This window comes from Paramormyrops kingsleyae, chromosome 9, assembly GCF_048594095.1.
Source record: "Paramormyrops kingsleyae isolate MSU_618 chromosome 9, PKINGS_0.4, whole genome shotgun sequence".
In the NCBI taxonomy this organism is placed as follows: Eukaryota; Metazoa; Chordata; class Actinopteri; order Osteoglossiformes; family Mormyridae; genus Paramormyrops; species Paramormyrops kingsleyae.
Window position 1 is genome coordinate 1264482 of NC_132805.1, and position 53092 is coordinate 1317573.

The 53092-nt window shown below is 43.7% G+C and overlaps 2 protein-coding genes across 2 annotated transcripts; both read right to left on the bottom strand.

Moving 5' to 3' along the window:
* Positions 1–467: 467 nt before the first annotated feature.
* On the bottom strand, positions 468–29594 carry LOC111839010 (ATP-dependent translocase ABCB1-like). Its single transcript, XM_072715882.1, has 29 exons — positions 29549–29594; positions 22968–23049; positions 22682–22817; positions 21918–21972; positions 21667–21817; positions 21374–21452; positions 21080–21271; positions 15645–15816; positions 15366–15490; positions 14845–15022; positions 14548–14661; positions 14346–14456; positions 11567–11692; positions 11185–11388; positions 10816–10986; positions 9767–9946; positions 9267–9506; positions 8959–9105; positions 8758–8862; positions 8263–8340; positions 8060–8143; positions 4802–5005; positions 3704–3804; positions 3400–3540; positions 3137–3293; positions 2715–2912; positions 2328–2534; positions 1215–1361; positions 468–1059 (listed from the first exon to the last, which is right to left on the bottom strand). Exons 2-29 carry the CDS (start codon positions 22978–22980, stop codon positions 862–864), a joined length of 4014 nt encoding a protein of 1337 aa, XP_072571983.1. The 5' UTR covers positions 22981–23049; positions 29549–29594; the 3' UTR covers positions 468–861.
* A 5477-nt stretch (positions 29595–35071) lies between these two features.
* LOC140592475 (ATP-dependent translocase ABCB1-like) lies at positions 35072–50925 on the bottom strand. Its single transcript, XM_072715883.1, has 27 exons — positions 50890–50925; positions 50284–50338; positions 50026–50176; positions 49744–49822; positions 49450–49641; positions 46619–46790; positions 46340–46464; positions 45816–45993; positions 45485–45598; positions 45284–45394; positions 44890–45015; positions 44526–44729; positions 44159–44329; positions 43191–43352; positions 42645–42881; positions 42337–42486; positions 42143–42247; positions 41683–41760; positions 41477–41560; positions 39827–40030; positions 39010–39110; positions 38692–38832; positions 38430–38586; positions 38008–38205; positions 37621–37827; positions 36330–36476; positions 35072–36174 (listed from the first exon to the last, which is right to left on the bottom strand). Exons 1-27 carry the CDS (start codon positions 50895–50897, stop codon positions 35977–35979), a joined length of 3855 nt encoding a protein of 1284 aa, XP_072571984.1. The 5' UTR covers positions 50898–50925; the 3' UTR covers positions 35072–35976.
* Positions 50926–53092: the final 2167 nt, after the last annotated feature.

The window sequence follows — 53092 nt, forward strand, 5'->3', positions numbered from 1 at the left end:
CTGGTGCCCCCTCAGAAGCTGGAGCCCTAGGGGGGCACCTGTACTGCCATTGGACTGAACAGCCCCGATTTCACTGCATGTTACTATAGCAGCCATCATAAGTTGGAATGTTATTCTTTAAACAATTATTTTATCAATCTAATACAATTAACCACTTCTAGAAAATGAACAACTGTAGACTGTTTAATGTGTTATACTGATACACAGGTTACCGATAAAACAATCATGTGGTTCCCAATGTCCACTCCTTTATTCACACAAAAAAAAAACTTTATTGCCTTTTTGACACATAACCCTTATGTGTTATACTGATTTTCACACTTAAACAGAAAGTACCCAACTCTATACCAATGTCATTTACAGTTATATTGCACCATGTCTACATATATATTGTATTACTGCAATTATGCCTTAATTTATACTTTATTTATACATAAAATTTCATTTCATGGTGAAACTGACTATATACTCTGTACATGACATGATATGTCCCTTAAGTCTGTCTTTAAGTCAAATTTGTAGGTTTGTGGGTCAGGCATATGAGGTTCTTATTTAGTGTCAGTCAAACGTTTGTCTTCATATATATTTTACCTTTCTGCCCATATAAACAACTTCCAAATACACTAAAACATCCTAAAAATAAAGTACATAGTAACAAAAGTAACAACACAATACTGTACTGTACCTCAAGCCGACAAACCACTGAAGCTACCCAATGTTTTCATGAGCGTCACCAAGTAGTGCATGTGTTTCTTATTATAAACCACCGTATTTAACTTACATTTTTTATATAATAGGCTTATTGGCAGCCCACTCATAAGTCTAAGTTGTCTGTAAGTGCCGGTATCTTGAATCCCCGTCTCAGTGAGACACCTGGGCATTTACTAGGGCGTAATAGGCCCCCTCTCTCTGCATGAGTTCGCTGTGCGTTCCTTGTTCGACCACCCTTCCATTCTGGATGACGGCGATGGTGTCTGCGTTCTGGATGGTGGAGAGACGGTGGGCGATGACCACACAGGTGCGACCGAGCCGCGCCTTGTCCAGAGCCTGCTGCACGATCTGGCCAGCGGACAGCAAGTTTGTGTGAGACGCGGGATTCTCAAATCTCAGGAGGCTGCTAATGGCTGGTTTACTCAACAAAAATTTTGTGCCATAAAACTAATGCATTTAATACACCACTGGGCATTCTTCCAAAATGTGTAAATGAGTCTGACCTTTTCGCTCTCGGTGTCCAGTGCGGAGGTGGCCTCGTCCAGCAGCAGCACCTTTGGGTGACGCACTAGTGCCCGGGCGATAGCAATCCTCTGCTTCTGCCCCCCAGACAGCTGGGCACCTTTGTCCCCTACCCTGGTGCTGTATGTCTGTCAACCAAATTTGCATATAAAAATGCTTGCAATTTTTATTAACTTTCAAATGGAGTCTAACATTGGTTGCAATAAACTCAGAAACTAGAATATATTTCCTGTTCTGCATCTTTAAAATGAGGTTCACGTCCATTATAGATCTAATTATCTGTAGGTTTGAACCACATATAAATACATTTATTTTATATTTTTCAAATCAAAATGATACATATGTATATATAGGTGTCATGTGTCCGACCCCAGGATCTGACCCCGGTTATCCTTCCTAGATCATCTTCAACTGATTATCAAAAACACCTGTCACTCAATCCTACACAAGCAGTTTCTCAGTAGACTGTGAAGTAGTTTGAGCTCCTTACTAAGCAGATTCTTTGTCATCTATGATCTCTGATCTGATCTCTGTCACTTGTGTTCAATAAACCGACCCCAGCCAGCAGAAGGAGCACCATGAAACACGGTGAAGTTCACTTTACGCACCACATGGGCCTCAACCGGCACTACCTGCGTTTTCGGACCCTGTGCCTGAATTCTCGACTTTATCTTTTGGATTGTGTTCAGCCTCAATATGGTTTCTGATGTTGTGCCTGATTATTGACCCTGAGTTTTGGATATGATTTTTGGCTGTTGGAGAAATAAACATCCTTGATTCACCCCACACACCTCCGCCCTGACTCCATGTTTGTGAGTTTTGCATGTTCCCCCCATGTCGTTGTGGGTTTCCTCTGGGTTCTCTGGTTCCCACCCACAGTCCAAAAACATGCTAAGGGGCTGTCACCTGTATATCAGTCTTGTGGAGAACAAGATAGAATAGGTATAAAGAGCATTTCCCTATGGCGGTTAGTAAAGTATCACTATTTCTATTAAATATCGCTTTTAGTTGGACCGAGTTTGAGCCACAAAATTTTGCAGCTTGATTCAGTTACATCGCGGAAGTTGAGGAACCCCACTGAATAAAATCCATACCTCTGGAAGACTCTGGATAAAGGTATGGATATTGGCACTCTTGGCCGCTTCCTCGATCTCCGTCTGGGAGACGTGACGGCTGTTGTCGCCATACTGGATGTTCTCAGCAATGCTGCAGTCAAACAGGATGGGCTCCTGAGACACCAGGCCCAGCTGAGAGCGCAGCCAGGCCAGGTTCAGGGTCTTGATGTCGTGTCCGTCCAGAGACTGAAAGAGGGAAAGGAACAGGGTCATGCGTGTTACGTATTGGGTTTCCTACAGCTGAAACTGCCAGAAGGTGACATTTATGGAGCAGTGTTAAGGTGGTAGACGTGCCAAACTGGCCCCAGTACTTCTCCAGAAGCACCATGATGGGAAAAGGACCAGAGGCGCTCTTCACAGCCTCACCACGTGTCCAGAAGCGACGTCGTAGAAACGCTCCAGCAGCTGTATAGAAGTGCTTTTCCCACAGCCACTCCCACCAACCAGGGCCATGGTCTGGCCCGAGCTTACAGACACATTCAGGCCTTGCAGCACATTCACGTTCCGCCTGGTCGGGTACATGAACTGGACGTCATGGAACTCAATGTTCCCCGTGCAGTTTACCTGGGTGAAGAATATATCATCCAAGTGACAAACTCATAGATTTGTGTCTAATTATTTCTGTACAATAATTGTCTTTTCCATCCATGAATCTTCCTGAAGCTTATCCAGTACAGGATCACGATGGGGCCTGGAGCTTATCCCAGCCAGCAAAGGGCATAAAACAAGAGTACAATAAAGATAACAGTCACATTCTAAGGAATCATGAGTCCTGGTCTAGAACTTACAGGCATGTCGCCCTTCTCACTGTAAATGTCGATCTCAGGCTTCCTCTCCAGCAAGGCTAATATTCGCCGTGCAGATGCCTTTGCTTTCGTAAAATCCGTAGGGAAACTGGTTAAGTATCCAACATTCATAGCAGTAAAGAGAATGGCGTAGTACACACTGGGGAGAGCGCCAAGCACAGCCAGTTATGCACCATCCCACTGGTACGTCAAGACACCACTGACACCACTCTGGATTTCCCTTGATATGGAAATTAAAGACTTACAGAAAAACATTCTCGTAATGCGTGTAGCATTGTGCTATAAGCCACGCGCCGAAACGGAAAATCGCAGCGTTGACAAAGTACCGGGTGACTTGAGCAAGGGCGTAGGTTATTCCATAGGTGGGGGCACTACGTAGAGCAGTCCTGAAACAGTGTTAAATATTATTGTCAAAAATTAATAATGGAAATATACAAAACAAAGCTAAATTCTTTCCAAAAAAGGCAGCATGTATCATGCATGGATTTTATACACAAGGTTAACGTTAGTAATTGAGATATATGTGATTTAAATAAAACGATACTTTACTTGTATGAAGAACTCAAACTATCTTTGAATCTCTGGAAAAATACTTCTTCTTGTGACAAGGACACAACTGTCCTGAAGTTCTCAACTGTCTCTGTGGTGATCTGCATAAAACAGGTAGGCTTTATTAACCATACAAGATAATATGCACTCTGATGCAAATCTTATGCCTATCTTAGTGATTATTTCACAGATAAACCTAGTAACCCTCACCCCCCAAAAAAGAAAAATGAACAGCTCTCAGAAAGTAACACAGCCATAAGATCCAGCTCCCTTCAAAGAGCTGTTATTCCAATCACTAAAATCATCTGGTTTGTTAAAAAGAGCCTGAATTCCCTTCACTATAATCCACGATCTATCTTCTGGACAAGCTTTTCATAGTGTGCAGTCAATCACAAAACCAGGAGCCACCAGCCAACATCACTCACCCACAGAAATGGCCATGATCCCCCCCCCCAAACTATCAAAACCACACCCATGTCAAAATTTAAGAGCAAAAATTTCACTCAAGCATAGAGAGCAGCCGAAGAGAATTCATTTGGAGGGTATCTGTCAAATCGAGAAGGAAATAAACATTCAAGAAGGAAAAAAGACAGTTTGAGCACGATATTATGATATACGCACATGCAGTTCTTTCTGAGCTGGCAATTTTCACATATGCACTCGTGAGAAGGATATTTATGCAGGCGAAATGTTTACGTTTGCAGGTTTATTTTTTTCTCTTTGTGTTTTACCATTATCTAGTTTTGACACTGACGTGACATCATTACATGCCTATTAAGACTTACCATTGGGATGCTCTGTGACTGAGTATGAGGGACACGAGTTACATAAGCTAATCACACATACACACTATTGGATGTTTTATGGTTGGCCGCTGTGCTTGATAATTTGGCCATCAGCCTTAAAGGCATATTCTGCAAATTTAATACCTACAGCAAATTTACGACAATTTATAACATTACTTTCCCTGGTTTTATTTTAAGACCTTTTAAGACTTTTTAAGGAGCTACGGGAACCTGGATATGAAGATGACAATACTCACCCAGGCATTCAGAAATTATTCTTTAACATTCACCACTAACTATACATGTGCCTTACCTTTCCAGAATGTTCTGGGGCATTCTGGCCTGTAGAAGCATAGCTAACAGTAGGCCTCATCTGTATGAAGTTGGCTCCCGAGAGGAAAGGCACGCAGACGAGTACGAGGAGTGTGAGCTGCCAGCAGTAGATGAAGGCCACGACGATGGCGATGGTCAGAGCGCATATGGTGTTCGTAACCAGGCCTAGTCTGGATCCTGCTACCTGGCAGAGAGAAACAAGATTCCTATTCTCCACCAAGTCTGAGCTGGAGCTGATGCCAGTGCTGGGCTGGTTCTCCCTTGGTGCCTTCTGAGAACCAGCCCAAGTTTCCACTGGTTTTGAAAAAGAATGGAAATGAGAAAAGAAAAGTACTGAGGCAAAATATTTTGCTTTAATTTGCTTTAACATTTGCTTTCATTAATATAATGTAATATTAGAATGTTACTGTTAATATTTCTGCTGTATTTCCCTATTGTCACGAGTACCTTTAGCTGTGTTGTACTGTATGTGTGATTCTGACTTGTCCCTAGCTACTGTGAAATTACCCACCATGTGTGTGCTTTACTGTCTACTGCATAACCTCCCCGCATTTCCGTGCTGTTGTCGGAGTGTTATGGTTGCTTGAGTGTGGTCCTTTTAAGGAGCAACTTGGTGTAAAGCCTCATCTCTTCGCCATGGCTGCGATGCCTTGGTCTGCTTGGTGCCACAGCATTTTTAGGTGCTTTAACCACCACAGAGGAAATGCCATTACTGACATTTCTATAGCAGATAACTACGCAAGTCCCAGCAGAACAACCTAGATGGACAGATAGCACAATCCCCGCCAAAGCCCCTCTAAAACTATGTTTCTGAAACTCTGAGAGGTGAGAGGGAACAAGAACCTGGACTATCTGGGGGTCCCTGAGCACTGGTTTGAGAAAGCAAGGCTGCACGCACCATGAAGGGGATGGGGGAATGCCTTTGGGAGCCCCATCCCCGGACGAGTCAAAACCGTCGGAGAGCTAATAGAGTCAGGCCTGTTGGGGATTGGGGCTTGTGTGCTGTTGAGGTGTCGCCTGCTGCATGGTGGCACTTGGGTCCCAGTTTGAGGCGACCCATCCGGGTAAGTGCGTGGAACGTCTTGTCTTACCGACAAGATGACCATTTTCCTCTGCTGTCGGGGGAGCTTTGTAAACTCCGCGTTTAGGTGGCAGCACTCTCTGAGGTACGCAGACCGTGGAGTAGTCAGATTTATGTAGGTGGGTATACCTACTTTTGGTCCTTGACATTGCGAAAGGTCAGGGGCTGCGGGTCGCTGGATCCTGGTTCCAACACCCTGAGTCGCATCTTTGGACTTGGCACTTCAATACCAGTGGTGCGGCGAAGGAGATCGATCACATCTTCGTGGGCAGACGCTGGAGACACCTGCAGAACTGCAGGGTCTACAGAAGCACCCAGTTTGTAAATTCTGACCACAGACTTGTTGTTGCTACTCTGAAGATTCAGCTTAGATCCAGTAGGCCACCACCTACTAGGAGAACGAGGCTGGACTTAGCCGGACTCCAAGATCAAGCTGTTTCTGATGAGTTCGGATGCAATTTGTGTGAAGAACTTGCAGACTTGGGTGCGACTGCTGACTGTAATGTGATGTGAGAGACCTTCCGTAATAAGACCCTGAAGGTTGCTGAGGGTTGTGTTGTTGTTGCCAGTGTTCCCAGAAGGAGGTGTTTCATCTCCCAGGGCACCCTGGATATTATTGAGAGGAGTTGCAGCGCACGACTTGGTGGCAACTCCAGTCTGTACTGGGAACTGAGAAGGATGGCTGTGAGGACTCTGAGGGCAGATAAGAAGGCGTTTGTTAGACGAATCTGTGAGCAGGTGACACACCCTCTGTGGTCTATATACCCACGTTCTGCTTGCAGAGGAATTGAATCAATACGCACATCTGAATCTGTTCCTCGGAGACTTGCAGTCAGGGCAAGTGAGACAACGGTCCTTTTGGATGATACTGCAGTTGTGACCTGCTGGGCCGGCTACTTTGAACAGCTGTTTAAAGCTGACCCTCCAGCTAGGATGTTGTATATCTCTGGGTCCATGGTTCTCAAAGCTGACCACCCAATCTCACTGAGATTGCACGGGTGGTGAATCAGCTGAGGATAGGGAAGGTCACAGGGATCTGTGGTATCTGGGGTGAACTTCTGCAGGCTGGTGGTAAGGCTGTCCTCTTGGCATTGCAGATAATCTTTGCTTCCATTTGGGAGTCAGGCATCATCCCAACTGACTGGAAACCGGGACCTGTAGTCCCTATCTGGAAAGGGAGGGGTGATCACCTGGATTGCAGCAACTACAGGGGAATAATTCTGCTTCCAGTGCTGGGTAAGGTCCTTGCTAAGGTCATCCTTAACAAGATCCGTGATCACTTGCTTGTCTGTCAACGACCGGAGCAGTCTGGTTTTATGCCTACGAAGTCTACCATCGACCGTATCCTTGCACTGAGGGTTCTCATCGAGCCTGAGACTCCGTGGGATCCCCCCGAAGTCACTGGACATCATGGCCGGCCTGTACACTGGTACTGTCAGTGCTGTGCAGAGTGGAGGGAGAACCTCTGCGTTCTTTCCAGTTGATTCTGGGGTTCCCCAAGGATATGTTCTTGCTCCTACTCTACTCATATGCTTGTATGGACTGGATGTTGGGCAGGGTCGTGGGGTCCAGCAGCTGTGGGGTGTCTGCTGGTGAAGAAAGATTTACTGATCTTGACTTTGCTGATGATGCTGTGATCTTAGCAGAGTCAATGGAGGATGTGGTCGGAACTCTCAAGAGACTGAGTGAGGAGTTTAAGTATCTGGGATTGTTGGTGTCCTGGATAAAAACCAAGATCCAGGCTTCTTGGGCGCAACCATCAGTTGTGTGTCTGTCTGCGGGGACAATGTCGACCTTGTTGAGTGATTTAGCTACCTCGGCAGTGATATTCATGTCTCTGGTGACAGTCCGGGTGGGACTGGACCGTGTATTTGCCTGGGGAATTGCCGGCCGGGATCCCAAGGAGTTTCGATGTGTGGTGGGTGTGGCAACGTACTGCATCAGCGCATGCGCCCCAACCTGACCTGACATCCGCGCATTTGACATCCACAGTTTCGCTCATTTGCGGGTTTGCCATCAACAACTTAATGGGAATATTTTTGGAGCTTGCTGAAAGATTGCTATAGCATCTGAACTAATCAGTTAAATTATTACACAATCACTCAGCATAGTCCCACAAATACCAAATGGGCACTGAAAATAAAAGGTTGCTTTTACCCCTTTGACCAGTGAAGCATCGGTTGCCAGTTTAGTAGTTAAAACTCCCACCGCATTTCTGCTGTCATCAAACCAGCCGATTTCCTGAAGGAGACAAAGTCAGAACAAGCTTCCGTGCATGTGTGTGTTCAAGGTCCCCAGTTTTCCAGGAATTTCTGTGACTTTTCATTACTTATCAGATGCATTTACAAATGCAGCCTTACCTGCCCCATCATGGCTCTGAAACACTGACTTCTCAGTCTCATTGTCAGAAGTTCTCCTGATTTGCCAAACATGAAACCCTGAAATATGGGCGAAATAGGGAATGAGCCAGCTGTTCAGCAAGTCATTTTTCACAGGCAGTGTCACTGTACTGTAAGTAAAGTGACTGATTTATGTGCAGGTTAACTGGAAAGACTTCTTAACATAGTTATATTTGATGGAGCAGTACACCTTGAGATACCAGTAGCAATGGCCCATCTTATCAACATCAAAGGTATCATTTCATTTAATACAGTAATTACTAAGTTTTCATATTTGCAGTGAAGTTAAAATGAATGAATTCACGTTCACCATGGAACCATGGAGTTTTCCTGTATTACTTTTCTTCACACACACATTTTAAAAAATATTTTAAACATTAATATTTTAAAACATCAAATGCTAATTAGCTACATATAAGGCAGATAGAATGCGGATCTAAAGGCTACGTAATGGACCTGTACGAAGTACATCACGAATGCGACTACAGCAATCAGAAGTAAAAGCAATGAAAGCATCATGGTTTTCTGCCGTTTCACTTCTGGGTCAGTTTCAGCAAAGACCTGCAGTGGTAGAACAGAATGAGCATGACATCTCAGGTATAAACTCCACCAGGAAGACCAGCCACTTATTTTTCAGAAAGTCAGGAAGTTACTCACGCCAATTATTTTTGCAAAGATAATAGAGACGCAGGGATAGACGGCTCCGCCCACTAAACTGGCAAGCATCCCAATCAGCAGGTAAGGCCACTCCGGCTTATTCAAAGCTAAAATTCTTTTGAATGGAACTTCTGGGACCTTCTCCTCCTACAACAACAAAGGAAAAATAAATCCACATTTAATGGGGCAGATTGAAGTCTGTGTATTGTTTGGACAGAAAAAAACTGCTAACGTGTTTCTAAAAACCTTGAGTCATCTTGCAGGATTCCACTGAATAAGCTACGCACCTTAACTCACATTAAGTATACCTTATTCTCCTTATCTGCAGGTTTCTTGAGAAACTTCTTCTTCTTCTTCTTCTTCTTCTTGGAAGATCTCCGCCGGAAGCTGCCTGTACGCCTCAGAGAGACGTTCTGCGATGTGCCATGTTCTTCTAAGTCATTGTTTTGATTATCTTCAAAGTCTGGATCCTCCTCAAAGGACTCCTCCTCCTCATCAAACGAGTCGTCTTCACTTGACTCACTTGCATTGTTTTCCTTACCTAAATTCTGTAAAATGGCCGGAATAGTTAAGTTAATTTATGTAATTATTTTGGAGGAGACTAGATTGTAGTTATCAGTAATTTAAAAGAAATTAAATCATCTAAGCTATGTAACATTACTTGGTTAAGTACAGCACTGGAACAAGTCAAGAAATTGGTAATATTGAACTGCATTTTGTTAATACAAATGCGTTTTCAGCTGGTAGCTTGTGGTGGTTTATTTTATGAATATGATAACATTGATGTCATCATATGATAACGTTGAGCTTGAATCTTGGTAGCTACCTGCTGCATGACTAATGAGTAGTAGACCCCCTTCAAGGCTATGAGCTGGCTGTGGGTTCCCTGCTCAGTCACCACACCGTCACTGAAGCCCGCGATGATGTCGGCTGTCTTGATAGTTGACAGGCGGTGAGTGATGATTATTGTAGTCCGGCCGGCCCGTGCCTTGGAACAACAATCTAGATTATTATTAAATGTTGTATTATTTATCCTAATTAGTCATTACAGATCTTTGTTTGCATCATTACCTCAACGTGAATGATTTATAACATTTTTCCACAATTTGCCCCTGTCATATTAACTGCATTCTTAGTTGTGTGTAATACTAACTGGAGACAAGTAACTGCAGACATAGGTCAGTGTTTGATCATTCTTATCATTTTTGTTGTAAATCATTGGTCTAATGATGACTGTAGCAATCTTCCTTCGATGCTTGTACTGCCAGAATTCCATTCCATTTCGCTCTTGGGAAGGGGTGGACTGGCAACAAAAAGCAACCCAAGGACTTTCCAACAACTGGGGAGGGGGGGGGATTCCCTCTTGATATATTTTGCCAATTGCGACCCCCAATGAAATAAACATTAATCATTGCTCATCTCCTGTGATCCACCTGGAAACAAGCCAAGATTGATGGATGGGTTGGGCATCCCTGGTGTATCAGCTCACTAATGCCAGGGATGGAGAGGAGAGACCTGCCCTCACTTGATTGGCTCACCTGGAAAATTCCCAACATTCCTCATGGTCAATCTACACATGCTGCAGAGGCTTCTCTGAGTGATTTAGCACATTTAACAAAAAGTTCTATCTTATTGAATTCAGTGAAATTCAAGGTAGTCTGGGCTTCCATTCCACAGATAGCTAATGCAATGCATTGGGGAAAGAACCCAGATTCCCTATTATTGGAGCTGTTGATGAGTTCCTCAATGGGGAGGTCTTGTCCAATCATAGTTCAAATAGCTCTGTGATTCAGTAACCTCAAAACCCTGGTAAAACTGGTAGAACCCTACTCTCTAAGTCTGGCTAACCAGCCCTACCTTATCTAGGGCAGCCTCCACAATAGACTCGCTCTGAGTGTCCAGAGCAGAGGTGGCCTCATCAAGTAGCAGGATTTTGGGATTTTTCACCAGGGCTCTGGCGATGGCGATCCTCTGCTTCTGCCCCCCACTCAGCTGGGCCCCCCGTTCCCCGACCATCGTGTTCATCTTCTGTGATAAATTAAACATGAACAGGTCATTGTATTAAGCTATGGCAAACATCTTTTGTCATCACCTGCTCTATCAAATCAGGGAACCATCTGGTGCTATCTGAACTATGCAATCTATACAAAAAAAAAAGTTTTCAACATCACTGAAATAAGTCATGAGGTTTGCTAATAAAAACCCATAACAAGTCTGTGGCCTTACATCAGGGAGTTTAGATATGAACTCGTAGGCGTTGGCCTCCTTCACGGCACGCTCGATGTCCTCGTCCGTGGCGTTCTCCCAGCCGTAGCGGATGTTTTCAGCAATCGTGGTTCCGAAGAGCACAGGCTCCTGGCTGACAATGCCGATGTTCTCCCTCAGCCATTTCACATTGAGCGTGCGGATGTCATGGCCGTCCAGAGTGATCTGCAACCCAGCCGCAGAGACACACTGTTATTAATCGCTGTGAGAACTAAGGCTAATGTGTGAGAACATTGTCATTAAAGGAAATATCCTGCTTCTTCGCCATATGATGCAGAACTCAGTGCCTTTGCTGGCCTGTCGGCCATAAAGCCTTGGTGGCCATGATGATCGGCATTCTCACCTCTCCAGCATCTGGGTCATAGAAGCGCTGCAGAAGCTGGATGGTGGTGCTCTTTCCACAGCCGCTGGCTCCCACTAGGGCAATGGTCTTTCCACGAGGGACCACCAGATTCACACCCTGTAGGATCTAGTGGGGGAATCAAAGAGATCATCATCATCATTCCCTGTGGCCGTTATCGGGGCATAGCCTGCTACTGCAATCTCTCCAGACATCTCGATCCTGGGCCAGTTGTTCCAATTGTCCTCAGGAAAGTCTTCAAAGAGGTCTTCACATTCAGTCTATCCATGGAGCTGATTCAGTGCTATTCCCTTAAAAAACTAGCTAATTTACTGATTCTCATTTGGTTCACCAGGAAATTATATAAATGACACATTTAATCCCACATTGAAAACAGTTAAAGCCCCATTTCTTACATTTTCTGAAAACTCTTTATTGCAAACATGCCTATCAATCTTATATTTGTATCCCTTAAAATGGCTGGATAATCTGATCATGTGATTAAAGTACATTGGTGCAGGTATAACAACGTGTCTCTTTCAAAAAGCTCATTGGTCAGCTGTCTCCAGGCACCCCGGGATTCCCACACCACCTCCTCCAACTTTTCCCCAGTTAAATTCAACATCCTTCCCCACTGTATCTGTCACGGTCTGGGTATAGCAGACTCCAGTTCCCAGAACCGGAGCTTCAGCTTCTCCCATATGGTTACCCAGCTATTTCTGTTCCCTTGATTACCTGGACTGTTTCATCGTACCCAGCTGTGTCTTGTTCTCTTGCTCTGTTTAGCCCTGTTCCTTCCTACCGTCCCTTGTGAGACAGTCACTGGTATGTCCTGCATTTGAGTATCATACTGTATAGCTCCCTTGCTGTGCTTTGACCATTGCTTTGCCTTCTTACTTATGATTTTGCTTAATCTTTGTGCTGATCCTGTTTATTTTTGACCACAGCCTGTTTTGTGTTTGTGCTTTTGTTCCTTTACCCATCTGTCTCCTGGTTTTCACCCCTGCCTGTTTTTTGACCATGGAACTGTTTTTACCTTTCAAGGTATCAGCTTTGATTCATGGCATTAAACCTTTTTATCTTGCACACCCCTGAGTAGCCACACACAACAAGGTGGGGAACAGCCCAGCATGAAGTGCTAACCCGTCATTGGGCACATTCTCACACACACCTATAGGCAAACTGGTATCTCGAATTAGCCTCAGCATGTTTTTGGACTGTAGGGGAGAAATCAGAGTACCTAGAGGAAACCACACAAAAACAAGGGGAAATTACACAAACTCCACACACATGGAACCCTAGCAGGGACTTGAACACAGGTCCCAGGGGCGTGAGGGACCAGGGTAACCACTGCATCAGCATGCCACCCTCTAATAAGTGGAACATTAAGCTCTATTTTTAAAGCTGTACAAGCACCATATATATGAATTTATGTGAAATAAATTTCATTTTAATTGTACTTCCTTATATTAAGTCGAATTGTGATTCTGTAACATGTTTTCAACCATGAATTGAATTTCTCAAGTCAGTTGATTCACAGCCCTGTTATCTACTTAAATTGCATACAAGTGTTACAGCAACAAGCCACTTTTGCACTAATTTATAGTCGACTTCATAGTTTTGTCTTGCAATATTGATCTCTTATTATATCACCAGCATTATTATGTTGTCCAAAAAAGTGTCAATGTGTTTTTGTCATGGGTTTCAGCAAACGTGCTAATTAACAATCAATCTACTAGATAAACTGCTTACTGTAGCATTACTAAGCTTTCTGGAGCCGCACCCCTGTCCGTTCACGGACAAATGCGTCCATGGCAAGACTCATCGGTGTCCATGTTAAATCACTATGTAGGCCATGCTTTTATACCATGTCTGTGCTAAAAATTGCATTTTGATCATAATGTCCGTCAGAAATTGCCATGGTGTTGACCATGATGTTACATTTTTTGTAAATTTGGGTTAGCCCACAATTTAAGGTGTTAAATTCTGTTTCGCGCGGATATGTCCCTGGTCATGTGAGAGGTGAGAGAAGAATAATGGCGGGGAAGGAGGGGAGGCGAGAGAGAAAGAGCGGGAGGAGAGAGAAAAAAGAGACAGGAGGAAGGTGAAGAGTGCGTGTGCAGGGGACGGACAGTTTCCAGCGACGAAAAAGAGGGGATTGATCGGCTTATCTGAGAGCCTACTCCCAGGAGAACCCAGACAGCGCCCCAAGTTACCGGAGAAGCTCCTCCGGCACCAAACAAGCGCCGACTCACCGCGCCCAAACGTGGTCTTATTTCATGGACACAGGACGGTATGTTTGTTTTTGTGTTTTGAAAATACTCAGTTGGTCAATTGTTAATTGTTTTCTTAGAGTTTGGGATGGTAAGGAGAGCGATATAAATGCCAGGCCGGTGTGGGACGTACACTGGGCCCCTTTCCTAATCGCAGTGTACGGGGAAAGGGTGCTACAGTTGTATGGAATAAAACTTACCTCTCTGGGTTTGAATAATGTGAAACTACCATTTCGTATTACTGCATATTACTGGTCACACCCTGCAACAATACTTCACATACATGAATCTTTAGTATTTAATAAATATATGTTTGGCTATATGGTTTTTGCATCAAAATGTTGCTCCTTGTTTTGGTCATGTGGTTTTAACGTGATGTTTTCACATTATAATGTAATACTTTCACGTTACAACGTGATAGTGAGAATATTTTTTTATGTCGTGGCAGTAATACGCTTCCATACTAAAGAGAAGTTTTCTTCTGCACACAAAACTACATCATCACCTACTTTCACATCCTTCCTGGATGGGTAGCTGAAGTGAATGTTCTTGAATTCTATGTCTCCTTTCACCGTTTCTGGCTTGTGACCTTCCTTCGAGCTGCTGTCAATCGGACGTGGCTGGAATACAAAGGGTCAATTTGCATGAAAACAGTAGAGGTTGGGTGATATTTAGCTGAAAGTGACTGTAGCTTCAGGCTAATATCGATACCAGGTCGATGGTCTTGTAGATCTCACAGGCCGCCCCACGAGCCTTGGCTATGCTCTCCAAGATTGGAATTCCTCGACCCAGAGATGATGTTGCGATCATCACAGCAGAAAACACCTTGAAAATGAAAATGAACATTATTATTAAAACACATGAAATTCAGTAGATTGCAGTAAGTCTAGAATGCCAAATACAAATGCATGCACTAAACTACCAAAATATAGAGTAAGACATTTGCATATTTCTTAATATATATGACATACGTCATTACTGCTAAAATGACAGTCTATGATGGCTTACAGTGAGAACTTGTCCAATGGAGTAGTTTTCAGGTTCGTCGACTGTAAGCTTTCTTCCATACCAAAAGGCCAGGGCGTATGTTGACAACATAAAGAACTGAGAGAGTCCCATTGTTCCATTGGTTGCAATAGCCTTCTTCACCCCAAAATTTTTGGCCTCCTCTAAGTTAGATTCATACCTAAAAGAGAATGGAATAGAATTCACCCCTGTATACTATAAGATGCTGCTGATATCTCCTCTGACAAATATTTATGTTTATCTCTTTGTCTGAAAGAAATGCAGCCGCCAAGCCAGCTGATTTGTGCTTTGTGATGGCAATCTCACATCAGCATTGTGCTCTGACTGTAACCTGTTTCAGCAGAGCAAAGTGACAGTGACAGAGGAAATGGCTTTCAGGAGCTGTAACACAGGTAACGGGACCCAATCTAGATCCAGGGAATTTCACACAATATAAACCCTTCATGCTACTGCTGAGGACATTTCCCAGTGAGGCATCTATTACTTGGGAGAGCGAGACGTACTTCTCCACTGCTTTCTTCTGCCCATTGAAAGCCACGACTGTCCTGATAGCCACAAGAATTTCCTCAGCAACTGCCCCAGCCTTGGCATATGCTGAAAGCTCCTTACTGGTCAGGGAGGCAATGATCTAAAGAGAGCACATAACACTCAACAGTGTTACTCAAAAAAGTGAGACCACAGGGGACGAATACAGGTTCTTCAGTGCCTGCCTTCCTACATTCCTTAATATTTAATATATAACCTCATTGGACAATCATCATGAGAAGTTTGGTTCTTCCTACCGTGGACCAGAGTGCAGCAGATCCAGCATGAAGAGGACTGACTGCTAGGATAACAAGGGTCAGCTTCCAACCTTTGATGAACCCAATGATGATGCTAGCAATGAATGTGCAGAAATACTGCACGAATAAACAGATCTTGTCTCCCAATCCCTCGTTGATTGTGTTAATATCACTAAAAGAGAATGAAATGGCAGAAAAAAAAATCCAAATGGCAATAAATTCAAAAGTGGGAAAATTATCCTGGGTATGTCTAGTTCTAGTTTGAGTTCTATGATACCATGTATACATGTGCTATTTATAAAACCTTAATAGTTCAGTGTTTTCAATATGATGAAATGAGGAATAGGAATAACATTTGAATAACAATTTTTGCAAGCAAATATGACAAAACAGTTCTTGAATATATGTCCATCTTCTAACTACATATCCTGGTCAAGATCGGGTGGCGGGTCTGGTGCCTATTTAAGGCAGCACAGGACACACCTGCAGTTAGTAAACCTAAACCTAACCCTAACCCTAACCCTGGATGGGCATATACTGTAATTCATAAATAAACAGCCAATTAATCATGTTATATTAATGCTAAAGAGAGTGGCTCAGGGTGTTCAGAGGGCAGGGGCGATAAAATATAAAGGGCCTATAGCATGACAGTGGCCCACCAACACGTGTAGAATGGCAAGCTATGTTTGGTGAAGTAGTCCCTGATTAAGATAGTTCAACTAGAGGCATCACATTTTCATGTACATAGGAACACACAGAGGGTACATAATTCATCTACTTTTATTGCATGTCCGGGAAACTGCATGTCAGAGTGGAGCAGCGTACCTCATTTTCTTCACTGGTTGGGTAGCCAACAGAGACATTTTTCTATTAAAAAGGCACTTCACAATGGCACCCTTTTCCATTGGAAGGGTACCCATAGGGGCCACTTAGATCATTACAAGGGCACCTTATAGGGCACTGCATCACATTCTCTCCACTAGAAGGGCACTTCATAATGGCACCCTTTTCCATATGAAGGGTACCCATAGGGGCCACTTTGACCACTGTAAGGGCACCTTATAGGGCACTGCATCACATTCTCTCCACTAGAATGGCACTTCATAATGGCACCCTTTTCCACAGGAAGGGTACCCATAGGGGCCACTTTGACCACTGTAAGGGCACCTTATAGGGCACTGCATCACATTCTCTCCACTAGAAGGGCACTTCATAATGGCACCCTTTTCCACAGGAAGGGTACCCATAGGGGCCACTTAGACCACTGTAAGGGCACCTTATAGGGCACTGCGTCACATTCTCTCCACTAGAAGGGCACTTCATAATGGCACCCTTTTCCATTGGAAGGGTACCCATAGGGACCACTTAGACCACTGTAAGGGCACCTTATAGGGCACTGCATCACATTCTCTCCACTAGAAGGGCACTTCATAATGGCACCCTTTTCCATATGAAGGGTACCCATAGGGGCCACTTAGACCACTGTAAGGGCACCTTATAGGGCACTGCATCACATTCTCTCCACTAGAAGGGCACTTCATAATGGCACCCTTTTCCATTGGAAGGGTACCCATAGGGACCACTTAGACCACTGTAAGGGCACCTTATAGGGCACTGCATCACATTCTCTCCACTAGAATGGCACTTCATAATGGCACCCTTTTCCATTGGAAGGGTACCCATAGGGGCCACTTTGACCACTGTAAGGGCACCTTATAGGGCACTGCATCACATTCTCTCCACTAGAATGGCACTTCATAATGGCACCCTTTTCCATTGGAAGGGTACCCATAGGGGCCACTTTGACCACTGTAAGGGCACCTTATAGGGCACTGCGTCACTTTCTCTCCACTAGAAGGGCACTTCATAATGGTACCCTTTTCCACAGGAAGGGTACCCATAGGGGCCACTTTGACCACTGTAAGGGCACCTTATAGGGCACTGCATCACATTCTCTCCACTAGAAGGGCACTTCATAATGGCACCCTTTTCCATTGGAAGGGTACCCATAGGGGCCACTTTGACCACTGTAAGGGCACCTTATAGGGCACTGCATCACATTCTCTCCACTAGAATGGCACTTCATAATGGCACCCTTTTCCACAGGAAGGGTACCCATAGGGGCCACTTAGACCACTGTAAGGGCACCTTATAGGACACTGCGTCACATTCTCTCCACTAGAAGGGCACTTCATAATGGCACCCTTTTCCATTGGAAGGGTACCCATAGGGACCACTTAGACCACTGTAAGGGCACCTTATAGGGCACTGCATCACATTCTCTCCACTAGAATGGCACTTCATAATGGCACCCTTTTCCATATGAAGGGTACCCATAGGGGCCACTTAGACCATCATAAGGGCACCTTATAGGGCACTGCATCACATTCTCTCCACTAGAAGGGCACTTCATAATGGCACCCTTTTCCATTGGAAGGGTACCCATAGGGACCACTTAGACCATTGTAAGGGCACCTTATAGGGCACTGCATCACATTCTCTCCACTAGAAGGGCACTTCATAATGGCACCCTTTTCCATTGGAAGGGTACCCATAGGGGCCACTTTGACCACTGTAAGGGCACCTTATAGGGCACTGAGTCACATTCTCTCCACTAGAAGGGCACTTCATAATGGCACCCTTTTCCATTGGAAGGGTACCCATAGGGGCCACTTTGACCACTGTAAGGGCACCTTATAGGGCACTGCGTCACATTCTCTCCACTAGAAGGGCACTTCATAATGGCACCCTTTTCCATATGAAGGGTACCCATAGGGGCCACTTTGACCACTGTAAGGGCACCTTATAGGGCACTGCATCACATTCTCTCCACTAGAAGGGCACTTCATAATGGCACCCTTTTCCATTGGAAGGGTACCCATAGGGGCCACTTTGACCACTGTAAGGGCACCTTATAGGGCACTGCATCACATTCTCTCCACTAGAAGGGCACTTCATAATGGCACCCTTTTCCATATGAAGGGTACCCATAGGGGCCACTTAGACCATTGTAAGGGCACCTTATAGGGCACTGAGTCACATTCTCTCCACTAGAAGGGCACTTCATAATGGCACCCTTTTCCATATGAAGGGTACCCATAGGGGCCACTTAGACCATTGTAAGGGCACCTTATAGGGCACTGAGTCACATTCTCTCCACTAGAAGGGCACTTCATAATGGCACCCTTTTCCATATGAAGGGTACCCATAGGGGCCGCTTAGACCATCATAAGGGCACCTTATAGGGCACTGCATCACATTCTCTCCACTAGAATGGCACTTCATAATGGCACCCTTTTCCATATGAAGGGTACCCATAGGGGCCGCTTAGACCATCATAAGGGCACCTTATAGGGCACTGCATCACATTCTCTCCACTAGAAGGGCACTTCATAATGGCACCCTTTTCCATTGGAAGGGTACCCATAGGGGCCACTTTGACCACTGTAAGGGCACCTTATAGGGCACTGAGTCACATTCTCTCCACTAGAATGGCACTTCATAATGGCACCCTTTTCCATATGAAGGGTACCCATAGGGGCCACTTTGACCATTGTAAGGGCACCTTATAGGGCACTGAGTCACATTCTCTCCACTAGAAGGGCACTTCATAATGGCACCCTTTTCCATATGAAGGGTACCCATAGGGGCCACTTAGACCACTGTAAGGGCACCTTATAGGGCACTGCATCACATTCTCTCCACTAGAAGGGCACTTCATAATGGCACCCTTTTCCATTGGAAGGGTACCTATAGGGGCCGCTTAGACCATCATAAGGGCACCTTATAGGGCACTGCATCACATTCTCTCCACTAGAATGGCACTTCATAATGGCACCCTTTTCCACAGGAAGGGTACCCATAGGGGCCACTTTGACCACTGTAAGGGCACCTTATAGGGCACTGCATCACATTCTCTCCACTAGAATGGCACTTCATAATGGCACCCTTTTCCATATGAAGGGTACCCATAGGGGCCACTTAGACCATTGTAAGGGCACCTTATAGGGCACTGAGTCACATTCTCTCCACTAGAAGGGCACTTCATAATGGCACCCTTTTCCATATGAAGGGTACCCATAGGGGCCGCTTAGACCATCATAAGGGCACCTTATAGGGCACTGCATCACATTCTCTCCACTAGAAGGGCACTTCATAATGGCACCCTTTTCCACAGGAAGGGTACCCATAGGGGCCACTTTGACCACTGTAAGGGCACCTTATAGGGCACTGCATCACATTCTCTCCACTAGAATGGCACTTCATAATGGCACCCTTTTCCATATGAAGGGTACCCATAGCGGCCGCTTAGACCACTGTAAGGGCACCTTATAGGGCACTGCATCACATTCTCTCCACTAGAAGGGCACTTCATAATGGCACCCTTTTCCACAGGAAGGGTACCCATAGGGGCCACTTTGACCACTGTAAGGGCACCTTATAGGGCACTGCATCACATTCTCTCCACTAGAATGGCACTTCATAATGGCACCCTTTTCCACAGGAAGGGTACCCATAGGGGCCACTTTGACCACTGTAAGGGCACCTTATAGGGCACTGCATCACATTCTCTCCACTAGAATGGCACTTCATAATGGCACCCTTTTCCACAGGAAGGGTACCCATAGGGGCCACTTTGACCACTGTAAGGGCACCTTATAGGGCACTGCATCACATTCTCTCCACTAGAATGGCACTTCATAATGGCACCCTTTTCCACAGGAAGGGTACCCATAGGGGCCACTTTGACCACTGTAAGGGCACCTTATAGGGCACTGCATCACATTCTCTCCACTAGAAGGGCACTTCATAATGGCACCCTTTTCCACAGGAAGGGTACCCATAGGGGCCACTTTGACCACTGTAAGGGCACCTTATAGGGCACTGCATCACATTCTCTCCACTAGAATGGCACTTCATAATGGCACCCTTTTCCACAGGAAGGGTACCCATAGGGACCACTTAGACCACTGTAAGGGCACCTTATAGGGCACTGCATCACATTCTCTCCACTAGAAGGGCACTTCATAATGGCACCCTTTTCCATATGAAGGGTACCCATAGGGGCCACTTTGACCACTGTAAGGGCACCTTATAGGGCACTGCGTCACTTTCTCTCCACTAGAAGGGCACTTCATAATGGCACCCTTTTCCATTGGAAGGGTAATGTACAGTAGTCCATTGTGTGAAATGCCAACCACCTAAAATCTCTAAATGCCCCCGGCCAACCTGAGCAGTCGGGATCTGCCCCTGAAATTTACAACTGAAAAGGGCACTTTAGCAACATTTCTTCAGCCATCGGGGGACGGGGGGCACTAGTCCCCCCCTGCTCCCCCCCGATTCCATCCAGTGGCTAAAGATTAGCTCCTTTTCACTGTATTATAATTAATCTGTCTACCCAATACATACCACCAGCCTAAAACAGATACACTCACTCTGTCAGTCTGGTAATTAGCACTCCGACGTGATGTGTGTCAAACCATCCCATTTGCTGGTGGATCACTGAATGGAAGTATCTCTCACGGATCCTTTTTGTCTGTCTGGTAGCTGCCAGCAGGAAAAGCATGACTTGACATGTTCCAAGAATGAATACTGCTACTCCAGTCCCCACAAAGTAATAGGCACGACTGTGAAAGGAACAGGCAGCAGAGTTTTATATTACGTCTGTGAAGATCCTTCACCTGACAGTAGCAATGAATGCACAAGTAACATTCATCAAGGACACTTACTTGGTCATTAAAGATTCAATATCCACTCCAGGCATGGTAGGACAATTGGCAGAGCTGGCATAACTGGGAGTAAGGTTGCCTAAGGCTGATGGAGGATAAACAGACATTGGGCATCATGTTCGGCATAAAAATAAAGACTTTACTCATTGAAGCAGAAATTCCTGCAGCCATATTTTTGATTCCAGTATGACTGGCACAAGGAAAATGTCAAATTCACTCTGGAATCAAAATTCTTCATCCATGCATGCATCATCCGAACTGTGGGCTACAGGCAGGTCCCCAGAAATTCCCACCTGTAAGGTTTAAGGGTTGACCGCTCTCGACGAAGCTGTCCGTCATCTGGCCAAAGACCACACTCATGAGCGGCACAGCGACCCCATTGGCTGCGGCACAGAGTAGCCCCACAATCATTAAAATAATTTCCAAAGGTTTGGCAAAGCGGAACTGTAGCAAAGTAGGACATAAAACATATTATTACACAGATTCTGGTTTTTTTTTTCCATTTCACATAATTTCATGGAATATCACGGAATGGTTTGCTTACTAATTGGAAAAATCCAACCAGTTTCACTGGTTCCTTTGGTTCCTTTTTTTTTCTTCTAGATGAAGAAAGGAGAAGAACGTTACAAAGCAACGAAGGAAACAGGCCTCAGGCCTCTCCAGCTATACATATAGTATATGGGGACATGGCTAAGTGAGGGGAACAGCAGCATGAAGTGCCTGATGGGCCTCTGGGCTACCATGAGCTCACAGAATACCTCCATATGGACCCTAGTCTTTTTTGAGCATCACACATCCATGAGATATTCAATAATTTAATGTTTGGTGACTTAGTACTGCGTCGAATAATGAACAACTGCAAAATCTCTCGCTTCAAATGGGCTATGATCCACTGACTACTTTTTGCCCCAACCTGAGACATCCTCACAATAGCACTTGTGAAGCTCTCAGACAACTCATTAACTGCAACCTATATTATAGACAATATAATTTATCCTGTTATTTTTGCATCATACTATTTAAACCTCTATGAGATCAGTTCTGATAACTTTGTTTTAACCAGTGACCTTAAGTTTTAAGGACAGCAGTCAGAATGAAACGCCCCATTATTCACACGATAGCCCTGATTTTACCTAAAATTAAACCTACAGTGTGAATAATTGACAGTTTTATTCTGACTTGTCCTCAAATTTCTCTTTTCATAAATGAAATCATTTTGGTCAGAGCATTTCCTTTTCTATTCAAACAAAGCAAACGGAGATTGTCAGGAATTGCTTTTTTCCGTGAAAACTGGCCGTCTCCGTTTACCTAAACAATCCTTTTTTATTTGACGCCTGAGTCGGCTCCTCCGGAGGTGGGGGGTCCTTCTCATCCTCTCTGGGATTCTCGTCTTCCAGGAAGGCGTCGTTGATATAGGAATTCGCGTACACCTCGTCCTTAGAAACTAAGGAATCGAAATGTTTTTCAATAATCACATACCTTTTCAATCACAGATCCCGACAACTTCAAAATAAATGATCCTGTCAACCCGTTAGAATATTAGATACATTTAACATTTTTAGATCATTGTGTATTATGTAAATTAAAAAAATACCTTCACCGGGCATTGTGTCTGGTAGAGCTTCTTCCTCCGTTATGCTGCTTTTTTATCCTTGTAATTAAACTCCTGAAATCGACTGACAGAGGAAACATATTTGTTCTTGGGGGGCGCACATAAACGGCAACCCTTACCTCTCTACGCTGCTTTGGATAAAAATCGTCAGAAAAGAAATATTCCTGGTGATATAGTATCTAGAGGCGCTTTTCTGCGATTCAAACTAACTCCGTACCGGTCACTAAAACCGACAAAATAAATCCGTAGCAAATCCGCTACAGTAGGTTTTTATTTTGAAATTTAGGTACTGAAAATCCTTGACATACTGACATTATACATATGGCGAGTGTAATGACAGTCGTATGGCATGTAGTGAAACAATCATTACTGTAAAACTAAAATAATCCGAATTCTAGGATCAACCCATGTAAAGCAGTCGGACCAGACAACATGGTCGTGCTCTGAAGGACTGTGCTGAGCAGTTCACGGATGTCCTTGCTGATACCTTTAACATCTCCCTGGACCAAGCTGTTGTTCCCACATGCTTTAAAGTCACAACTATAATTCCTGTCCCTAAGAAGCCCCTCCCATCCAGTTATAATGACTATCACCCATAGCACTCACTTCCACCATCATGAAGTGCTTTGAGCGGCTGGTCATGCAGAACATTAAGTCCATCCTTCCCCCCTCCCATGACCCGTTTCAGTTTGCATACAGGACAAACAGGTCCACAGAAGACTCCATTTCCATTGCTCTCCATCCAGCCCTCACCCACCTGGACTGAAAGAACTCCTACAGTACGTGCGAATGCTGTTCTTAGATTTCAGTTCAGCTTCCTCAAAAAACTCCAACAGATTTGTTAAACAGGATCTACCTCTCCTATATGTTTCGTCTACATCGATGACATAATCGTCTATTCTCATTCACGTGACCAACATCTCTCTGATCTAGCAGTTGTGTTTCAGAAACTGAAGGCAGCCAACCTCAGCCTGAACATGAAGAAGTGTCATTTCTTCAAGCGGGAGCTGAAATTTCTAGGCCACATTGTTTCAGGTAGAGGCGTGGAGGTGGATCCTGTGAAGACCCAGGCTGTGACGGATTTCCCTGTGCCACAAGACGTCAAGGCCTTACAACGCTTCATTGGACTTGCGGGCTGGTACCACAAGTTCATTCCACGATTTGCCGACCTGGCCGCTCCTCTGAACCATTTGAAGAGGAAGGGAGTGGTGTGGAATTGGACTAACGAGTGTCAGGCCAGTATGGATGCCTTAAAGGAGGTTCTGAAGAGTCCGCCAATACTTGCTCAGCCCAATCTAACTTTGCCATTTCAAATATACACAGATGCTAGCGAAGTGGGTCTTGGGGCCATCCTCTCTCAGGACACATCCGAAGGTGAGCTGGTGATAGCTTATGCCTCCAGGGGGCTCCGAGGTCCTGAGCGGAATTACTCAACCTCCGAAAAAGAGTGTCTGGCAGTGGTCTGGGCTGTGGAGAAGTGGAGGCACTATCTTGAAGGCGTGGAATTTACGGTTTTCACTGACCATGCTGCGCTGTCCTGGGCCTTCAACTGTCCAAAGACCTCCTCGCGTCTCACTAGGTGGATTCTCAGGCTGCAGCAGTTCTCCTTCAAGGTCCATTATCGTAAGGGTTGCCTTAATGCTGCCCCAGACGCCCTGTCCAGGTCATTTGAGCCTCTTTGCATTCAACCATCTCCATGCCTCGTGGTCTCCTACAAAAGTCATTCAGACCTGCCTGTCACCATGGCAGAAATTGCCAAGGCTCAGGAGGATGACCATAAAATGGGTAAGCTGAGGCAGGATATCTTGCAATCACCTCCTCATTCTAACCGCATCAGCTTTGTTGTCCACCAAGGAGTGTGGTATCGTCGGGTCCCTCTCGCAGACCAAGGGGAAAAGTACCAATTGGTTGTTCCTCAGACTCTGGTTCCAGAGTTCTTAAGGTACTTCCACGATAATCCTTTAGGGGGACATCTAGGACGACTGAAGACCCTGTTGCGGGTTCTGGAGGTAGCCTGGTGGCCAAGCGTCCGGAAAGATGTGTGGGAGCATACCAAGGCCTGTCTGACATGTCAAAAGTATAAGGCTGATAACACCAAGCCATCTGGTTTTCTGCAGTCCACGATGGTAGAAGCTCCAGGGGAGATGCTGGGGGTAGACCTTATGGGTCCCTTCCCCAGAAGCAAAAAAAGAAATTCCTATCTAATGGTGGTAGTGGACTACTTCACCAAGTGGGTTGAATTATTTCCCTTAAGGGATGGAACCACCCCTCGTCTTGTCCGGATCCTCCGTGAAGAGATCTTCACCCGTTGGGGGGTGCCACAGTATCTGGTGTCAGACAGAGGATCTCAGTTTACTTCTACTCTCCTGAATGGACTCTGCAAGACATGGGGGGTAGTTCAAAAGCTCACCACCAGCTATCACCCACAAACAAATCTTACAGAACGGATTAATCGGACTGTGAAAACTATGATTGCATCCTTTGTAGGACAGCATCACAACACCTGGGACCAGTGGCTTCCGGAGTTCCGCTTTGCTGTGAATACAGCTCAACAGGAGACCACCGGAAGGACGCCTGCAGAGCTTGCTCTTGGTAGGAATCTGAAGGGCCCTCTGGAGAGGCTTATTCAGAAACCACCATCCCCTGGTCAACCAGCAGCCTACAATGTGGTGGAAAGACAGCAGAAGATGGCGGAGGAGGTTAGAAGGAGAGTAGGAATACACCAGGCCAGACAAGCTAGGTATTATAATACCCGCCGTAAAGATGCGCACTTTAGGCCGGGAGACGTAGTCTGGGTCAGGACACATCCTATCTCCAAAGCCACTGAAAAGTTCTCTGCCAAGCTAGCGCCTAGGTGGGAAGGGCCAGCAACAATTATTAAAAAATTAGGGCCAATAAATTATAAGGTCAAATGGAGTAACCCACCTGACAAACAGGATACAGTAAATGTGGTAAATATTAAAAAATATTTTGGTATCTAACTGTAGAAGCCTCTGGCTGGGGGGAGGGTCTATGTGATACCACCACATAAGTTGCAGGATTCCCTTGGGGTATATATGGCAAGATGAAAAATTAACGTAGTAATTCACCGGGTTATCCTAAATATGTTTACCCATTTTAATGGTAAAGTAATGGCCCTAAAACCTTAATACTGGTTCCTTTTTCTGTTATCCTTGGGGGGGGGTGTAGCGATCAGCTGACAGAGCAGCTGTCAAACCCCATCAGAGTCAGCTGATTGAATGGTCAGAATGACGTCCCCGGTTTTGAATGGGATAAAAAGAGGGAAGAAGACCGCTAAAAAGAGGGGTAAAACAGGGAGTCTATGGGGGACCTGTTAAAGAAACTCCTATCTTTGCAAAGAACATGAAAGTGCACGAACTTACCGGAGCCACAGGACGCAACCATCCAGAGCCGTGTTAAGCCGGTGAGACGGTTTTTGTTTATTTTCATTTTTGTGGGACTTTTTCCATTCTTTTGAAAGGGTTCGCTTTCTTTTCTTTTTTTTTTTTTGATTTTTTGCAGAACACAGGACATACTTGTATACGGTTTATCTGGACTGGTTTTGTGAGTTTTTTTCTTGTATTTTTTGTCACGGAGTTTTTTTTCTGGATTTGATTTGTTTTTTTTCTTTTCGCTGCTTCGCTGCGTTTGTGAAGATCACGGGTTATGCTGTGAAAGCGCATCGAGAACGCGCACGGATACTGGATACTGCATGCGTGTGCGCGCTCGTATGAGACTTTGGGTCCGAGAGACAGTCATTGTGTGCTGGTGAAAAGTGGAGTATTTGGGTTTGGGGAGCAATATATCTGTTGGAAAACTGTTACCCGTTTGTTTATTGATGTTTTCTCTTTGGTCTCTTTGGTAAAAGCTATCACTGTTTACTGTTGAATCGTTCCCGTTTATTTATGGTAATAATTCATAGCGGATTGTTACATATGGTGCATATTTGAGGAAGCTACTCAGGAAGTTGATGATAAGAAGGCCTATGATGTCATCTATTTAGATTTCCAAAAGGCTTTTGATGTTGTTCCCCACAAGAGGCTCTCACTTAAACTCAAAGCGACAGGTATTTTAGGAACTGTAGCGACTTGGATTGATAACTGGTTAACGGATAGGAAGCAGCGAGTAGTTATAAGAGGCTCGATGTCACAGTGGGCCTGCGTTCATAGTGGGGTACCGCAGGGTTCAATTTTAGGACCACTTTTGTTCCTAATTTACATAAATGATATAGACACCAATATATACAGTAAACTGGTGAAATTTGCAGATGACACCAAGGTGGGTGGTGTAGCAGATACTGAACTAGCGGCTCAGCAGCTACAGCGGGATCTTAATTTAATTAGTGACTGGGCTGACACCTGGCAGATGAAATTTAACATAGACAAATGTAAGGTACTCCATGTAGGGAGCAGAAATATAAAGTACAGGTATTTTATGGGACCTACTGAAATAAAGGTAGCTGATTATGAGAAAGACCTTGGTGTGTATGTTGATGCTTCCATGTCTCATTCTCGCCAGTGTGGGGAAGCAATAAAAAAGGCCAATAGGATGTTGGGGTACATCTCCAGGTGTGTGGAGTTTAAGTCAAGGGAGGTAATGCTAAGATTATACAATTCCTTGGTGAGACCTCACCTAGAATATTGTGTACAGGTTTGGTCACCATATCTTAAAAAGGACATAGCGGCCTTAGAAAAGGTGCAGCGTAGGGCCACAAGAATGATTCCTGGTCTTAGAGGAATGTCATACGAGGAAAGGTTATTTGAGCTAAATCTGTTCAGCCTCAAGCAAAGGAGACTGAGGGGGGACATGATCCAGGTCTATAAGATTCTAACAGGTTTGGATGCTGTTCAACCGAATAGTTACTTCAGCATTAGTTCAAATACAAGAACTCGTGGCCATAGGTGGAAATTAGCGGGAGAACATTTCAAACTGGATTTAAGGAAGCACTTCTTTACACAGCGTGTAGTCAGAGTATGGAATAGTCTTCCTGATAACGTAGTGCAAGCTGAATCCTTGGGTTCCTTTAAATCAGAGCTAGATAAGATTTTAACAACTCTGAGCTATTAGTTAAGTTCTCCCCAAGCGAGCTCGATGGGCCGAATGGCCTCCTCTCGTTTGTATAGTTCTTATGTTCTTATGTTCTTATGTTCAGTACAATCATTCCCCAGCAGCTAATACAGAAACTCTCTCTGTAACTGGGTGCTGGACTTTCTTACAGGGAGGCCACAAAATGTGCGGGTCAGCAATAACATCTCTAAGACCATCTCGCTGAGCACAGGGGCCCACAAGGGTGTCTGCTCAGCCCGTTGCTCTTTACCCTGCTGACCCACGATTGTGCACCAACCTACAGCTCCAACCACATTCTCAAGTTTGCGGGTGATACAACCGTGGTCGCCCTCATCACCAACAATGACGAAGGCAACTACAGGAAGGAGGGGAGCCAGCTACAGGAAGGAGGGTGGCCAACTACAGGAAGGAGGGGAGCCAACTACAGGAAGGAGGGTGGCCAACTACAGGAAGGAGGGGAGCCAACTACAGGAAGGAGGGGAGCCAACTACAGGAAGGAGGGGAGCCAACTACAGGAAGGAGGGGAGCCAACTACAGGAAGGAGGGAGGCCAACTACAGGAAGGAGGGGAGCCAACTACAGGAAGGAGGGGAGCCAACTACAGGAAGGAGGGGAGCCAACTACAGGAAGGAGGGGAGCCAACTAGTCCAGTGGTGCAAAGACAACAATCTCTTCCTGAATGTGGGCAAGACCAAAGAGATTGTGGTTGATTCCCTATGCAAACTGAGGAGAGCACGAGTCCCACCCCCTATCATGTGCTCATTCTACCGGGGCTCAATCGAGAGCATCCTCACCAGCTGCATCTCTGTGGTATGGAGGCTGCACTGCTCCCTGTAGGAAATCCCTGGAAAGCATAGTGGATGCAGCCAGCAAGGTCATCGGTGCCCCACTGCCCTCCCCCAAGGACATATTCCACACCCGCCTCAACCACAGAGCCATCAGCATTGCTGACGACTCCTCTCACCCCTTACACTCCCCCTGCAGCCCCCTCCCCTCAGGGAAAAGGTACTGGAGCCTCCGGGCTCCACAAGACTGTCCTACAGCTTCGTCCACCAAGCTGTCAGGATGCTGAACTCTGTCCACTACCACCCCACCTTGCCCCCTGCCCCTGAGCCGTAACAAGAGAGTCACTACCCACCAAGTGCCCTACTGTAGCTGCTACCATATAAAGACTCAATGTTACATCTGCTGCTGACTGTCTTTTATTTCAAAAGCTGCTCTAACATGCATCTCCTCACTTTACATCACTGTTACTGTCTTTTGCTGTTTTTGCTCCACTGACTATTGCATATTTTAAAGGTTTATTATTCTTAGTTCTATTGGTATTTATCTTTATCTTATATGTTTATACTTTTATACTTTATATCGTACTACAAAGAAGAGAGAGAAACAGATTTTGATTCCCTTGTATGTTATGGACATATAGTGAATTGACAATAAAAGGCTATTTGATTTGATTTGATTTGATAAAACAAGTAGAAAAGTATGAAAACTTACACAAAACGCCGACAGATGATCGGTGTTGAAGGCAGCGAAATATCACATTACGAAGCGTCTTTTCTAATGTTTGACAATAACGTTGGGAAACCGCGGCAGTTATATATATACTGCTGTCCTCTGACATCACATTCTTACTGTATTGTCGTGGGTCTTTTGCTACTGGAATCACAGCTGTCCCTTCACATACATATGAAGGCCACGCTATACTAATTAATATTCAGATATGAGGTGTGAACGGGCCGAGGTATGTGAAGTTAAGCACCTTAATCCGAAGCTGCTCTTGCATCACAGTTAATCTTGGTCATCTATAATTTTGATTCGCTTTATGGTTAATACATTTGTGCAATTACATTTGATAAATTGCTATGTCCCGAGCTTTTATTTTTATATTCATTTACCCAGGATTAGGTGAATAAGCAAGTATAATGCCATATTATTTACCGTATGACTTTTGAATATATAAAGAAAATAACTAATAATTCAGAATCATACGTCCCATAATAATATTTAATATAGTGGATTTATGTTACTTTCCCAGATGAACCGATATTTCAAATCCCATCTTCGCTGTGTGTGTGGAGTTTGCATTTCCTCGTTTTCCACCCGCAGTTACACTAACCGACGTAAATAAGCGCCTGTAGTCTGTGAAGGTACGTGCCATGTAATGGACCGGCATCTGGCCCACAAATAAATTAATATGTCATTTAAAATTTTATTTTAATTATTTTTAATGTGGCATTTAAATTACTATTGATACATTTGTCATTTGATTCATTATTTAAGCAATCACTTAAATCGCTATCTAGATGATTATTTAAATTACAATTTAAATGGTACCAGCAACCATTCAAATTATCTTTCAAAGTTACAAAGTTACCCATTAAACTATTGGGAGGGCTCTAAACATCGAAAGCGATCGATCTTAGCGAATACCGAACGAGAACGAACTACGTAAGTAAAGTACGAGTGAGGTTTGCGTGCGTTTCCAATAATCCTTTGTTATTGTACAATCAACGAACGAACCTTAAGTAGTACTTCGTTGGCTCCCCCCCCCCAAGGAATTTTTTTGCCCGTTCTGGCAGCGTCACCTCCTCTGCAGGATGCTGTTTGCGAACATATCCCAAACAAGCATGATTCACATAGTGTAATCTACTGGCAAGTAGATTGGATTTCATGTTAGCTCGCTACATTTTGAAAGCAGTAAAACAGGGTTAAGCTAGTACTGCCTTCATTGCCTTGGTTTGGGTTATTCGGTTATTCTTGTGATGCCAGTGTTTCCCTATGACTTCTAGTAGCCTTAAAGGCACAATTAACTAAAATACATGTTTGATATTTTACTGACTGTAATTTGAACCTACATTTTGAGCAATGTCACGATTGATAGGATCTGTAGCGGCCAATAATATAACTACCGTTAATGTAATAATTACTGCCAATAACGTACTGTAATCATTTTTCCGTTATTATGTTTAATAAAAGTCAATAATTGTGTGTTACTTTTTTGATTGAGAAAGGTTAGTACTGTATTGTTAAGTTAATTGTTACTTTATTTCATTGTGAACTGAAGACCTATTATGAATATGTCATTACATTAACGGTAGGTATTACATTACTGGCTGCTACAGGCTGTTGTAAATCTAATGCAAAAAGCATGAACGTTGGACATGCCTGAACCACACCTGATTAGGCGAAAGATGTTTTATTGCTCCCTTTCGTTTCATACCTGGTTAACGTTTACAGGAAACTTATCATTGCAATTTTCGATGTAGATTACCATTCAGACGTAAAACTGAAAATATTAAAACGCTTAGACAGAGCAGACACAGCAATTGTAGCCTTCACTCCCGTCTGCTACTGTGCTGGCAGGACATTGAACGATGGAAGCTGGAGCAGAAGTGATGGCTTTGGCTACTTTCTGGTTGATAGAAAAGAACTTGGAATTACAAGAAATAAAGTAAGAATTGTGAGGGGGGGTAATCATAATTACGATGTAGTAAGTTGTAATTCTGAAATAAAAAGTCAGAAATTTGACTTAAGTCAGAATTTGGAGATATTAAGTCAAAAGTTCGACTTATAAGTCAGAACTCTGAGATAAAAGGGTTTTTTGTTCTACTCCAGCTGGCAGAAATGGGCTTCCATACACGTGCAAATGTAAAAACCCTTGTAACTGTACCTTTTAAGGTACAGAAATGGACTCCCAAAGGTACAAACAGCATTAATGTATCATCAATGGTACTGAAATGTTCCTCAGAGTCAGTTTCTGTACCTTGAGCTTATACCTTTCCTCAGTCACGGTTTGGGAATTCTGTATCCCTGCCGTCTCCCAATGACCAGTCACCAGCAAACACCGTCTTTTGCCATCAGACTCACTACAAGGCTGGACCAGACATAAGCATCCTGTGTACTCAGGCCACTTGGTGACAATGTCTGTAAAATGTCTTTGATGGTTGCATGTCACCTGGACATTTAGGTCTAGTGCCAAGAATCCTTTTCGACAGGCGCAGGTGGGATTCAAGGGACTGCAAATGTGAATAGGGCTGAGGGCTCCATCCACTGCACCTACAATGCCAAGTATGTCTCCAATTTTAGTGTCATGTAAGGCATCCCCTCCTGCTGGACATTACATGTAGTTGTGCGCACGGTGCAACAGAAATGTGATCAATGCACAGATTTGCTGAGGCCATGTGCATCTGTAGGTCTGCAGGAATCCACCAGTGGCGGAGAAGCGGAGAGCAGTCAGAAGCTGCACGGTGCACTGAGGGCAAAACTCTGCTGTGTTCATTTCAGTTTATCCAAGGAGGCTCATTATTTCCCCCCAGGTCAGCCTGTGTTTCTCAGTGAATTGTTCATTACTGAGATGGTCCAAGGGAGTCATGACCAGCCACAAAAGGAACTTTCAGTTTCAAACGCTGTCTTCTGGTGACTTGTACAATTCTCTGCCATTGCTGGTTGTGAGGGGTGATTCACCTTCCCAGTTCAAAAGATCGTGTGACTGAACACGTCTCAAGTTTAGTTTATGGTTAGTTTATTATGTAGCCTAGCAGGGTTGTTCAGAATATATGAATTGTGCCACATTCCATTCATCAGCTGGATTTTGAACTGGCTTGGTCACACCTTATAAGATGCTGAATTGGAATGACGGTAAGAAGAATAGTAATTCATTTCTATTCAAAGCAATTCAATGCAATCATACAACACAAGAATGTCATTTAATCCAGCAAAACATAAATACATAATAGATTTACAGTCGGGACCATAAATATTTGGACACTGACACAAGTTTTACTATTTTACCTGTTTACTGAAATATATTCCAATTGAAGTTATACAATGGGCATTGACATAAAGTGTAGACTCAGATCCACATTCAAATTGGATGAAGGGTTTAGGAGTTTCAGCTCATTAACACGTGCCACCCTCTTTTTAAAGGGGCCAAAAGTAACTGGACAATTCACTTAAAAGCTATTTCATGGACAGGTGTGGGCAATTCCTTTGTCCTTTCATTATCAATTAAGCAGATAAAAGGCCTGGAGTTGATCTGAGGTGTCTTGTTTGCATTTTGAAGATTGAGGTGTGAACATACAACATCTGGTCAAAGGAACTCAGTATGCAGGTGAAACAGGCCATCCTGAGGCTGCGAAAACAGAAAAAAACAATTTGAGAAATTGCCACAACAATAGGAGTGGCAAAGTCCACAGTTTGGTACATCCTGAGAAAGAAAGAAAGCATTGGTGAACTCAGCAACGCAAAATGTCCTGGACGTCCACGGACGACAACAGTGGTGGATGATCACAGAATCATTTCCATGGTGAAGAGAAACCCCTTCGTAACAGCCAACCAAGTGAACGATACTCTCCAGGAGGCAGGCGTATCGATATCCAAGTCTACCATAAAGAGACGACTGCATGAAAGCAAATACAGAGGGTCCACTGCAAGATGCAAGCCACTCATAAGCCTTAAGAATAGAAAGGCTAGATTGGACTTTGCAAAAAACATCTAAAAAAGCCAGCACAGTTCTGGAACAGGATTCTTTGGACAGATGAAACCAAGACCAACCTGTATCAGAATGATGGAAAGAATAAAGTATGGAGAAGGGCTGGAACAGCTTATGATCCAAAGAACACCACGTCATCTGTAAAACATGCTGGAGGCAGTGTGATGGCTTGGGCGTGCATGGCTGCCAGTGGCAGCCAGTGGCTGCCAGTGGCACTGGGTCTTTAGTGTTTCTTGATGATGTGACACAGGATGGAAGCAGAGGTGTTCAGAGACATCATGTCTGCTCAAATCCGGCCAAATTGATAGGGCAGTGTTTCGTAATACAGATGACCCAAAACACACAGCAAAAGCAACCCAGGACTTTATTAAAGCAAAGAAGTGGAATATTCTCAAATGGCCAAGTCAGTCACCTGATCTCAACACCACTCAGCATGCATTTCACTTGCTGAAGACTGAACTACAGGCAGAAAGACCCTCAAACAAACAGCAACTGAAAGCAGCTGCAGTAAAGGCCTGGCAGAGCATTAAAAAGGAGGAAACCCAGCGTCTGGTCATGTCCATGAGTTCAAGACTCATTACCTGCAAAGGGTTTTCAACTAAGTATTAGAACTGAACGTTTTATTTGCAGTTATATTAATTTGTCCAATTACTTATGAGCCACTGAAAGGAGGGGATTGTGTAGAAAAATTACTTTAGTTCCCCACATTTTCATACAATGTTTTTGTTCTACCCACTGAATTAAAGCTGAAAGTCTGCACTTCAACTGCATCTGACTTGCTTCTTTTAAAATTTATTGTGATAATGTACAGAACTTAAAAATGGAAAAACTTTGTTTCTGTCCAAATATTTATGGTCCTGACTGTACTTCCTAAATGGTTGATTTATATATTGACCTTATATATATAATAGCGAGTGAACTTTATATTTGCATGATTATAAGATTAAAAACTGTGCAGTTGTTTTAAACTTTTCTAACAATATGCATTTGGTGCCCCCTTGTGGCTCCCCTAAATAAGTATGCTGCTTCGGTCTAAAATAAATGTATTATCATTACTATTATTATTAATAACATTCACATATGTGAGCTAAAATCCTGTGCGCTGGAAACAGGCGTAACACTAACGCGGGTGCGGCGTATGGTCGAAGCCCTAATAACAGAACTGGCCCCAGTCTGCCCCCCCCCCCCCCCCCCCACCGCCCATTTGAAATGCTGTTGAACCAAATATGGGACAGCACGCAAAAACTCAAAGAACGACGTAGAAAATAACGAGTGGGTCGGGGCGCTCGTAAATCTACAAGCAAGATTACAAACTACTCAAGTTACGATGGGGTTTCGAGAAACGCTCGCTAATTAACGGCTGATCTTAAATACTAGATAATGAACGATTTCGGATTACGAAGCTTTCAGGAAACCCACCCGTTCTTAATTTAATGCGGCATACGTACGGATATTTTTATGTGCCCCAACACACTTCCAAACAAACCCGAAACTGAGAGTTTCAAGGTGCGTGAAAATTAAAACTATAGAAAGCAGGGTAATCAAGAACTCAGGCGGAAATAATACTGTCACACATATATAATGCATTTCCGGAGAACAGTGAAAAATACCATGCAAAACAAACCATACCAAAAACAAAGAGAGGACATACAATTACAGATTACCATTTTCATAGCGGGACTGACTCAAGTAAAGTAAAAACAGCTTTATTCGGGTTCGGGCTCAGGAAGGTCACAGGATCTAATCGCAGGGCGGCTCTTGGTCCCTTGAGCAATTGCTTGAGGAGCACTGGCCAGTGGCCGACCCTGCACTGTCACCCTTAAGCTTTTGGTCACCTGTGTATGTCTCATGGAGAACAAGATTGGAGAGGCAAAGGCAATTCGCCCATGTGCAAGGGCATAGATTTGGGTATGTGAGGGAAGGACATAAACCTTAATCTGTACTTCTTACTTCATCTTACCGGAAGAACATGTAAAGTAAAATGTTCACTTCATCCTGGAACTGACTACGCTGCACATGACAATTAAACTCTAGTATAGGCAGTTACCTGGGTACAAATGAGATACATTCCTTAAGTCTGTCTTTATGTTGAATTTGTGGGTAAGCTAGGACAGGTACATACAGTTCTTATTGTGCGTCATGTCACATGTTTGCCGTAGTATATATTTCGCCTTTCAATGCATATGAAACAACTTAAAAATAAACAATGACAAAAGTAACAAAGTGCAGTACTGTACTGTACCTCAAGCTGACAAACCGCTGAAGCCACGTAATGTTGTCTTGAGCGTCATAAAGTAGTGTGTGTGTGTTTATTATAAACCATTGTATTTAACTTAAAATTTTAATATAATAGTCTTTATGGCAGTCCATTCATAAGTATGAGTTGCATGAGTCTGTAGGTCAGAGAATGCCTGTATCCTGAATCATTGTCTCAGTGAGACACCTGGGCATTTACTAGGGCGTAATAGGCCCCCTCCCTCTGCATGAGTTCGCTGTGCGTTCCTTGTTCGACCACCCTTCCATTCTGGATGACGGCGATGGTGTCTGCGTTCTGGATGGTGGAGAGACGGTGGGCGATGACCACACAGGTGCGACCGAGCCGCGCCTTGTCCAGAGCCTGCTGCACGATCTGGCCAGCGGACAGCAAGTTTGTGTGAGACGCGGGATTCTCAAATCTCAGGAGGCTGCCAATGGCTGGTTTACTCAACAAAAATTTTGTGCCATAAAACTAATGCATTTAATACACCACTGAGCATTCTTCCAAAATGTGTAAATGAGTCTGACCTTTTCGCTCTCGGTGTCCAGTGCGGAGGTGGCCTCGTCCAGCAGCAGCACCTTCGGGTGACGCACTAGTGCCCGGGCGATAGCAATCCTCTGCTTCTGCCCCCCGGACAGCTGGGCACCTTTGTCCCCTACTCTGGTGCTGTATGTCTGTCAACCAAATTTGCATATAAAAATGCTTGCAATTTTTATTAACTTTCAAATGGAGTCTAACATTGGTTGCAATAAACTCAGAAACCAGAACACATTTCCTGTTCTGCATCTTTAAAATGAGGTTCACGTCCATTATAGATCTAATTATCTGTAGGTTTGAACCACATATAAATGCATTTATTTTATATTTTTCAAATCAAAATGATACACTTGTTTATATAGGTGTCATGTGTCCGACCCCAGGCTCTGACCCCGGTTATCCTTCCCAGATCATCTTCACCTGATTATCAAAAACAGCTGTTACTCAATCCTACACAAGCAGTTTCTCAGTAGACTGTGAAGTAGTTTGAGCTTCTTACTAAGCAGATTCTTTGTCATCTATGATCTCTGATCTGATCTCTGTCACTTGTGTTCAATAAACCCACCCCAGCCAGCAGAAGGAGCACCATGAAACACGGTGAAGTTCACTTTACGCACCACATGGGCCTCAACCGGCACTACCTGCGTTTTCGGACCCTGTGCCTGAATTCTCGACTTTATCTTTTGGATTGTGTTCTGCCCCAGTATGGTTTCTTTTGGTTTGCCTGATTATTGACCCTGAGTTTTGGATATCGACTTCACCTGCTGGAAAAATAAACAACCACCATTCACCCCACACCTGGACCTGGATCTTAATTTTGTTTTTTATTTTGGGGGGCTGGGACACAGTGGTGCACTATTGCCTCACACCTCTGAGATAAGGGTTCAAGTCTCCACGTTTGTGGATTTTGGATTTTCCCCCATGTCGTTGTGGGGTTTCCACTGGGTTCTCCGTTTCTCGTCAGTTTGAATCTCGACAAAACAGACGTGTCCATTGGGCCCTTAAACCCTCCCAGCGCCATTAGCAGTGCACACCGTCTGACCCTGCACTGAGACCACCACGCTTGCTCTCACCTGTATATGTGTCACATGGAGAGCAGCTTGGGTAGGTGAAAAGAGCATTTTCCCATTTTGGTTAATAAAGTTTCTATTTTATATCGCTTTATCACTTTTAGTTGGACCGAGTTTGACTGACCCATAAAAGATTTTTTGCAGCTGGATGCAGTTACATGGCCAAAACTGAGGAACCCAAATAACTTTCCCCACTGAATAAAATCCATACCTCTGGAAGACTCTGGATAAAGGTATGGATATTGGCACTCTTGGCCGCTTCCTCAATCTCCGTCTGGGAGACGTGACGGCTGTTGTCGCCATACTGGATGTTCTCAGCAATGCTGCAGTCAAACAGGATGGGCTCCTGAGACACCAGGCCCAGCTGAGAGCGCAGCCAGGCCAGGTTCAGGGTCTTGATGTTGTGCCCGTCCAGAGACTGAAAGAGGGAAAGGAACAGGGTCATGCGTGTTACGTATTGGGTTTCCTACAGCTGAAACTGCCAGAAGGTGACATTTATGGAGCAGTGTTAAGGTGGTAGACGTGCCAAACTGGCCCCAGTACTTCTCCAGAAGCACCATGATGGGAAAAGGACCAGAGGCGCTCTTCACAGCCTCACCACGTGTCCAGAAGCGACGTCGTAGAAACGCTCCAGCAGCTGTATAGAAGTGCTTTTCCCACAGCCACTCCCACCAACCAGGGCCATGGTCTGGCCCGAGCTTACAGACACATTCAGGCCTTGCAGCACTTTCACGTTCCGCCTGGTCGGGTACATGAACTGGACATCATGGAACTCAATGTTCCCCGTGCAGTTTACCTGGGTGAAGAATATATCATCCAAGTGACAAACTCATAGATTTGTGTTTAATTATTTTTGCACAATAATTGTCTTTTCCATCCATGAATCTTCCTGAAGCTTATCCAGTACAGGATCACGATGGGGCCTGGAGCTTATCCCAGCCAGCAAAGGGCATAAAACAAGAGTACAATAAAGATAACAGTCACATTCTAAGGAATCATGAGTCCTGGTCTAGAACTTACAGGCATGTCGCCCTTCTCACTGTAAATGTCGATCTCAGGCTTCCTCTCCAGCAAGGCTAATATTCGCTGTGCAGATGCCTTTGCCTTCGCAAAATCTGGAGCAAAACTGGAGGACTGTCCAACGTTTATGGCAGTAAAGACAATGACGGAGTACACACTGGGGGAACACCAAGTACAGCCAGTCATGAACCATCCATAAGGTAAAGCAAGACACCACTGATGTCACTTTGAATTTTCCTTGATATGGAAATTAAAGACTTACATAAAAACATTATCGAATTGCGTGTAGCAATGCGCTATAAGCCACGCGCCGAAACGGAAAATTGCAGCGTTGACAAAGAACCGGGTGGCTTGGGCAAGGGCGTAGGTCAATCCATAGGTGGGGGCTTTACACAGAGCAGCTCTGAAACAGTGGAATTACATATTATTAACAAAAAATGAACAATACAAATATATAAAATAAACCTAAATCCTTTACCAAGAAAGGTATTTATCATTCATTATGCATGGATTTTATGCACAAAGTTAGCGTTAATGATTGAGACCTACTGTATGTGATTTGAATAAAACGATACTTTACTTGTATGGGTAACTCAAACTATCTTTGAATTTCTGTAAAAATACTTCTTCTCGTGACAAAGACACAACCGTCCTGAAGTTCTCGACAGTTTCTGTGGAGATCTGCAGGAGAGAAAAGGTAATTAACCATATAAAATTAAATATCATGCGGAGTTCCTGCACTGTTTTTAAAGTCAATCTCGGTGCTATTTAAGACCTTTTTTTGACCTAATTTAAGAGCCAAAAAGTGCCAAAACAATTTCTTTGATACAAAAAAACATTTTATTTACTTATTTTCAGTTCTGCTATACCCTTGGTATATTTTGCCGACGGCAATCGACCGGCATTATACATTAATCATCAAGCAAGCTGCTTTCAGGAACTTTGGGCATGAATTTGGTAAGTGCGGTAAGCCCTAAAACAAACCATTATTGTTGTTTAAGTGGTCGGTTATTCGTAGCTCTCACTGGTGCTACTTCCAGGCCATTAGATGTCATTAGATGCCTATTAAGACTAACCGTTGGGACGCTCTGTGATTGAGTATAAGGGACATGAGAGGACTACATGAGTTAATGACACATACATGCTAACGAATGTTTTATGGTTGGTCACTGTGCGTGACAATTTTGCCCATCAGCCTTAAACTCATCATCTACAAATTTAATTCCTACAGCAAATTTATGACATTACTTTGACCTTTTACTATGATCAATTACTATGACCTTTTAAGACTTTTTAAGGTGCTGTAGGAACTCTAATATGAAGAAAACAATACTCGCCCAGGCATTCTGACATTCTTCTTTAACATTCATTCACCACTAACTGTATATGAGCCCTACCTTTCCAGAAAGTTCCAGGGCTTTCTGGTCTTTGGAAGCATGGCCGGCAGTGGCCCTCATCTGTATGAAGTTGGCTCCCGAGAGGATAGGCACGCAGGCGAGTATGAGGAGTGTGAGCTGCCAGCTGAAGATGAAGGCCACGACGATGGCGATGATCAGAGCGCATATGGTGTTTGTAGCCAGGCCAAGTCTGGATCCTGCTGCCTGGCAGAGAGAAACGAATACCTCATTCTCACCCAGCCGGAGCTGGTGCTGGTATCAGTGCTGGGCTGGTTCTCACTTTGTGCCTTTTGAGAACCGGCCCATGTTTCCACTGGTTTTGAAACGGAATAGAACCTAAACTTTATTTAGGTGGAAGTGAGAGTAAAGTACTGGGGCAAAATGCTTACCTTTTATATGTGTGTTTAACTTGCCAAATAATACCACGGAAAATTAGGGCCACATAGTGGAAAACAAATCTGAGATTTTGTGAATAATGTTATAGTATCACAAGAAAGCTGTTGTAATAGTGCTACTATAAGTGTCAAAACAAAATAAGTCTTTTGGCACATCCTCACCACATTGTCATATAGAGAAGAGTATTAGGGCCAATTAAAAGGAAAAAATTACCAAACAGTCTGAGATTAATGCTGAAAACAATAGACACCTGTTAGTGACTGTAAGATATCTGTAGGAGGTGAGTCATCTTACGGCGCCAGCAGGGGGGGATTAACGCACAGGCTAGATATGGCTTAAGCCTAGGGGCCCCATGTGTTCCAGCCTGCAAGGGGGCCCCCATTGGCGCAGAGGCAGGCAGGGTTTGGGGGCCCACAGACTACTGTAGCCTAGGGGCCTCTGTACACCTTAATCCACCCCTGGGCGCCAGAGACTCACAAAGGTCTTCAACCTTTGTTATGGTGCGGAACTCATCAACAGGTTGGAGTTGGGGTTAAAATGAGATTTTTAAAGTTATGTTTATTTACATTCTGCAAATCTTTTTGCAACTGTTTGATATGCTAGGAGAAGCGCACTATAGATGTAACCTTTACCTCAAAACTTCCTGCTTTAATCTTTAATTCTCAGTCTTTTTCTTGGAGTATTACCACCACCACCCCTCTCAGTATTTTTTTCATTTTATCATGTATGATTTCTAATGTATATTGCGCAGTAGTATAAGGTAAATTATATTGAGATAATTAGCGTTATCTTTCAGCCCTATGGAGACGTAACCTAATTAGCATTAGCCACAAGAATCCTTTGTATGGTTTTACAAATATTTGTATTATTAATGTTGGTAATGTGGCAATTTGCATGAATTTTTTCATTTTTTTCATGGAGTAAGAGAGGACAGCATAGGGATCCCAGTATCCACAATGTATGTATAGCATGTCAAGTCACCCAGATCCATGTCAATCCAAAACACCACCAGCCACAAATGATACAAAGCTGCTCATTCGAAAGGCTGCAGTTTCAAATCCATGTTGCTTTGCCCTAACCCTGAATTGCAGAAATAAATATGATCAGTGTTATGAACTCAGAGATGTGCTACCTAGCTAAGTCTTTTTAGGACCCACATGCTATGGTACTATGGCATCTCGACTAAAGAGTTAAGTTATTCCACAAACACTCAGCATAATACCAATTTGGCTATGAAAACAGAGTTGCTTTTACCCCTTTGACTAGCGACGCATCAGTTGCCAGTTTAGTAGTTAAAACTCCCACAGCATTCCTGTTGTCATCAAACCAGCCGATTTCCTGGAGGAGAGAATGTCAGAAAAAGCTTCAGAGCACGTCCGTGTTCAAGGTTTCAGTCCCCATTATTCCAGAGATTTCTGTGACATTTCGTTACTTATCAGATACATAAAATGCAGCCTTACCTGCCCCATCATGGCTCTGAAACACTGACTTCTCAGTCTCATTGTCAGAAGTTCTCCCGATTTGCCAAACATGAAACCCTGAAATATGGGAGAAATACGGAATGAGCCAGCTGTTCAGCAAGTCATTTTTCACAGGCAGTGTCACTGTAAGTAACAAAAACTGATCTACTTACTGATCTATGTATGTTACCTTGAGATATCTGGAGCAATGCACCTCCTTATCAACATAAATGTTATTTTTTATTTAATACAGAAATTACTCGGCCTTAGCAGTGAAGCATTTAGTTTAACAAGTCTCCCGGGCTAGTTAACCATGGAACCATGGAGTTTTCCTGTATTCCTTTACTTCACACCCACATTCTTATATTTTATTATTATATATTAATATGTTAAAATGTCAAATGCTAATTAGCTACATATAACGCAGATAGCCTTTAGATCCACATTCTATGTGATGCACCTGTAAGAAGGAGGTCACAAATGCAACTCCACCAATCAGAAGGAAAAGCAATGAAAACATCAGGGTTTTCTGCCGTTTCACTTCCGGGTCAGTTTCAGCAAAGACCTGCAGTGGTAGAACAGAATGAGCATGACATCTCAGGTATGAACTCCACCAGGAAGATCAGTGACTTATTCTTCAGTCTATAAAATTACCCCAATTATTTTTGCAAAGATAATCCCGAGGCAGGGATAGACGGCTCCGCCCACTAAACTGGCAAGCACCCCAGTCAGCAGGTAAGGCCACTCCGGCTTATTCAAAGCTAAAATTCTTTTGAATGGAACTTCTGGGACCTTCTCCTCCTCCTACAAAAAAGAAAAAATAAATCCACATTTAAAGGGGCAGATTGAGGTCTGTGTATTGTTTGGACAGAAAAAAACTGCTAACGTGTTTCTAAAAACCTTGATTCATCTTGCAGGATTCCACTGAATAAGCTTGGCACCTTAATTAACATTAAGTATACCTTATTCTCCTTATCTGCAGGTTTCTTGAGAAACTTCCCCTTCTTCTTCTTGGAAGATCTCCGCCGGAGGCTGCCTGTACGCCTCGGAGAGACGTTCTGCGATGTGCCATGTTCTTCTACATCATTGTTTTGATTATCTTCAAAGTTCGGATTCTCCTCAATGTACTCCTCCTCCACGTCCTCATCAAACGAGTCGTCTTCACTTGACTCACTTGTATTTTCTGTTTTACTCAAATTCTATAAAATGGCCACAATATTTAAGGTTAGTTTATGTAATTATTTTAGAGGAGACTGCATTGTATTTATATAACAGCAATGAAAAAGAAATTGAATTAACTAAGCTATGTTGGATTGCATAGTTAAGTACAGCACTGGTACAAATCAAGAAAATGTTCATGTTGAACTGGTTTAATTTTAGTAATACAAATGCGTTTCCAGCTGGTAGCTTGTGGTGGTTTATTTTATGAATATGATAACATTGATGTCATCATATGATAACGTTGATGTCATCATATGATAACGTTGAGCTTGAATCTTGGTAGCTACCTGCTGCATGACTAATGAGTAGTAGACCCCCTTCAAGGCTATGAGCTGGCTGTGGGTTCCCTGCTCAGTCACCACACCGTCACTGAAGCCTGCGATGATGTCGGCCGTCTTGATAGTCGACAGGCGGTGAGCGATGATTATCGTCGTCCGGCCGGCCCGTGCCTTTGTACGACAGTCTAGGTCATTATCAAGTAATATGATGTTTAACCTAATTAGTCACTACAAAGTTTTGTTTGCATCATTACCTCATCATTAAGATATTTATTACATTTTTCACCATTTGCACCTGTCGTATTAACTGCATTTTTAGTTGTATACAATGCTAACTGGAGACAAGTAATTTTCGGCATATGTCAGTGTTGGTTAATTTTTGTTCTAAATCGTCAGTCTAATGATGACTTTAATACTCTTCCTCCAATGCATGCACTGCCAGAATTCCATTCCTTTTTGCTCTAAGGAAGGGGTAGAATGGCAACAAAAATTGCTCGGGGATTTGTCGACGACCGGTGGGGGGGATGTTTTGCCAGTTGGTATGTTTTGTTAGTCACAACCCCCAATGAAATAAAGCATCGTTCATTGTTCCATCTCCTCCAATCCACCTGGAAACAAGCCAAGATTGACGGGTGGGTTGTATAGCTGGTGTATAAGCTCAGTAATGCCGCAGATGGGGAGGAGAGACCTGCCCTCACTTGACTGGCCCAGCTGGAAAATTCCCAAACTTCCTGATAGCCAGTCTGCACCAGCTCGTAAGCATCGTAGCACCCAATGGAGTTTGAGCCGGCCTGGGCTTTCATGCCATGAGCTAATATAATGTACTGGGGAAAAAACCCAGGTTCCCCATTTTTGGAGCTGTTGATGGGTGCCTCAGTGGGGAGGTCTTGTCCAATCATAGTTCAAATAGCTGTTTCAATAACCTCAAAACCCTACTTTCTGAACAGAGGTCTAGCCTCTGGCCTGCCCAGCCCTACCTTATCTAGGGCAGCCTGTACAATAGACTCGCTCTGAGTGTCCAGAGCAGAGGTGGCCTCATCAAGCAGCAGGATTTTGGGATTTTTCACTAGGGCTCTGGCGATGGAGATCCTCTGCTTCTGCCCCCCACTCAGCTGGGCCCCCCGTTCCCCGACCATCGTGTTCATCTTCTGTAAGTTGAAACACAAGCAGGCCATTGTATAAAGCTATGGCAAATGTCTTTTGTCATCACATGTTCTATCAAAACAGGAAACCATATGGTGCTATATGAGCTATTCAATATAAACAATAGAAAAAGTTTTCAACATCACAGAAGTAAGTCATGAGGTTTGCTAATAAAAACCCATAACAAGTCTGTGACCTTACATCAGGGAGTTTAGATATGAACTCGTAGGCGTTGGCCTCCTTCACGGCACGCTCAATGTCCTCGTCCGTGGCGTTCTCCCAGCCGTAGCGGATGTTTTCAGCAATCGTGGTTCCGAAGAGCACAGGCTCCTGGCTGACAATGCCGATGTTCTCCCTCAGCCATTTCACATTGAGTGTGCGGATGTCATGGCCGTCCAGAGTGATCTGCAACCCAGCCGCAGAGAGACACTGTTATTAATCGCTGTGAGAACATTGTCATTATAAGAAATAGCCTGTTTCTTATCTGTATGATTCGGAACTCTGTCCGCCACAATGCCTTGGTGGCCATGACGTGTTTCTTTCATAGTTGGACCGGCATTCTCACCTCTCCAGCATCTGGGTCATAGAAGCGCTGCAGAAGCTGGATGGTGGTGCTCTTTCCACAGCCGCTGGCTCCCACTAGGGCAATGGTCTTTCCACGAGGGACCACCAGATTCACACCCTGTAGGATCTAGTGGGGGAATCAAAGAGATCATTATGATCATCATTGCCTGTTTATTCTGATCCACTGCTAATCCCTGAAAGGAACATATATTTTCATCCTTATTGATAATTGAACAGAATGTCTTACCCTATGTCAATTACTCCAAAACTCTGTAATGTGCATCCTGTCACGAATATTGCACCTTGGTTTCAGGAAGAATGTTATTTTGTTTCACTCTATTGTACATGGTTGGGTTGAAAAAAAAACTTTTATTGACTTTGCCTACATCACCTACTTTCACATCCTTCCTGGATGGGTAACTGAAGTGAATGTTCTTGAATTCTATGTCTCCTTTCACCGTTTCTGGCTTGTGACCTTCCTTCGAGCTGCTGTCAATCGGACGCGGCTGGAATACAAAGGGTCAATTTGCATCAAAACAGTACAGGCTGCCTGTTAATTAGCCAAAGTGACTGTAGCATCAGGCTAATATTGATACCAAGTCGATGGTCTTGTAGATCTCATAGGCCGCCCCACGAGCCTTGGCTACGCTCTCCAAGTTTGGAGTTGCTCGACCCAAAGATAATGTTCCGATCATCACAGCAAAAAACACCTGGAAAATGAAAATGAACTTTATCATTCAATCACATGAAATTCAGTAGATTGCAGTAAGCCTAGAATGCCAAATACAAATGCATGTATTAAACTACCAAAATATAGAGTAAGAAATTAGCATATTAATATATATATGGAATACAGAATTTATAAGCATGCACATATACAACTATGATACGTCATTACTGCTAAAATGACAGTCAATGACAGCTTACAGTGAGAACCCGTCCAATGGAGTAGTTTTCAGGTTCGTCGACTGTAAGCTTTGTTCCATACCAAAAGGCCAGGGCGTATGTTGACAACATAAAGAACTGAGTGAGTCCCATTGCTCCATTGGTTGCAATAGCCTTCTTCACCCCAAAATTTTTGGCCTCCTCTAAGTTAGATTCGTACCTAAAAGAGAATGGAATAGCACTGTTCACCCCTGTATACTATAAGCTGCTGCTGATATCTCCTCTGACAAATATTTATGTTTATCTCTTTGTCTGAAAGAAATGCAGCCGCCAAGCCAGCTGATTTGTGCTTTGTGATGGCAATCTCACATCAGCATTGTGCTCTGACTGTAACCTGTTTCAGCAGAGCAAAGTGACAGTGACAGAGGAAATGGCTTTCAGGAGCTGTAACACAGGTAACGGGACCCAATCTAGATCCAGGGAATTTCACACAATATAAACCCTTCATGCTACTGCTGAGGACATTTCCCAGTGAGGCATCTATTACTTGGGAGAGCGAGACGTACTTCTCCACTGCTTTCTTCTGCCCATTGAAAGCCACGACTGTCCTGATAGCCACAAGAATTTCCTCAGCAACTGCCCCAGCCTTGGCATATGCTGAAAGCTCCTTACTGGTCAGGGAGGCAATGATCTAAAGAGAGCACATAACACTCAACAGTGTTACTCAAAAAAGTGAGACCACAGGGGACGAATACAGGTTCTTCAGTGCCTGCCTTCCTACATTCCTTAATATTTGTTATATAACCTCATTGAACAATCATCATGAGAAGGTTGGTTCTTCCTACCGTGGACCAGACTGCAGCAGATCCGGCTAGAAGTGGACTGACTGCTAGGATGACAAGGGTCAGCTTCCAGCCATTGATGAACCCAATGATGAGGCCAGCAATGAATGCGCAGAAAAACTGCACGAATAAACAGATCTTGTCTCCCAGCCCATCGTTGATTGTGTTAATATCACTAAACGACAATAAAATGGCAAAAAATAAATCCAAATGGCAATAAATTCAAAATTAGAAAAATGATCCTGGGTATATTTAGTTCTATGATGTCATGTGTACATATTTCAGTGTCTTCATCATGAAGAAAAGAACAGTACCATTTTTGCAAGCAAATATGATGAAACAGTTGAATATACATCCAATTACTGACTACATATCCTGGTCAAGATCTGGCGGATGGTCTGGTGCCTATTTAAGGCAGCACAGGACACACCTGCAGTTCACCCTGGATGTGCATATACAGAAGCTTCTCTACTTACGAACAAGTTACATTCCGAACAGCTGTTTGTATCTTGAAATGTTCGTAAGTCGTCATTCAACATCATTTTAAGTGCATACGCAAGTACAAAGAACTAGGATGCTGGGAGTACGTACGCTACGCTGCTGCGCGAAGGGAGTAGCGGCCAGAAGTCGTATGAGGTGGAATTGGCGTGCAGAAAAAAAAACTGATGTTGCGGACAGGAAACGGGAGCCCAAGGAACACAGTTTAGACTTACAGTCTTCATTCGTATGTCTGAAACTTCGTAAGTTGAAAGTTTGTAAGTAGAGCAGCATCTGTACTGTAATTCATAAATAAACAGCTAATTTATCATGTTATATTAACCCTAAAGACAGTGGCTCAGGGTGTTCGGAAAGGCAGGGGCACTTTTCCATTGGAAGGGTACCCATAGGGGCCACTTAGATCAACCATTCTCAACCTGTGGGTCGCAACTCAAATTTGGATCCCGGCAAGTACTGAAAGGGTAGTGAGGCAGAGTTGTAAATGTAAGCATTTTTAAACCAGCAAATTCCTATGCTGACCCATGATCAGATTTCCCAGCCCCAGTCCTAAAATAAACCTATATAAACAGGTCTTGGGTCTGCAGCTGCTTAGCGCAAAACTAGTGACCACTCAACCAATCCAAGAAGCCAGACCACAGATGCTTGGTGTAAAATTCACTGGCAGATCCAATCAGATTTGTGCGATAGGCATTGATTGGCATAAATTGCAGAGTACACTGCGCGCTTCATCATAGCTTTAATTTAGACCTATATACTTGATAAAGAGTTGTGACTGAGCTGGCATGGAAAAAACTAGATCGTGGTGCAAAAAGGTTGAGAACCACTGGTTTAGTCCATTGTAAGGGGACTTCATTGGGCACTGCATCACATTTCCTCCACGAGAAGGGCACTCATTAAAACACTTCATCAGATTTTCTTACTTTATTGGGCCCATCTCCTCACGTGAAGGGGGCTAAATCATGTGAGGGGCAGCCAGTAGCGGCATGGGATGTGCAATGCCCTTCCATGGAAGCTCAGTGAATGGAAGTATCTCTCACAGATCCTTTTTGTCTGTCTGGTAGCCACCGGCAGGAAAAGCATAACTCAGTATAAATAAAGTTACCTGGTTAAATATATTGTGTGCTATAATTCACTTAAATTAGTCATGCAGAACCATAAATAACATGCATCAGTTTTTGGTTACAAAATCAAAGCTTGCTACCAGAGGTTCAGTTACAGCTGCTCTTAGCTTGAATAACCAAGCTTCAGGACTGGTGCATTCGAGCCAAGCGGGCAGCTACTGCAGGCAGTGATGTTACACCTTCCCTGTGGGCCGCTACTGCAGGCAGTTCAGGCAGTGATGTTACACCTTCCCTGTCCACTTCACACCAGCGCAGTGCAGGTCGCTTCACCTTTGTTTGCAAAGTCAGATTGTTTATGGTTTGGTAATTATCTTTTAATGCTTTTTCACTTTAAGGAGCATCCTTCCACTATATTACTGTTGATGTTAAATGTTCTGCTCTTATGTTCTTATATACCAGTTCATAAGTTTGAGTTCCAAATTTGCCTTTAATATGCCAGTAGAAAAGCTTATGTTGATGTTATGTTTATGTTTGGCTAGTTGACACTTCTATCAAAAGCACCTTACAGAAATTACATAATAATAATAATAATAATAATAATTTCCCAATTAGAGAGATGACCATGAGAGCATAATGTATTGTTCATAGATAGTTCAAACATAAAAAAGAATATGGCCATGTGCCCCTGCCTATTTCTCTGATCACAAGCCACTACGGCACTGTAATGTAGTCCATTGTGTGAAATGCCAACCACCCAAAATCTCTAAATGCCCCCGGCCAACCTGAGCAGTCTAGATCTGGCCCTGATTTTTACAACTCAAAAGGGCACTTTAGCAACATTTCTTCAGCCATCGGAGGAGGGGGGGGGGGGGGCACTAGTCCCCCCCTGCTCCTCCCCGATTCCATCCAGTGGCTAAAGATTAGCCCCTTTTGTCATGCCCCGCTCCGTCCGATCCTAATGTGTGCCACGCCCCCTCGTTAACCTCATGTGGAATCCCAGTGTTTTACAGCTGTTTCGGATTGTTGTCATTAGTTCAGTGTATTTAGTCCGCGTTTCCGTTTGTTTCCCCAGTCCGGTCATTGACGTTATGTGCTGTACTGTCGTGTTTCCCCGGTCCTGCTTCCCTTTAATAAATCCCCGTTCTACCCTGCTTCCTGGCTCCCGCTCTCCTGCTTCCCTGCTCGCCCGCTCCGAGGCGTAACACCTTTTCGTTGTATTATAATTTATCTGTCCACCCAATAGATATCACCAGTCTAGTATCCAGATATACTCACTCTGTCAATCTGGTAATTAGCACTCCGATCTGATGTATGTCAAACCATCCCATTTGCTGGTGGATCACTGAATGGAAGTATCTCTCACGGATCCTTTTTGTCTGTCTGGTAGCTGCCAGCAGGAAAAGCATGACTTGAAATGTTCCAAGAATGAGTACTGCTACTCCAATCCCCACAAAGTAATAGGCACGACTGTGAAAGGAACAGGCAGCAGAGTTTTATATTACGTCTGTGAAGATCCTTCACCCGACAGTAGCAATGAATGCACAAGTAACATTCATCAAGGACACTTACTTGGTCATTAAAGATTCAATATCCACTCCAGGCATGGTAGGACAATTGGCAGAGCTGGCATAACTGGGAGTAACGTTGCCTAAGGGTGATAGAGGATAAACAGACATTGGGCATCACGTTCGGCATAAAAACAATGACGTTACTCGTTGAAGCAGAAATTCCTGCAACCAAGTATAAGACTGGCACAAGGAAAATGTCGAATTCACTCTGGAATCAAAATTCTTCATCCATGCATGCATCATCCGAAGTGTGGGCTACAGGCAGGTCCCCAGAAATTCCCACCTGTAAGGTTTAAGGGTTGACCGCTCTGGACGAAGCTGTCCGTCATCTGGCCAAAGACCACACTCATGAGCGGCACAGCGACCCCATTGGCTGCGGCACAGAGTAGCCCCACAATCATCAAAATGATTTCCAGAGGTTTGGCAAAGCGGAACTGTGGCAAAGTAGGAGATAAAGTATAGTATTACACAGGTTCTCTTTTTTTTCCTGAAAAATCCACTTCACGTAATTTCATGGAATATCACAGAATTGTGTTCTTACTAATTGGAAAAATCCAACCAGCTTCGCTGGTTCCTTTGGTTCCTTTTTTTTTCTTCTAGATGAAGAAAGGAGAAGAACGTTACAAAGCAATGAAGGAAACAGGCCTCAGGCCTCTCCAGCTATACATATAGTATATGGGGACATGGCTAAGTGAAGGGAACAGCAGCATGAAGTGCCTGATGGGCCTCTGGGCTACCATGAGCTCACAGAATACCTCCATATGGACCCTAGTCTTTTTTGAGCATCACACATCCATGAGATATTCAATAATTTAATGTTTGGTGACTTAGTACTGCGTCGAATAATGAACAACTGCAAAATCTCTCACTTCAAATGGGCTACGATCCACTGACTAATTTTTGCCCCAACCTGAGACATCCTCACAATAGCACTTGTGAAGCTCTCAGACAACTCATTAACTGCAACCTATATTATAGACAATATAATTTATCCTGTTATTTTTGCATCATAGTATTTAAACCTCTATGAGATCAGTTCTGATAATTTTGTCTTAACCAGTGACCTTAAATTATAAGGTCAACAGTCAGAATGAAAGGTCCCATTATTCACACAGTAGCCTTCATTTTCATTTAAATTTTATTTTACCTTTCCATAAAGTTAGACCTGGGGCGGCATGGTGGTGCAGTGGTTAGCACTGTTGCCTCGCACCTCTGGGACCTGGGTTTGAGTCTCCGCCTGGGTCACATGTGTGTGGAGTTTGCATGTTCTCCCCGTGTCACCATGGGGTTTCCTCCAGGTACTCCGGGTCCCCCCACAGTCCAAAGACATGCTGAGGCTAATTGGTGTTGCTAAATTGCCCTTAGGTGTGCATGTGTGACTGAACAGTGTGTGAGTGTGCCCTGCGATGGGCTGGCCCCCCCATCCAGGGTTGTTCCTTGCCTCGTGCCCATTGATTCCAGGATAGGCTCCAGACCCCCACGACCCAGTAGGATAAGCAGTTGGACAATGGATGGATGGATAAAGTTAGACCTACTGTGTGAATAATAATAAATAAACAGTTTTATTCTGACGTCCTCAAATATCTCTTTTCATAAATGAAATCATTTTTACCTAAACAATCGCTTTTTATTTGACGCCGGAGTCGGCTCCTCCGGAGGTGGGGGGGGCTTCTCATCCTCTCTGGGATTCTCGTCTTCCAGGAAGGCGTCGTTGATATAGGAATTCGCGTACACCTCGTCCTTAGAAACTAAGGAATCGAAATGTTTTTCAATAATCACATACCTTTTCAATCACAGGTCGCGGCAATGAATTATCCTGTCAACACGTTACAATATTACATAGGCTACGTATTAAAATTCTGTGCGTGTGTGTGTGTTTTGAAACCAAGCAAAAAAAAAATACCTTCACCGGGCATTATGTCTGGTAGAGCTTCTTCCTCCGTTATGCTGCTTTTTTCCTTTTATCTTTGTAATTAAACTCCTGAAATCGACTGAGAGAGGAAACATATTTGTTCTTGGGGAGCGCACATAAACGGCAACCCTTACCTCTCTACGGCGCTTTGGATAAAAATCGTCAAAAAAGAAATAGGCCTATAATGTAAACTCAAATAAAAACATACCTATGCAAATCCTAAATATAAATATAAATATTCCTTGCTTGTTGTAGTACGATCATCATGCTCAGCACAAGCTTTGTGGAATCACTTGTCTCTGATCGTTTAATGTAACTTAGTGATACTACAGTTATTATAAGTCATGTGATGTTATTCATATGACAACACAGCTAATATGTAGTAGTGCTCGTAAAGACCTGCTTTAAATTGAACAGGTAATATATATGTCAAATCTTAGGTGTCCTAGATTACCCAAAATCCCAGATTACCCTAATTCACCTCAGTACTTATTCCGTTTCCAAAAAGAAATCACGAGATGCGTTCTGCTCGTGCTTTTGCAATACAAGTAGCCTATTAACACTGGATAAAGTGAAATAATGGTGCATATAACCAAAACGTACACTACAGCTAGGGATAATGACGAGGACTTTTTCGAAAATACCAAGATGATGATTTTTTTTCCTGACAGTAAATTCCTGGTGATATAACATCTAGAGGCGCTTTTCTGCGATTCAAACTAACTCCGTTAAAACACCGGTCACTAAAACCGACAAAATAAATCCGTAGGAAATCCGTTACAGTAGGTTTTTAAAAAATTTTAATTTAGGTAGGCCTACTGAAAATCCTTGACATACTGATATTATACATAGGGCGATTGTAATGACAGTCGTATGTCACGTGGTGAAAAATTCATCACTGTTTAAAATAAGACAAGTAGAAAAGTATGAAAACTTACACAGAACGCCGACAGATGATCGGTGTTGTAAGCAGCGAAATTTCACATTACGAATGTTTGACAATAACATTGGGAAACCGCGGTTGTTAGGCCTATATATATACTGCTGTCCTCTGACACCACATTCTTACTGTATTGTCATGTGTACTGGAATCACAGCTGTCCCTTCACCTACATATGAAGGCGGCACTATGCTAATTAATATTCAGATATGAGGTGTGAATGGGCCGAGGTATGTGAACTCTAAGCAACTTAATCCGAAGCTGCTCTTGCACCACAGTGAATCTTAGTCATCTATAATTTTGGTTCGCTTTATGGTTAGTGTAATACATTTGTGCAATTGCATTTGACAAATTGTTATGTCCCGAGCTTTTATTTTTATAGAATAGACTTTGTAGAAAAGCCCCCCCGCCCCGACTTTTAAGTATTTGGTGGTTGGAATTCTAGTGCTATCGTTCAGCAGTCAGAGGGTTGCAGGTTCGAGCGCTGGTTCCTCTTGA

Excerpts from the sequence above, each read along its gene's own strand:
- LOC111839010 (XM_072715882.1), bottom strand. Across the intron at positions 21,272-21,373 it reads ATTGAATCTTTAATGACCAA|TCGTGCCTATTACTTTGTGG; the intron begins GTAAGTGTCCTT and ends TTCCTTTCACAG. Across the intron at positions 11,693-14,345 it reads CATCCAGGAAGGATGTGAAA|ATCCTACAGGGTGTGAATCT; the intron begins GTAGGTGATGAT and ends TTCCCCCACTAG.
- LOC140592475 (XM_072715883.1), bottom strand. Across the intron at positions 45,016-45,283 it reads CATCCAGGAAGGATGTGAAA|ATCCTACAGGGTGTGAATCT; the intron begins GTAGGTGATGTA and ends TTCCCCCACTAG. Across the intron at positions 41,561-41,682 it reads TCAGAGCCATGATGGGGCAG|GAAATCGGCTGGTTTGATGA; the intron begins GTAAGGCTGCAT and ends TCTCTCCTCCAG.